This window comes from Lagopus muta, chromosome 6 (genome assembly GCF_023343835.1).
Source record: "Lagopus muta isolate bLagMut1 chromosome 6, bLagMut1 primary, whole genome shotgun sequence".
NCBI classification, from domain to species: domain Eukaryota; kingdom Metazoa; phylum Chordata; class Aves; order Galliformes; family Phasianidae; genus Lagopus; species Lagopus muta.
In genome coordinates this window covers 51,175,713-51,244,782 of record NC_064438.1, presented here as the reverse complement: position 1 = coordinate 51,244,782, position 69,070 = coordinate 51,175,713, and the positions used below count along the sequence as shown (strand labels likewise).

Below are 69,070 nucleotides of genomic sequence, written 5' to 3'. Positions count from 1 at the left end.
TTGAGCCTTTGTTCAATATTCCACCTTTCGTGGTTCGGTGTGCTCTTGATTAATAATTTAGAGACGCACCTTTTGGCAGCAAGGTAAGTTTTGTGTTTGCCAGGAGTGATTTTCCATCAGTCAGGGAACACATCAGGAAATAAAAAGGTGAATTGCCCCACAGAGCATCATTAGCCGTGTTCCTTCTTCCTTTTTCTGCCTCTGGAGGAACAGATTTACTGCTGAAAAGTGAGGAACACCCATGAGGTGTCATATGGCACTTTTTCTAACCTCAGACCTTCCAGGAAAGAAAGCGCTGCGTAAATCCCAATCTCAAGACAAAAATCAGTCCTTGGGACCATGCATTTCCATGTGTGTTCAGTGGCAGAATGGTCTTGTTAATTCCTCTTTTGTTTGTCACTCCAAAATGGGGCGTCTTTGAGGAGTTTGAAAAATGAAACACAGTGGAGACAAAACAATGAATGGACAGTTGGTCTTACAATGCTTGGTGTGAGTGTAGCCAGTTTCACTGAATGCAATCAGTTTACATTTTCCTATAGTTCTATACTATTACAGTTTCCTATTTACTTCTGAAGGCAGAATCCTGGCTGTATATCTAAGTGTAGCAGATACTTCTGGGTGATCAGCATCTTCCTGAGGCTGTGGCATCTATTCTAAATACCCAACCTGCAAGGGCTCATACTGCTTTTGAGTTGAGCATTCTCTAAGACAAAGATGCTAACACCCAACAAAATGGGTAGATTTTGCACTATGAAAAGGTCCCCACTGCAGGGCAGTGAGGTTTCTGCTCTGTTGGGACTGGTTAGAAATGATTTAACTCTGTTGAAGAACCTGGTCTCAATTCATCCCTGGCATGAATCCACTGAATTGCAAAAAGTGTGGATCCATGTTTCCATTTCCTAAAATTGCCTCTGTAATTCATTTTGTCTTTCAAGGTAGATTTTACAAACAGCCACAGTGCACTTGTGAAGATATATAGTAAACAGAGTGGGAATTTCTGTGCTGCTGAAACAAACTTTCTAAATAATTACAGAACGATTCCACATCTATTCCATAATTAGGCTCCCGAGATTACAGGCAAGCCATTATTTGTGATTCAACACGCATTTTGAATTTGGAAATATCCCATAAATCATTAGGTTTATTCCACTTGAGGTTTTCTCCTTCTTTCTGCTCATCCTGCCACTGGGATCTACAATGTAAAGCATGTATCGATTGAATAACAGTTACCAAGTAACCAAATGCTAATACCTGCTGTTGGCTGCCTGTTTCCACATCACTCAGTCCTGCTGATAGTGGATGTGGGAGACAGAGAGAGCTGAAGTAGGTGAGGTCATTCTGAGTCAGCTTTTAACTGAGTGTTATCATATTTTAGCAATAGAAAGGAATGGAATTGAGTTCTCCTTGCAGCAGCCTAGCTGCCAGCAGCCAGGAGACGGGTGAGGAGGAACCCACTGCCAGCAGGTAGATGGCTGAGCTGGCATAAAATAAAAATGGAGGCAAAAAGCATGAAAAGCAAAATCCTCAGAAGCAGCAAAAGCAGAATTATCTCCAGGAGCTTTATTTAAGCCACAATTGCTTTGTGCTCTCTGTTGTGTTGGTAAGGGCTTTCTGTAATGATTCCTCATTTCCCCAATTGACTTCTGGCCAGAGGAGAAATCAGGATAGGATAACAGCAGTATATAGCCTAAAATGGGGATTAGCAGCATTATCTAAATCCAAGTGACATCAAAAGACTCCTGTTGACTACTCCTGGCCATGGTCTGTCCTGAATGGATTTTAGAAACCTGGAAGCTGTTAATGTCAGACTGGTCTTGAGAAGGGCAGCAAGTGGGACTTACAGCAGTGGGGAGGGAGAAGCCAGGGGAGCTGCAAAGCGTCTACATACAGGCACTGCTGCATAAGGTGATTTGAAAGCCCTGATGTAAATGCTCTTTAGCTCCATTTGTGGTGTCACCTTGGAGGGGGATTAGATTAGATTAGTGACATGAAAGAACAGGAAAAAATGGAAAGAAGAAGAGATTGAAGCATGAGAAAAGTCCAAATGATTAAAATATGTGCAAATCAGAAGGAGCTTGGACAGTGATACCAAATGATGAATAATACAAAAAACAAGAAGCATATCCTGCTGTTGTTGGCAGTCACTTTACGCTTTCGTTAAGTATATTAGAGTCTATTAAAGCTGATATTTGTTCTGGATTTAATTTCTTGTAATTAGTATGTAAGACTCTCTCCTCATCCCAATGCCCTGGGGGCTAGTGTTTTCAGAGTAAAACAAGTACTTAGAACAAAGAGTAATTGGTACAATTTCCGAATCTGGGCAAATGCTTCTGAAATTTATATTCAATTGCATCTCAATTTAAGCTGGGGCAAGGATGATAAGCAAGTGAAAATTTTTGTTCCTAGCAGAGCATTGTTCAGCATGTTGGCAGCAGTGTCCAAGAAACCTGCTCATGTCAGGACAAAGTTGGTGCCTCACAAGGGGTTGCTGAGAACAGAACATACTTTTACTGGAGAATTGGATTCAGCCCTGATCTCTGGCAGGTTTAGACCAGATCTGTAAATGGGCTGTAGGTGTAAATCAGCTGCCTTGTAACAGGCACAGCCTTTTCTCTACTTTTTTCCTTCCCTCTCATTCATTCTTATCAGGAATTTGGTGCAGGACATGGGAATGACTTGGCCTAAATTAGTATGTTTCTGAGAATCAGTTCTTTTTCAATAAATTGTCTTTTTTAAGTTTTAATTTTAATGCAGAGCTTTCATCAGTGTGTTTTTCATCATCTCAACTGTATGATGCCTTTCAATCAATTTCCCCAGTGAAAAAGTGAAAATAACAATACTTTTTCTGTTGAAGCTAGGCAAATGCAAAAGGAAGAAATAAACTTCGTAGGATAGCTATGGAGTTTGTGAATTAATAGTGTCTGAAGGGGGAAGGATTGAAACTAAACTCTTGTTCTGTCATGATTTTGGCTATATGGCCATTCTCTGACTCAAGCAGATCCTGTTCGGTGCCTTGCCTTCTCTTTTTCAGACATCACACCTACTGTAGCACACATACCTAGGTATAAATATTGAGACTGGAATGCTCCTATGCTCTCTACCTAGGGCTAGTATTTCTCCCTGTGTATTGCAGAGCTGGAAAAAATGACATCCCTTTTGGACAACACTGAGACTTGGAAGGAATCATTCCAGCTCTGAAGTAAAGATAATAGTGACATGATGTCATTCTTGTCCAGAAAAAGCCCTCTCCTGCTTTTGTGACTCCAGCTCAGCAGCCCTCAAGCTGTAGGACTGAAACATCTCTTCCTGACACTCCTGATTTTGGCAAACTGTGTCACTTGCTGCAGAGATATTTGTAGATCTGAGAAACGGTGTCAGTTTCCACAATGGACATTTTTGATGGTCCAAATGAAATGCTATTAGTATGGGATGCTATAAAACTTCTTTACATAGAAGTTTTCCTCTGTTCATATGCATGTTTGCTCAAAAACTATCTGAACAACAAAAAAGAGACCTGATCCTGCCCCACTGCATGAGGTGCTGATGATGCCTATGAAGAGTTCTGCATATGGAACTCAGGCAGGACTCTATGTCTGCTACTCACAACTGTTAGACTGACAGAATAAGAAAGACCTATCTGTTAGGATTCTTTGGGGTCAAGCTGCCTTTCTAATTACTTCTCTACAAAAATACTTCAGCAAATGGAATTTTGTTAGCATTTACTCTTTGTTTAAGTGAAGTAATAAGAAACAGGGGCTGGGGCAAGGAATTGTAGAGCCCCAAACACACGTATCAACTTTATTGTCTGACTAGAAAAATAATTTCTATTTTCCTCTGGTTGAAGTCACATTAGTATGAGGGGCACAATCTGACTGCAAGGTTGGCACTCTGCTCTCTTGAGCTATATAGTTTTACTGGCTTCTTCCCAACAGCCAAGTAATTTCATCTGTCACATTCCCACTGGCTTTTCTGCTGTCACTAGCTTATTACAACTGGTGAATTTCTAGCATTTTTGCACTCACAGTGCAATGACACAGAGCATAGTCTTCTGAATAATACAGTCTGCTTGCAGTACATGAATGAAGAAAGTATCTGTCTCCTTCACACTTCCTTTTCTTTAAATGAATTTTCTTCATATCCAGCAGTCTCTGGATATAAGATACCTGTTTCTCATTTCTAAATCCCAAAGACCCTCATCTGCCCCTCTGGCCTGGACTCATGGGGCTGTGCTGAGAGGCTTGTCATAGATTTATAGACTGACGAAGGCTTGAAAAGACCATTAAGATCACCCAGTCCAGCCCTAACTCATCTTCACCATGCCCACTGACCAACATCCCTCAGTGCCACATCTCTATATTTCTTGAACACCTCCAGGGATGGTGACTCCTCCACCTCCCTGAGCAGCCTTTGCCAATGCATTGCCACTCTTTCTGAGAATAAATTCTTCCAACCTGAACCTCCCCTGGAACAGCTTAAGGCCATTAGCTCTCATTCTCATGTTACTTGGGATAAGAGGCCAATCCCAACCTCACCACGACCTCCTTTCAGGGTACTGTAGAGAGTGATAAGGTCTGCCCTGAGCCTCGTCTTCTCCAGACTGAACAGTCACACGGTGACAGCAAGTGCTAAAGACTCGGATGCTACTAAAGATTGGTGGGCAAACCAGGTGCTGATTTAAATAGGTGATCATATTGAGAAATATATGCTTTCTTTAAGCATACACGTTTTCTTGGATGCAAAATGTTTCAGCTAACACACCTACAGAAAGCACCTCTGAGACAACAAGAGAAGAGGATCTTTTCAAACTAACTTAGGAAGAAGGCCCCACTGGCATCTCAGAAAGGACACCTTCACCTCCGTTGTGTTCAAGAGGAAATCAAAGATTGCAAGAGACAGAAACAGCACTGCTTCCTGCCTTTATAGAGATATGCAACTTAAAGAAGCAAATATGGAATGAAAGAGCAGGGGAATATAGTCAGGTGGCACTTGTGGTTTTTGTCATCATAACTTTACAGCCCAATGCTGGATTTTGGGCAGCATGTAGTAGAGGAGATGGGCTGGCCCTGGACAGTATAGTATACTGGGCTAAGAAGTCCTCAGTCCTCCAAATCACCTATTTCCAGGAGAGTTTCTTTGCTCAAAGCCAGGACTGGTGATGCCTTGGGGATGAGTTCCCCAAATCTGGGTCCTGCCCAGTATGCCATACAGTAGCATCTCTGGCCCTAGGAGTGTGCACACCCAAAAGGAGCAACCAAATTTTTCTCTTCAAATAAACAAAGCATCTGCTCCAGGATTAATACACACATGTTTGTAATTTCAGATACTGTAATGAATATTTACTGCAAAACAATTAGTTCACTTCCGTTCAATACAAGCACTTTATATAAGCAGGATGGAGATTCCTGGGTTTGTAGGTAGCTCTTTGACAGGCACATAGAGCTTTCCTGATCCATGCACTGTGAGGTGTCCAGAACTCCTTTCGGTACAAAGGGGATGGTCAAGGATCTGAAATGTTGTCTGCATTGTTTTCAATACTAATGGAACGGCAGGTTGTAAAGGAGCAGCCTGTCATAGTACCTCTATTCTGATTCCATTCAAAAAAGCCTACTAATAGACTTCAAATCATTTTATTAATCATAAAAAAATTTGCTTGTTATCTTCCTTAAGACCAGAGCCTTACAAATCTACAGATACTGGTGAATAGGCTGTGCCTGCCCAAAACAGCAATGCATAAGAATAACGACCTGGCCCTTGGTTTCCATAAAATGTAAGGGAAGCTGCAGAGTTTTGACAGAAGGAGGTGAAGCAGTTTTTATGATGGAGACTCTCTCCACACTGGCCTATGGAGGGAAGAGCACAAAACCTTTTTCAGACATACCTGTTGGTCGTGATGAAAAGCGAAGGCTGCGTCTCATCCTGACACGTCTTGCTTGGGAGGCCTGCTCAGAAAAATCCTTCATCAGAGCAGCAGCTGTCGCCTTCCCTCGAGCAAATTCCTTTAAAGCTGTCAAAGATGCTGTAATCAGACTAGGTCATCAAAACCTGTCCTCCTGAGGACTGGAAATAAGATCCAGAGATGAGCATTCAGCTGCATGGGCAAGGTCTAAAACACTAAAGTTTCCATTGAAATTAAATCAAGGGACTGTAATTGCCGTGAAAGAAAAGCAAAGCAATCATTGGGAGAGCCTGAAAGCTTTCAAACTACCTCCTGAAATGGTTCTGTCTGTAAAGCAGGGATCTATGTACCGCATAACAGAATCTGATAGCAGAGCAAAGCTTTTACCAGAAAGCCAATGTAGATATCTAACTACTGGAGCATTTCTCTGTGTGGCACTTGGAGCTAAAGCAAATTTTAATCGAGATTTTAACACACAGTTGAGTAGTTTTATTACTGGGCTAAATTTAAAAATAAAAAAAAAAAGGTTAATAAAGTAATAAAAATGGATTCTTTGTCTTCTTTCAAAACATGAAGTGGTGGTCAATCTGTTGAATAATTTGTAAATAGAGTGGAATAAAGCCAAACAGCCATGCTGGCCACTGAGGGAGGACTGCTGTGCATTCACACCCTCTCCTTGTACTCTTCTGTACTTGGCATTACATAAGCAATTTCCTATCACTCACATTTGGAAAAAGAAAACTTCTCAATGCCAGGTGTGACTGTTTGAACTACAGGAAAAAAAAATAAATTACAGGGGAATTGGACTAGATGACCTTTAAGGGTCCCTTCCAACTCAAGCGATTCTATGATTTCTGAGACACTTGCTATGCTCTAATTGCTATTTTCATCCAAGTCCTTAAGAGCATTTCACCCACCTGACTCTGTGCTGCTTTTTCCATCTGCCAGAAGGGGAAACTGAGGCAACAGGCTCACAGTGGCTCACCTGACTCCACTCTGCAAGGCAGAAACAGAGCTGGGGCTGTCTGAGTGCTTCTGCCTCCCCAAGAACCCCCTGTTTCCCTGGCTCTGAGATGTGCTGCTGGAGGCTTCTGCAGACTCACAGCTGTCCAGAGACACACACCGGGAAAAATCAGAGCATAAAAACTGTGGGAAGTGCTGCTATAAATCCCATAATACCCAGGAGCAACCCTGCAAGGTCTTTGTAGTGAAGTGGAGAAGAGCATAGAACAAGTAGCAGAGAGGAATAGCACAGTGTGTATAAAGTGATATACTTGCCTGAGCCCCCTGGAAGAGCAAAACCCACCGGCAGCACAGCGCAGAGTGAGCCGCAGGGATTCCTCAGCTGCTTGTCCTGGTGAAGGCTATTTAACAGCCAGCAACTGCCTGCAGCTCAGCTGAGAAACCACAGTGCCAAAAGTGCAGGAGACGGAGCCAGCACGATAAACACAAGGCTCCTTGACTTTTTCCTAAGTGTCTAATTATATATACATTTGGCATTCCTGGGGCTCAATTATAGCCTCAAAGTTGCTTTTCCTTCCTCAAAGGATTTGTCCCTGGGCCTATTAAGCAACCAAGAACAAAACAAGTGGCTCTCGTGCCACAGGAGGATTCTTTATTCCTATATCCATCCTGGCAGCCTCCAGTCTCCCCAGCACTATAATTAGAGCATTGAAATAGCATTGACCCTTGCCACAGTGCTCATCTGTCATGCACAGCATCTCGTAAAGCAAGAGTGTGGAGGGGATTTGGGGATTTTTGCATTTTGACTGTACAACCTGGGTCTACCCATCACATCTTACCCTGTGTTATAGGATGCTGGCTGTGCTGGAATGGGGCAGCTAGGTGAAATGGGGAGCTGGAGGAAGAAAGCACTTAGATTTGACATCCCATCAGCTGGGCTGCTTCTTGAATTAGTGCACAAAACTCAGCTCTTCTGTCAACATTTTGTTCAGGCTTGATTTATATGAATGTGCAGGCAGGCTGGGGCTGACTGTACAGGTTGATGATTTAGGGAGGGCTGAGGCCCAGGGATGAATTAAAGCAGACTGGATTCTTTTCATCTGCACCATTTGCCTGAGCTGCCAGCTCTGGAAACCATGCACTGGGGATCCCTGTTTGCTGCCTGGATTCCTCTCAGGGCTGGGATGAGAGAAAGGACCAGACCCCTAGGGGTAAGGATTGCCAAGATTTGGGTTGGTGAGCTAAATCTGTTCAAAATCTGCTTTGATTCTGAATTCCCTCTTTGCTTATCAGAACACAATTTACATTTCTTTTACTTTTATGGGAGATTTGCATTTTGTTATATGTCAGCAATATATGGAATAGCCATCTAAGTGGGTGAAGTAGAACTGTGATTTATTGGAGGAGAGTGCATTATCAGTAAATTCAAAAGACTAAATCTGCCATTGTCAGGACTTCTTTGCTTCCATCATCAAGTCAGACGTTACATCCTGTCAAATGTCCCAAGGGTTGCTTTTGCCCCAGGCACCAGGTAACAACTCTGCTCAGAAATTCACTGTATGCTGAAGTCTTCATCTTACAAAGCTTTCAGTGCTTATTCAAACAGAGGACAAAACTGAATGAGAGAAATAGTAGGATTTAAGCCTTGGTCATACCAGTCCTTTGGTATCATTGCTGTTTTGGTGCAGGCTGTGAGGTTCTCTGTCTGAACACTGGCTCCTGGCATGATCCTATGGCTAAGCATGTTGTTGCTCCATGTGTTTTTCACATCTGGGCACAGTGTCAAAATGTGATGAACATCAGCTGGCAGCGTCCCATCAGCTCTGCAGTAGTCTTGGTCACTACCTTGTCCTCAGACTAATTACAGTGGTTGTTGTCAGAAAAGGGATGGATCCTCTCCTGTTCAGATTGGTTATCAGGAAAAGATACTTCACCAAGAAGGTAGTGGGCATGGAACAGGCTCACCAGGGCTATTGTCACAGCACTGAGCTTGCCAGAGTTCAAGAAGCATTTGGACAACACTCTCTACAGTTTGCTTTTTGGGTGGTCCTTGTGGAGCCAAGAGTTGGACTCGATGATTCTTATTGGTCCCTAACAACTTGGGATATTCTGTTATTCTATTTTATGATTCTCCTTCCTACTCTTACCTTCTTGCCTTTTGAGTTCTGTGACAGAGATGTGACCTTACCCTTACCTGGCCTTGCTCAGGTTCATTGGCTCAACGTGGTTCTCACTGACCTCACACTGATGAATGCTGTGCTCAGTGCTTCTGCCCCAGCATCTCAGCTTCACAGATCCACTGCTTCCTACAACACAAACACCATGCAGGAGCCTGGAGCAAGCAGCAACGTTACCCCTTCTGCTCCTCCATACACCACTGTAGCCCTTCTGCTCTTAACAGAGGTTTGCTGGCCAACTATGGCATTTAGCAACTTCTCCTTGCCCCTTGTTAGGTTCACAAGTGACTCAGTCATGGTATGTCTGAGCGAAGCTCTAAGAAGCATGTATGGGGTGTGTTTGGTGCGAGTTGACTACAGAAATACACTGTTTAGTGAGTCCCACAAAGCTGAGGGAGACTCATATATTTACATGAATAAATATATCTGTCCAGAGGGGAAATTGCATAAAACAATGGCTGGCAGTGGTTGGTAATTTAAAATGCAGCAGGCAGACATTAGTAAACCTATGCGACACATCGCTAAAATAGCACAATCAGCCCCGACCACCTCCTTGGGAATTACTGAACTATTTGCGGCCTGCTTTCTTCTTGAGAAATGTGCTTTTAGGATGCTATTGTATCTGTTTTTGTTATTTAAGCAAATTTGATAACTTTAAGTGACCATGATTTCCTTTAAACCATAATACAAAGCCCAGATATACTGCTTGTAGTATCATATGTACTACAGGCTGCTCATACAGTAATAATATTTAACAGCCCAGTAGTATGTAATTTATTTCACTATTTTTGTTCTTTCTTTTCATCTCTGATTCTTTTCACCACTAAATTTGGAGCTAAACTGTATGCCCATTAGTTGATTATGTCTGGTCTTAATCATTCGGCGATTCTGTTGTCCCCTTAATTTTGCAAGCGCCATCTGTTGTACCACAGATACTGTAATAATGGACCATATTTCTGTGGTGGCCTCTTCTTTCTAAAAAAGAAACATATGGAAAGAAAGGTAAGATTCTATTTTAGAAGTAAGATGTGAACTTGTGTGAAACAATTCTGTAGATATTATTTGGCCTCAGCTACAAATAGACAGATCTCTGTTAAATGCAATGGAAAGTGCTAATGGCAACCAGCTTTCCCAAGCATGGATTTGAGTATGATCGTAGAGTAATATATTCACATAACTCAACCAGTCAGGATATTAAGAGAATTCACAAAGTCTGTGTTTCCTTGAAATGACAGTCCTGAAAACTGCCAGTGAAGCATGGAGATCTGCTGGATGGTGACCCAGAAGGAGGGGTGCAGTAGGCATTAAATCCAGTCTTGTTTCAGCAATCAGACCCATTTCTGTATGTATTAGCCTTAATACAAAAGACAGTGCAGTAACTCCCGGCTTATGGCACCCATCAGAAACCTTTTCCAGACTTTCTCTACTCCTAATCATTATGTTTGAAGTTATTGACGGCCAGTTTATAGTCATTTATTCTCAGGGCAACATACTTCAGCTGCTCCACAGAAAAAACTGCAGTACCATTTTACTTTGATTTTTAATTATTCACATCAGAAATAATGCTGTTAAATGCTGGAGATCAGGACGAGACCTAATGTGTAGCTATGATGGGGAAAATCATTCCCAGATATCCTGCTGAGCCCATATGGTAATTTCTGTGTTTAAGTATGCTTGCAAATGTCTGATTCAGTGTTGGAGAGAGACAAGGGGCTGGGAGAACACAAAAAAAGAAATTAAAAAAAGAAGCCCTCCCTCCTCTCACTTTGCCTTCTCCACGTGACGAGTGTGTTGCACTCAGTCCTACAGGAGTCACTGGAATAATTACTGGAGCAGAGATTTTCATCCCTGTGTCCAGGTCAGCAGACACCCTGCTGTGCCCATCACTCCTGGCCATCACTCTGTCCCAGTCTGAACTAAAAGCTGAGACAAAAGCTGATTTTGCTTCGTCCACATGAGTTCATTTTGCCCTCACCCTGAATGAGCGACAAGATTTTGGATATGTTTGTTGCGCCAAACCTCTCTGACCAGCTTTTTGGAGAGGGCTTGGCCCACCCAATGTCTGTATAGTGCAGGAATTTTCACATTGGCTCTGTTATTCTACATAAGGCATTGTAACTGAAGATCCTTCAACTTTACTTTCCTCAATAAAAGGATATTTAGATGTTTAATTAGGAAGCAAGTCATATAATCAAGGTTCTGCAGATATAGTTGCAGTGTAATCAGTCTCGTTCAGCTTCTTTGCATGCTGCTGAAGTACCAGCAACCGCTGAGTTTATCAACAGCATTGTGGTTCTGGTGGCAATTTGCCCAAGGATTTCTCAATTAATAAATACAAAGCAGCAGGCAGTCTGGGCACTGCACAGGCTGTACTGCACATCCAACACAGTGGTTTCTCTCTACTTTGTCAGGAAACCAACTCCAAAGAAATCAGGCAGAAACACAAGCAGCAATCCTATAAAGCTGTATTTAGCTTTTTATGCTTTTTTTGCTTTTTTTTTGGTACTATTTCCTTTTCCCACAGAGAATGTGTCAGAGCAGTGTAAATTATCCCAGTTGACACTCAAGGCTGTTGGTAAGTGGTCTGAAGCTCATCCACCTGAATCAAGAGGTGGACACACAGCACGCATTAGGGATGCAGGTGAGTCAGGATTCCCAGGCTGAAGGCCACATCAGTGTGGTGGCTGATATACATCCCCTTTGGTCCTGCTAAGGCCTGCGGTTGCAGAAGGTGTTATTTATATGTTCAACATCATCCTTTCAACTTGCAGCAGCCAGAAAATTATCTGATCTTACAAAGACAGCTGTTTCTATAGTACCGTCTCTACTCAGTCCATCCATGTTTATTGGCACAGGCTGCCCAGGAGATGGTGGAGTCACCATCCATGGAGGTTTTCAAGAAAAGGACTGATATGTCACTGAGGGATGTGGTCAGTGGGCATAGTGGGGATGGCTTGAGGTTGAACTAGATGAACTTAGAGGTCTTTTCCAACCTTAATTCTTCTATGATTCTGTGAGTATATCATCCCAAATTTCCACCAAGTCCCAGGCCAGGGAGGTTGCTGCAGAAGCATGCTCTTCCATGTAACTCACTGTTAATGAGGAACTGCACATCTGTCAAAACAATGTGTCAGGAGTGCCTTCAGAGACAATTTCTTGTTATTTTGGTTTGGCAGCCCTCAGTCTCTTTATGCCACTATCATTTTAACCACTGACACACTAATCCTTTTTGACACTTTCACTTCTTTACCACATTCAAGCTGCAGTGAAACGTGAAATGCCTCCCATGTCTCTCAGAGACTCAAAAGTCTCTGCCCTAGATCTCTCCTGGAAGAGAAACTAAAGCTACCAATGAGGGGAATAACTGGGACACAATCTTGTGGCTCCTTTTTACCCAGAAGATATTTAATGCAGGAGAATTAAGGCAATGGATGAAGGAGTGCTCAGATACACCATGCAACTCTGGAATTTGGGCAAGTTACTGATTTCCAGAATGTCCAGAATAACCACTTGTGTACTCTCACAGCTCATGGAAGATGCTCCAGTATTTCTGGCACTGCTCTGGGAGATCAACCCTAGGTCACATGAAGTTATTGTACACTTTTTGCACATTAGGAGCACTTATATTCACTGTTACTAGAATGTACCCAATGTGTGGCAAGTTTTTAAAGTTGTTAAAGTGCTCATGTATCTGTGTGGCCCAGGCATAAAGAAAGCCAACATAAGTTTACAAGTCCTATAGAAGAAAATGCTGGAGAATGACTATAAAACAGAAAAACTACACAAGGAAAATTATGTGTTGAAGTTGATGCACAAAGCAATATCTGAGCATTCACAATGGCATGAGCATGCCAGACAGACAACTTTCAAGGTATATAATAAGCCAATAACATATATATTATATATCTATATATTATATACCTTCTGAGTATATAATATATACTCAGAAATGAAAATTAAGAAATTGTTGTTTTTAAGTCTAAGAAGATCCGTATCATTTGATTACCCCCGTAATGCTGACCCACACTGAGCAAAATACCTGGTGTTTGACTAAAACATGATTTCCCAAATGGTGTCTGAGCAACATTTGCAACAGAAAATAATTGAAAATCCCAAAGCCCCACTGCTATGTGATTGCTGATGCCTATGTAATACACTATCAATTTGACCATATTTTCCTGCATTTATTTTGCACAAATGCTAATGACTTAAAGCATAAACCATTGGAGAAATAGCCCCAAAGTCTTAACAAGTGTCAATCACAGTTCAAAGGTCCTTAATTCCCTCATCTCCATACCTATTTGTGGTGTGCATTTCCCATCAGCCACATGAAAGTGAATGTGACCTGACTCTGAAAATGTTCCATATTTAAGGGCTCTTACCTGCAAATGTAACCCCACACCCTTCCTTGTTGCCTCATGCACTGCTTGTCACCAGCAGCTTTCCTTCTGCTTTTGTGGCTCATGGCTGAAGGAATAAATGGTCGGCTGCTGCTCCTGATATCAAGAAAGCAGCAATTCTTTTTGACCATGCAGCCCTTTTAAGGATCTCAGTGGTCCTGTCAAGCAGTGTTTACTTCTAATGAGCCCGATTTGGTATGTCTCTCCACTGCAGGATTAAGAGGATTTAAAAAGGGTCAGTTTGTAATGGTTCTTGTGGTGGTCACTGCTACCTGCAAGATTAATGAAGATTTATTAAATTAAAAACGCAGACTTTTCCGGTAATCCAAAATTCACACACACAGTTAATTAGGGTCAGATTCTATGCATGCACCAGCTTGGTGAGCTGCTTATACCTTATATGTGAAGAATTGATTAGCTGCAGTCCTGGAATATTCATCTAGAACTTTTCTGTCCCTGTTCATAATCTATCCTATTATCGATAAGACCTTTTAAAAACTCAGAGGAGTGGTGCCTGGGTTTAAATCAGTGACTCCCACAATATTTCTCTATTTTTCTTTCTCAGCATATTTTATCATCCTCAAAATGTATGTATAGTTGCTGCAGAAAGCATTTGGGGCTTGAAAAGGGAAATTGATTTCCTTTTTTTAACACATTTTTCCCCCCCTCAAGCAGTAAATTAATGCAAAAAAAAAAAAAAAAAAAAAAAATAGTAAACTACTTCAACAAAGTCACTCAGGCATTAAGAGAAGAAATGTCATCATAATACTTCAGGGAGGAATATTCATGTAACCAACCAGCCTATTAATTATGTCTTTTGCTCACATTTTATCACCTCAAACGATATAGCTCAATCAAGGAAACGAGTATTTTTTTGTGATATTCAAGGTTAGCTTCAAGGGAAGCATTCACAGTAGATGTGCAGCCTGGACTTGATATTTTGTAAATATTTAATAACTAAAATTCTGCCTCCATTCATCGAGAGAAATTCAAAACACCTGATGCAGTGCTTTGGAACTTTGTATCTCCTACTTCAAATAAATCATAGGCTGTCTTGCTTCTGCTGAGATGCAGTGCGTGTGTGGATGTTTTGGAAGGTTTGGAAACAATTCTCCAGAGTATTGGAAATTTTATTCCTGACTTGGACAACGTGCTGTCTCCATTCAGCCAGAGGTAGATTAGAAGTTGTGTAAGTGGATTTAATCTTTTGGGTGGCTTCAGCAGTACAGGCTCCACTAATAACATGCCTGCTGGAAAGGAGACTCTTCCATCTATCCAACTAAGTATTTCCATGCTTCTCGCATTACTGGCATTACATCCAAGCATCAATCTTAATGTGTTTTCCACCTGGAGCACTGGGTAAACTTTCAGTAAGTAAAACTCAAACCCTTGAAATTATAGCGATGAGTGTCCAGTCTAGAAAATATAAACTAGCCTCTGTATTGAATCCATCACTGTGGACATATCTCCTCAGTATTCTTTCCTATAATAAAGGTCGTGATAGAACTTCTTTTCCTGGCTGCTGTATGGACAAATACTTGAAAGATCATGAGGCTTCTCAGTTACTCAGTTACATGAATGCCATACAAATAATTGAGACAGACCCTGGGCTACTCTGCCATGCCACTTTATGCAAACCATGACAGCGACTGGGGGTTAAGGTAGCTCTGGTGTCCTGTTAGAAGGGTGCCCTGGTGCCTTTCATTTATAGGAATGAGAAGCTGTACTCCTGTTTCAGGGCTGACTTGCTGAACCTGCTCCCTGCCACAGTGCAACACTCTTCCCCACCACCCCATCTTAGCCTGCATAATTGCTCCACTATTGAGACCAAACAATCTCATAAGGGTGGGGCAGCAAAGAGGCTGGCTGTCAGCTTCAGCAGAGACCCAAAGAAGCTGTGTCTGTCTACCACCTCAAGTGTATTTAGGAACCTAAGCTTCTGTTTGAGAAAGTAAATCCTATTGGTGTCACCTGAATGATGGTGATTTATTTGCTATCCCTGGGCATTTCTCTCAGGGGCGAGGCTTTAGGCAGTTTTGGTGACTATGAGACTTTGTTGCCCTGTGGTTTGTCTTCTAAGAGGAGTAATAATATTGTCACACCTCACTGGACTGTTGTATGACATGTACATTAAAGACTGTGAGATTGCTATTGTTATGAGGACCATGAAAGTGCAGAGATAGAGAGATGAAGTGATACCAGCATGAACAAGAAAACAAATATGTAGACTTGATTGATTGCTTGCTTTGTCTTGCAGTAATATACACAATCAGTGTTGATCAAATAATGAAGACTGTGGAAGTTGCCATGGAATTAGATATTTCTGCAGTGCTGATGCCCTGTGCTCAGGCTAGCAGCCTCCCCTCTCACATGGTCTTTCAGACCTCTCTGTACCTGCAGGATTTCATAAGTGATTGCTGAAGATGAAAATGCCAATGGCCTTCATCAACTATTACAGAACAAACTGTATGGATGGCTCATGACTCTATCTATAGCTGGTTTGTTAATTCTTGTTTCATATCACTGTTGAGCAGCACAGAGCAGTGCAGACTGTGGCTAGGCTGAATTCATAAGAGGTTTTGGCTTTTGTGTTTGTCTTTAGTGTCTTTCAGCCCTTAAAAAAAAGATGTATTACTAGCCAGTGATGTCTTCTTATATGCTGTTGACTCAGCAGCCTGCAGTAATGGGATGGAGGCTGACGCAATGCAGTCACAACTTTTTTGTTTGATTGATGTCAGAAGAAACTGTCAGTTTCTTTACCTTACTGTGCTTGTCCGAAGCATGTGAGAGGTGTTTAAGACCAGGTTGGATGGGGCCCCATCCTGATTTAGTGGTTAACAACCCTGCCCATGGCAGAGGGTTGGAACTAGATGGTCGTTGAGGCCCCTTCCAACACAAGCCACTTTATGATTCTGTGATTCAAAATAAGACTGATGTGTGTACTGAACAACTGATGGATCATGAACCTTCTAAACATCTCCTGGGCTCCTGCCTGGGATGCAGAGGTGTGGGGGCAGGAGTAGGGGCTGTCTGCTTTGTCCTGTGGGTGCCCAGTGGGACTGCTCCAAGCAGAGGGTCACAAGTGTCACAATCTTGCATTACTGTGCATGGATGCACACATATGCTCCAAGACCCCATATGTTTGATAGGGCAGAACTGCAGGTGTAAGACCCACTGCCCCAACATTCACAGGAGCAATGTTTTCAGCATGCAGGAGGCATGTTCCTGGGGTGAGGATGTACGAGGGGATGCTGAGTCTCACTCTGCAAACATGAGACCTGACAGGCTTTCTTTGCATTCAGAGGGCAAGGACCCCAGAAATACAGAAAGCAAATCTCACTCTTACTGCTTATTAGCTGCAATTAAACTGCTGTCAAATGCCTGTGCAACAGTGAGTCTTTATGCAACCCACAGGTTCTGTTTTTGAAGAAGAAACCAAGCAAGCAAAAGCCAGCCTTGTCAGAAAGTCGTTGGAAAGCTTAGGAGAGTGCTTTGGAGTGGCCTCATCTCCCCTTGCTGGTGTTCAGTGGTTATTGCAGCCTTGTTTTTGTCAGTCTTAGCTCTGCATTTCACCTGCAGGTTTACAGGATTTTTTGAGTATTACTAGGGAAATGATTGACTTCTTGTCTGCATGCTTATGAATTGAGAACTGAGCTCACATCTTTTGATGAAGTTTAGCCAAATAATTCTTTTTTTCCCTGAAAGGCATTCATTCATATCTAGCACTGACATTCAGACATCCACACATAGTAGGTTTTTTTTCCTGTTTATCTGTGAATAAGCTTTGGGAATGATTTTTCTCACCTGTAAATTATTTCTTGGCACAAGATCCATGTTTCTGGCTCTACTGGTTAAAGAGCCATGGCTGGATTTACTGCCCTCCCTGACTTTAACCTGCTGTTCAAGGCTACAGTGATTGAAAATGGGCTTGCAAACCCAGCTACTGTATTTTTTATACCACAGGATTTTGTTGGTGGTATTTCCCTAATGGCCCGGGAGCATACATCATTTTACCAGTGAAATAACCTCCCGTTTATATGCTTCTGTTGAAAGACAGCATGATCTGACATTACATTTAACCCACAGCAAGACATTTAGTTTGTTGAATTGATACTGAGAGGGGGCAAATGTATGCAGCGCAGTTCATAATAGACAGCTATTTACCAGGTAAAATACAGCTCCTGTTAGAAATACAACAGCATTGAAACAATGACATTTTCAGTCTCTTCTTCCTCCTTTTCTGCCACATGTTTTTTTTAATGCAATTTATACAAATAAACTTGATATGCCAGGTAAGCCTTATCATCAGGTAATCAGTCCTGGGCACCAGTTCAGCAGGACCAATAAATAAAGATTGTTCCTCTGCTGTTCAGGTAATGCCCCAGCAGCAAAATTAAACCATGCATGTGCAGCCAAGAAAGGCTGACTGAACATGAATACATGCAGTCATGTCAGTTTTTCCCTGGCTTGCTAGATGCAGGATAACAGCCAGCATTTCAGTTTATGCTGGTGGACTGAGTATACACCAATGTGATATACTGAAACCTGAAAATCTGTGCTAGAGGGTTTTCATGAGGCACTCCGTTTGGCTACCAGCCCTGCAGTCCTTCCTGAGTCCAGTGCCCTGGAAACCACAGAAGGAATCATAGAACCATTAAGGTTGGAATAGACATTAAGATCATCTATTCCAGCCTCATCCTATTGCCACCATACACACTAACCATGTCTCTCAGTACCACATCAGTCCTTCCTTGAACACCTCCAAGGACAGTGATTCTATCACCTCCCTGGGCAGCCTTTGCCAGTGCATTACCACTCCTTCTGAGAAAATCTCAGAAAAGAAAATCTCAGAAAGTCTGAGAAATTCTCCCCAGAGTCCCCAGGGAAGCATGACCTGCGTCAGCCACCAAGGAAGGCACTCAGCATCCTAGTGAATGAGTCCTCCCCAGTGGAATCCAAAAGCTGCTGAAGTCACCAGAGTGTTTCAGCCCGTGTCAGAGGAGCAGGTTGCTCCTGGATTGAAATCTCCTACTAATGTAATTATTGTGTATTAAGGGATGAAAATGGAAAAGTGAAGCTGGCATTTTGTGCGTTATGGTCACACACAGCAGCCAGCTCTCAGTATTCTAAATGAGACTGTACAGTGATTTTATTTTTTTCCAGACATACTCATAAGTGGAGCATGCAGCAGCAGAGCCTCCTTCCTGCCACTCAAAGAGCATTTTGATGAAGAAGTGAAAAAAGATGCTCAGCACCTCAGGCAGAGGAGCCATCTGGACACAGGAGAGACAAGCACAGAATTACAGAATCACAGAATTGTTTGAGTTAGAAGGGACACTTAATGGCTATCCAGTCCAACTCCCCTGCAATGAATAGGGACACCTACAACTCCATCAGGTGCTCAGAGCCCCATCCAGCCTGACCTTGAGTGTCTCCAATATAATTACCATTAATCTGACTTGAACAGAATTAGGGATGGGGACAGAAATTAAATGGACTTGTCCAGGCTGAGTATCTGGCAGCTTTCAAAGGCTAAGATGGCTCCACAGGCCCTGCCTCAGCCACATATGTGACCTATGGCAAAAATCACTCAAGGACTTGCAACAGTGCACACCAAAAGAAGGCATATTTACAACAAGAAAATATTTCCTGATTTATTACATGATTGGTTTCTTCTTCTTTTTTTTTTTTTTTTAGGAAGTGAGTCATCTATACTCTGACTGGAAGCATCAGAAAATCCATATCACTGTCTTGATTTGTGTCTGTGCTCTTGATGAAATTATAGTAGATCAGTTTAAGTTCAAACAAGATTGGAGAGACTGATTCTTGAAAAACAAATAAAACATATAAAAAATGTGTCTGTTTCAAAACTTTCTATCCAGGGGAGTTTTCAATGGAAAGTTAACTTCCCTCTAAAACTTACCAGCAACAGACCTTGTCTGACCCTGCAAACATTTCTATTTATTGATTAGGTGAATCATTCAGTTCCATAAAAAAAAGCCAATCCTCGCTGCCCTCCCCCACCTTCATTATGAGATAGATTATTGTGTCAAGGTGAGTTTTTCCATTAACTTCAGTGATCTTTGGATCAAATATCAGAACACAATCACAAGAGTCAGGTGTTTGTAATGCATCCCTGCATGGCAAGGTTTGTCCTGGCTTAGGGATCCTCATGCCTGGGTAGCAGCAGAACATAGACACATAGTTGACACTTCCCATTCATTGAATTTATTTGAAGCCTTGGTAAATACAGTGAGGCCAAACACTGTGGGCATGAGACTGAAAAGGCTTTTTTTATTGTCAGAAGGCAGGTTTGTACCATGAAGAAAATGGCTTCTGTAGCCAAGCAGCAGCCCATTAGTTGTATCACATTATTACTGAAAATGCAGTGATTTAAGAGTGTGACTGAAGCAAACAGGAATTTCTGTTTTGCACCAGACCACTTAGGAAACCCTACCTTTATGGAGGGCATGAGGACTTTTCTGTGTCACATTCTATTTCCGTGTCTTATTAATAGCAAAATTGATTTCATGTGCCAGGGGCTTTTCATTTGCATTTCAATTACAGATTTAGGTGGCTTCTTAGGTTTTCCAGGCTTTAAAGGACTAGTATTTTCTGTAAAATATTCTGGGGAAAAATACATATGGGCAGGGGCTGAAAGAAGATCATTAAAAATAAACCTTATCAAAGGAGTTTCATCCCCACAGTTAAATTTTTTGGTGATTGCTTATGTTTTCATACTTAATTAAATAACAAATAAGAAAAAGTTGCTACATTTGGCAGAGCTGTAAAATATTACATGTGAATAGATGACTACTGTGATTTTATAAGCTCTGAAATCTTCATTTACACTCATTTATCAGTGAGGTGATGAAGACCTTGGGACTCTGTGAGATAACAGGGTCGAGCAGTTGATAAAGGTAACGAGTTCAACTGTGGATCATCTCTCCCTGCTCCAGCTCTGGCTTCTCTGGCAGAGAAAAAGCAGGGAATGATCCTTCCATGAAACCAGACAGGATTCCCATGCAGTCCATAATTCCCTCTTCTATTTCCATCTACCACACGTACCCTTTCCTACTGTTGGAAAGGAGGTGAAAGAATTACACTCCCAACAAGAACGATGCTCTGTGGCATACAGTTATAAAATTTTGGAGGTGTCACAATGAAATATCAATAGATTAAAAACAAAACAAAATCACTGTGGCAATAAAAAGGTCTGATTGTATCTTTCATCTCTTCTTTTGTTGTGTTTATTTAGTGCTTCTATTAAAATATTTCTGTTGTAATACTGTTTTTAACATTATACTGTTTTTATAATTGTATATATTTTTTATTGTAACATCACCTCCAATTTAATATCTCTTTCCATTATATGTGAATTGCTACTAAAATGGAATTGCTGTTGTAATGGATGTAAGACCCTTGTAGGATGTATTAAGAACCATTACTAGTACCCAATTACAAGAGAAAAGCCAGGAAATTGAGTGAGGAAAATGCTATCAATATGGGATCTGTTTGTGACAGGATAAGCAAGATTGAATAGCAGAAGAGTCTGATGATCTGGAGCTGAGGAAAAATGTTTCAGAGATGAAGCATAAGAGAGATGTCATCTGGGTTGGACATCCCTTCTCATCTCAGTTCTTCAAATGAAATTCAGAAGAGTGAGATAGACCAATGGTTGCCAACCCTTTTTCCATCTCAAGATGCCAACCCTGACCTTGATTTCCTGGTGATGGTGCTTCACAGCACACTGTTTGAATACACCAACTGCTTTTTTTTTTTTTTTTTTTTCTTTCTACTGAACAGGGGATTTGTGGAAGGGATTGAGCTCACTTAGTTATTTTGTCTTCACTGCTACTAATATAGTGTATGTCCCTCCTGAAATTTCTTTGGATGACTATTCTTCCTTGCTGGTGCTTGATCTGTTCATTCAATATGGATTTCTATTAATTTCAACTGTAGCATCCAAGGATGGACTAGGTTATCATAGAACCATGGAATGGTTTGTGTTGGAAGGGACCATAAAGATCATCTGGTTCCAATCCCCTGCCATGGGCTGGGAGAATTCCTATTTGATCAGGTTACTCAGGGCCCCATCCAACCTGGCCATGAGCACCTCAAAGTATGGTGAGGTTACCACCAGAGAATCTATCTGGTGCATATCAGGGACCGCCATGCATCCCACTATGAAAATCTGGAGCACCTTAATTTCATGGCCAAGCTGGATGGGGCTCTGAACAACCTGGTCTAGTGGAACCTGCCCCTGCCTATAGCAGGGGACTAGATAGATCTTAGAAGTCCCTTCCAACCCCCAAAATTCTATGAATTTGACAGTACAGGTGCACCAGTAAAGGAACGCTTGTCTGAAAAGCTGAATGTAAGCTTAGTCAAGTACTTACAGCTATGGATTTAGATGATAAATCTGAGGCTTTCATATTTAACAGTATTTTCTGCCATCAAATGTACCGTATTTTAGTGAAATAATAATAATAAATTGAATCAGCGACCTTAAAAGATCTACAGATCACTCTTATAAGGCATGGATAAGTTTTCTTTTTCATGTGACATTTTGAGGGAGTAATAAAACCCCTTATGTTCACACAGTTCTCCTTCAGATCATTGAAACATATGGAAGCAGATTTATGGCAGTTTATCAGAAGATTTGTATATACGTGAATACAAACTAAATATGCATCTAAAACTGGCTCCTTTGCTCTCTAGCTAAAATTTATCTCAGGGTGGATCTGCAATTTCCATAGTGTGAATTATAGTTTAAATTCTGACTAACAGGACTCACTGGGGTGGTTAGCCCCATATCTGAGGATAATACATTTTAATCTCAACATCTCTCTGGGGTGGTGCAAATTAAAAAAAAAAAAAAAAGCCACACACAAAAAGCCTGAAGCCACTTTGATGAATTTCTATGATCTTATCTCTGCAGAACGTTTTCTCTTTGTCAGGGTAGAGTTTTTTGCTTCAGCGGATAATATGGGAATTCAATCATTGTTTTCCAAAGTACATATTATTTGCAATAGTGTGGTCTGGGCGATTGCCTTTCTCAAAAAGCAGGACAATACTTCAGCTAACAGGGTGGAAATCAATAGCAAAAGATTAAAGCTCAAAGGATGAACAAGTGCACGTGAACCAAAAGAAGAAGTGACAGTGAGAGCTGCCTTTAAGTGATAGCAGGTGCTCCTGGAGAAGAACGAAGAGAGACGCTTCAATTAGCCCATCCCTGTGCTCCCGACAGATTGAGCTTTGTTTTTAGCTTTGAAGGATTCTTTCCTTTCTTCTGATAGATTTGCAGCTCCCCACCAATTTCCTGTTGCAGCTTGATCCTATATTCCACTCCAGCCCTGTTCTGTGTGTTTTTCTGCATGATAACTACTTTGCTAACTACATTCTTGTAAAAAAACCCAAACATTTTTGCTTTTCTATTATGACTGAGAAGAGTTTCATGCCTGCTCTTATTAGTGCCAGGGCTTCCATGCTCAATAGCAATACCAAGGTGTGTTGACTGCACCCCTAGTAGCTCAGAACTCTGCAGATGCTGGGATCAAATCATCAGTGATAAAGAAGCAAATTACCAGCTAGAAATTATTAGGAAGGAAACAGAACCAAATGTTATTCAGCTACATGCTAGATGCTGCATGCAGCTTGGCTCTTCTTGCCTTGTAGAGGAGAGGGAAGGAAAGGAAAAGGGCAGCGCAAGTCCCAGACATGTGGAGGATGGTTACACAGACCAGAATGCTTCAGTGTGGAAAAGATTTGGTCTAGGTGGGGTATAATTAGAGATTATAAAACAAGAGGGGTCATGCATGGCACTTGTAGGGGCACTTTGCTTTCTACCACCCTAGTCTCATTGACTGTTCTGTCACTGCCACTGCATCACTGCCAGCCCTGCCCCAGAAATTGTAAATATACCAACATCAACCGTGCCCATTCTCATAACACTTCTAACTCCCCAAACTCTCAGAGAACTTTAACTCTTGAACTGAACTATGCTTGCTTGTAGATTGGGGCCCATCTGTTGCCTGAAGGACAGGTGCCTTTGCTGGAGCTAGCTGCCTCTCTGCCATGCTGACTGGCACTAGATTCATTATTTCATTTTTCAGTGGGGAATGAGCAAAGGTCCTAACCATGAGCAAGAAAGTGACAGTGTGGAGGCAGAGCTTTTGAATGAACTTTCAGTGACTTACGATTATAAAATATTATTTTTCAAGATGTAAAAAAAAAACCCAAACAACAAAACTGGTGTGCACTGAACATTTGATTCAATTGAGAAAGGTAAGTATTCATACATTTCGTTATTTCAAGCCCAGGTTGGATGATGCTTTGGGCAGCCTGATCTAGTTGTCTGATGTAGTGGTTGGCAATGCTGCCGGTGGCAGGGGGTTGGAACTAGATGACCTTTGAGGTCCCTTTGAAAGCAAACCATACTATGATTCAAAAAAAGCTGCTAGAAGTTATATTGTCATCAGCCTTGAGCTGGAGCTTTAAGAAAAAACTCTTGAAATGCCAGCCACAGAGCTTGAATTCCCCAGGCTTCCACTATTAGGAGCAGGTCTAACAAGTTGGAGAGCTATGTCTGGCTATTTGGAGCTAATTCTAGCAAGAGACTGCTGATTGCTTTGCTTCTCAAGAAAATTAAACAGATTAGAGAACTTCCCAGTGAAGTGAAATGCATGAACTGCTGCATTACCTTCTCCTTATCAGGATGATACAGTAAATCTGCTCTGCCTTCTGCGTGCCCAGGTTCCTGCACTGAGGTATGGGAGGAGGGCAGCTCTGCTTTTCTCCATCAGTGCTGCTGTCAGGACAGGATGTCTCCTCTACCTCTACAGTTAACAGGTAGGTTGCTCCTGCACTTGTTCCAATTCTTAAAGTATGTCTGTTTTTAAGGAAACAGAGAAATTAGCATGACTACAGAGATCTGGGATAGGGTCTGGTTCAGAAATATTATGGCTTTATCCTAGCATCGTAGAATTTTTGAGTTGGAAGGGACCCTTAAAAGACATTTAGTCTAACTCCCCTGCAATGAACATGGACACCTACAGCTCCGCCAGATGCTTAGAGCTGTGTCCAGTCTGACCTTTGTTTAGCAAGCTGGATCACAGCCATTAATCTTCTGATAGCTAGAGAAAAGGAGGAAAGTGATTCCTTTATTAGGATGGGTTGGTGTTAAGTTCCTTAGGTCTTTCTGGTGGTTGTGAAATGTCTCAGCCCAAAAGTCCACCAAGTTGCTGAAGTAATACTGTGTCAACCCTTTGAGAAAGCTCTGGCAAAGAGCATTGCCTTTAATAGTTTCATCCTAGGAAAAAAGATTTGCAGAGCAGATAAGGAGCACTGGTGACGTCACATTACCAGAGCAACCTTAAATCAGTATCTTTCAGTGCATTGGAAACCACCTGAAGTAGACCTAGAGGTTGATGGTACAGGTGGGTGATGCCACAGCTGTGGGTAATCCCACAGTAGTTGATATAAATAAGTTGGGATGAGGTTGGGGGGTAGTGACAGAGGTTTTTGTTGGCTCCTTGCAACCTTAAGCAAGGGAGACTTAGCCTATAGCTAATGTTTGTAGAAATGCGAAGGTGGAAATGCTCCATGCATCAGATCTGGAAGTATGATGGAAGGAGTGCTACTGTTCTCTTCTTCTGGACCTCATCTAGCACTAGAGGTAAGGTAAATATCTGGGACAAGCTGCTATTTATTAGCACAGTGGCAGAGGTGTGTAGTTCCTTACTGGGAGAAGCAGCTTGGATGTAGTTAACTTTTTTCAAGTTGAATTCACAAGGTATACTCATGTTCCTTTGACTTCAGGCATTTTAGTTCTTTTCCTGTATTTTTCTGTTTTTCTGTTTGTCAGTTTATATCAGCTCTTGTTGGATTGCTTTGCTAGCCTTGTGCATAGGGAAAAAAGGCAATGGGGAGAGTTACAATAAATGTTTTTTTTTTTCCCTGTTATCTCCTTCCTCCGACCCATGCAGATACAAGTGCAAAGCTGAAAGCTTATGAATGTGAAACTTAAGTCAATAAAATTGCAGATAAAAATCCTGATGAGCCATTGAGATAAATATGCCTATTCTATATTTTTTCCAGAACTCTGCTGACTAGAATCTGCCTCCAGAATTTTCCGTGTTTGGTATCTGGTCAGATTTGTTATTGCATACATCTTAACAGTATATTGCTCTGCTGTTTATTTACTGATGTTTTATGCACTTAAAGTAGCACTGACTGAAAGCCTTTCCTAAAAGCATGGCAGCGGTAAAACTTGGCTGAAAGAAGAAAACTAGGGCAACTGTCACAACTTGATTTTTTGTATACCCCTTTATATACCTTCTCAAGTGATTCAGGAGCAGGATTTCCATTTGGCTCCTAATACAGTTAGCTAATTCAGGTGCAGAGTATCCCTGGTTCTCTTCTACTTGGGGTCCTCCCTTATTGATGTAAACACTTTATTTGGTGCACACAGTGCTCTTTGAGGGGTCACAGGCTATTGGGGTGTCATTGTGCTGGTGCTTAACCCTTGGGGAAACTTATGGGGAACCTGACCTCTGAGTGAAGCTCATCTAAAATCCAGCATTACCCCCACCAGCACAAATTCCCCACTTAGGAAGGAGAGAAAGGAGTATGTAGAAGAAGTGGAGATACTGATTTTTTTTTTTTTTTTTTTTGATATACTAACCAACTTGGAGACACCCCTGTCCCCTTCTAACATGTGAGCAAGGATATGCAGTGCTGAGATTATATGACAAAAATAACACCTGTAGGTAGCTCAGGTAGCTGCTCTTCCACTCTGCTTTCCTGACAGCCCTCTGGTACCTTCCTTCTTCAAACCCAGCACCAGAGTGGGTGAATTCATAGCTTTTCATCAGCAACAACCCAGAAGGAACAGAGGCATAGCAACCCGAAGAACAAAACATGCCACTGGTATTTATTAACATAGCCTTGTAAATCAAAACAGCCTGCCTGTCTGGTGTCTTGTCTAGAAATTATTGGCTCATTCATCTTAGCCATATTAAGCAGACCACATTTATCAAGTTCACATAAAAAGAGATATATAAGGACTATGCCTGACCAATAGTTACATGCAGGTACTGTGCTTAGAGTGTGCCCAGAACAAGTTGTTTGGAGGGAGGGAGAAAAGGTGCTTAGCTTTTTGCATCAGGTATATGCGCAAGGGTACAAAGAGAGAGAGAACTCAAACTTCAAAACTTGGGCCAAAATAATGGCACGGGCTGACCCATGATGAATTCAAGGATATTATTCTGATTATAGGGATATTTTAGTTAAAGACTTCAAGCAACTAAATCAAATGATAGCAATATTCTCGCTATTTTCCTAGTATGCCATCATAATACAAAATTATAGAATTGTTTGAGTTAGAAGGGGCCATTAAAGGCTATCTGGTCCAACTCCCTTGCAGTTAAGAGGGATACCTACAGCTTCATCAGGTGCCTAGAATTTCATTCTACCTGACCTTGGGTGTGTCCAAGGATAGGGCATCCATTACTCCTTTGGGCAACCTGAGGCAGTGCCTCACATGTACAGGGGAACTGAGAATTATACATATTTGTCAGAAAACTGGAATAAGCTTCACTTTCTGGCACTCACTCATTGTTAGGGTGTTGGTCTGCTTCCATCTTAAGTGTTGGTGATGTTTTCATTTGGACAAGTTTCCCATTGGATACAGACTGTGTCTCACTGGGCCCATCTTCCAGCCTTGTTTGCCAGGTGGCAAGTTTTCTTGGGTCCTTTCTTATCTAGCTCATGGAAGACCAGGATATTTTTCCACTGGCCACCTCACAAGGCTAGCAGGTCCAGGGCAATGATTTGGAGCTATTATAGAATCGTGAAACCATGGAATGGTTTGAGAGATCTTAAAGCCCATCTGCTTCCAACCCTGTGCCATGGACAGAGTTGCCACCCACCAGATCAATCTGCCCAGGGTGTTATCCAACTTGGTCTTGCACACCTCCAGGAATGGGATGTCCACAACTTCTTCAGGCATTCCGTACAAATATATTACCAATGCTTACATGTTGCCTTCCACAGGGAGTTGTACCATTCTGGGAGTATTTTAAAAATCAAATGTAATCAAATTTTAAATGGTCAACACTGCATTCATAAAATAGAGTTATTTTTCTTTCTCTGTTATTGTTGTAATCTGTAGAATCTGGTGGGACTCTATCACAGAACAAAAACACGCAGGATTCCCCTGCCTATGTGAATTCATGCGCTGAGACAACTATTTTCCCAAAGAATTTACAGTCTAACCAGACAAAACAGAGAATGATTGGGAAATTGGAGTGGTGAATTGCCATGAACACACATTAGTAGGTCTTACTCACAGAGGAAACCTGTCAAACTGTTTAAATTACAGAAAAATAATGCTTTATTTTACTTTAAAATAAAAAAGATGAAAAAGGGGTGTTTAAAAATCAGTATTTTTGAAAATTATTCCTTCTGATCTGCTCTACTGAAAAGCTTTCTAGGGGGCAATACAATAGCCTGTATGAAAATATTATTCATGTTTTCTTCTCTGTAGATGTCATTGTGAAAAGTACACTGTAACAACTACTAATTTCCAAGCTGGTTTTTAAAAAACAAAAAACAAACAAACAAAAAAAAACACAAAAAGCCAACACACACGTTTACAAATACTTGCTAGCATACAGCATTTTGGGAAAAAAAAAAAATCCCTTTAGAGTTGTAGAATATTTGTACTTGATTTTTTTTTTTTCTTCCACTTCACTCATCTGTAAAACCAGTCTGACCTAGTCACTGCCTATACATGTTGGATGGCAGAATAAATGTTAAAAACCTTTAAATCATCAGAGAGAGATTTTCCATAGATCACTGTCATAGCCTTAAGGCCTGAGAGCAGGCAAATCTCCAGGGCTTACTAGAGACGGTTATATCGTTAGAAATCTTAAAGTTCTTGCTCCCATGGCAGGTGTTTCTAGTGATGATGGGTAAAGCTATTACATCTTAAAACACTCACTGTTCCATGCTTGTATAGGGCTAGTAGAAATGGGCAAAGCACAGCAATTTGGGAAGCAAATTTCAGCAAGAAAGAGGCACCATGTTATATGTGTGCCATTCCTGCGAACTGGTTCACTTCTAAAGAGAATACTTTAACAAAAGATGCTGGGCATTTCAGAATGAATGCTTTCTGTCTTGGAGAGAAACCCAGACCTTAAATATGGAAAATGTTTGTGTCTAAGTTTGGGATGGAAGAGGGAAGTGTGCCTTGTGAAAGCCCTGGCCAGGGAATGTGGATGATGGAGCATCAGCTCCTTGCTCTGAGTCTGTGGAGACTCCACTGATGCTCTAGCTGTAGTGGCTGCTGTGATGCTTTCCACAGCAGAGAATCCCTTTTGCAGAAGGGCTGAAAACAGCAGGTAGAGCAAGCACATTGTGAAGGGTGTTCCAGGCAGTGGTGGACCTCTTTTCAGCAATGGTCTTGGTCTTTGCTAGTGGGCATGGTGGTGATGGGTTGATGATTGGACTAGCTATCATAGTGGTCCTTCATCATTACAGATGGAATTCTAAGATCTTCCAAAGCTCCATCTGACCCATCACTTTTACTTCTCTATATTTTCTTGTGAAAGTTTGTTATCCCAGATAAGAAATTACTGTGTTAAAAAAATTCCAGATCAGCCAGGCATTTGCCCTGAAAATAGGAAGAATATGCAAAGTCTGCAGCATCAGGCATAGACTGTGATGGGACAAGACAAGCACATTGCTCCCAATCCTATGCTGAGCCTGCTTGGAGCTTCATTCAGTAGCTCTGCACCATGGATCTCACTGCCTGATGCCACACCTCCATCTAAAGGGGAGGGAAGCAACAAATATATCCTCTAGGTACATCCAGTACAAATAAATCACCCTGTATAAATTATAGAGTGAGAAGCAGTACTCAGCATGATTCTGCAGTTATAAATTCTGGCTTTATTGGTTGTGCTGGAGGAGACAGATGGGTATGGATGGAGCCTGGATGTGTTGTATGAAGATTAGGTGTGATGGATTAGCATTGCATTTCTCTGGGATCTCAGCACTGCCTGAGCACTGCATGTGGCCAGGCAGCCACATGACTGGGCAGGTAGAAAATGCTGGAGGAGCAGAGGGGTCTGATGGCATTACATGAATGGCCATGTAGGCACATACAGGGACTGTGACTCATCACATAGGTTCTTTAGTTCTGTTTTCCTGTCTCTTTTAAAAAAAAAAAAAAAAAAAAAAAAGGACTTGAACATATGCAGGTCTGTGCAAACACAAGACTCTCTGGGGTAGCTGCTACTAAGTGACAGGTATAAAATTGTGGCTTCAGCAAGCAGTTAGGAAGCTTATGGACATAAGGGATATCATAACATGGAAATGAAAGTCAGTGACAACGCTGTGAATGTGGACTGATTGCCTTTGTAATATAGAGTTTTCTGGAAGTAGTAGCATTATGTGGTGGTTCTATGGCATCATGGATGGTTGGCTGATCAATTGCACCTGTGTGAGCCATCAATGGCTGTGGGTGGCACTGATTGTGAGTCCCCTACAGGTGTTAGGATGTCAGCAGCTGTCAGACAGGAGAAGCTGTGTTTGATTTCTTTCACTGTAGTTGAAAATCCCTGGGATTTAGTGAAATCTGAAGAAGAAAGTTGGAAGGAACTCATGAGTCTCCCATGCCAAGAAAATCAAAGACAGGCATGGCGGGCAGCGTTCTGCTTTGGGACTGCCCTGTTTCCCAACTCATCACCATTAGTTGGTCTAGTATTAAATGAGGAGGTTGGTGGCACTGCATGTTACAGGGGGTTTGGAGATTCATGATCCTTGAGGTCCATTCCAACCCTGGCCATTCTGTGATTCGCTGTCTAGGCAGAGGAGGGGAAGGCCAGGAGATGAGCTGTCCCAAGCCATCACCTTTCCTTAATGGACTCATGCTTGTGTGCCAGTGGGCAGTTTGTGCTCAGGGACAGGTACCTGAAATAATGCAAATAGCTAAAATAAGATCTAGTTGGAGTTGTAATGGACTGTGTGGCTTGATCCCAAATGGGGAGATGTAACAGACATTCAGCAATGAATTACATTCCCCAAACCCCAAAGAACTTTTGCAGATCTGATACAAAAGGATGCTTGTCACAGCTGTAGATAAAGAGCAGTGTGGTAACAGCCTCAGCCTCTGGGAAATTCTGCAGGGATTTTGTGGGCTCTGATTCTTGTTGTACCCTAATTTCCATTCACTTCAGTAAGGCTCTTTTGTGGGGAGAGTCTGGTTTCATTTTCAGTCCAAACCACGTAAAAAGCAAATCCTCATCGGCCCCTAGCAGATGTGATGGTCTGATCATTATTGAAGATGATATATTTGGGATTTGTAATTAAAATTAAAGCTATTTGGTGTAAAAGATTTAGAATTTAATTCCTTTCATTAGATATCTTAGGCTAATTGTTGCATCCAGCAGGGAGCAAATGGCATTGTAATTGCTTGATATCTCATGCTGGTTTGATTAGAAGATGATAGGAAAGGGAAAAAAGAGACAACTCCAAGAATGGTATTATCTTTTTTCTTTGATTTCCTTCTGGCACCAAATGTTTCTACAGAAGAGGGGAAAAAAGAAAATCAGGGAAATTAAGGCACAGAGAAGCGAAGTGATGGATGCCATGTCACATGAGGTGTAAATGGTGAAGGGAGAGAGTGAACACCAAAAGCCTTTCTTTTCCTCTGGGATAAATAGTTCTGAAATGGCTGTGATGAAACTCAGAAAGGTGATGGAGGTGTGAACTACAAGTGAGCCGCAGGGGACCTCTGCCACTCATGATTTTTTAGCTAGTAAGTTATGGCCCTCATTCTTCCATACAGTGCATGCAACACATAAGTCGTCTACTATGGGCTGTTGAAACTAACTTTTGAAGGCAGGAATGCAACAATCCTGGGGCATGGAAGAGAAAATACAAAATGAATGCTTACTCCAGTCTACTGGTTTTCTTTTGGCTGCTTTTTCCAGAGCTGAGTCTGGAGGACAAATGCAGGGCCAGGGGAATGGATCTCTCTTCTGTTGCTGTGCTCAAAGCTGGGTATAGCTGATGGAATTCAGGAGCTTTACGAGTGGGTTTTTTTCTTTGTATTTCTGGATATTAAATGTACTGACTGCTTCTCCTGCTCTCTTTTTTATTTTACAAAGTGATTTGCCAATGTTTTTTTATGTGATCCTGGTGAGACTCTTCTGCTGAGGTTTTTTTTTCTGTTCATGCTGCCTCAGCATTACATGTACTTTTGCATGAGGTTTGTCCACACATGAGTCCAAACAACAAATCCATAGCTAGCTGCTCTGCACTAGGCTATACTAAGGCAAGGAATCAATACTTTTTTTTTTTTTTTTTTTTTTTTTTAGTGAGAAAAAGGGGGAGAAGTATCAGTGGCTGTTGTGCTGTCAGCTTTCCTATCCGATTTAATTAGTTCTGTGGAGCTCCTTGACTAAATTTGCATATAATTTCTCCTTCCTTCCCTTTCCTTGTTATGCGCTTTAATTATTTTCATGCGGCTTGCTCAGGGCTCGCAGATGAAGCACAGATCTGGGCAAACATCTCTGCCTCTGGTCACCCCAGGGATATGCTGCTGTGAATTGGTACAGGAGGAGAAAATTGGCTATGATAAATCTGAAGTTATGGGCAGGCAGGCTGGGAGGTGGGGATGGAGCAATGGGAAGATGCATGTCTGGATCTTCCTGAAGCCTGTGCGTATGAATACAGAGGCTGATGGAAAGTGGTTTGTTGAGCTTGGCTGAAGAGGTGACCCTGCTCAAAATGTTGCTTTGAAGTACAGACTGAGGCATTAAGATTTGTTTAGCTTGGAGAAGAGAAGACTCCAGGGAGATCTCATTGTGGCCTTTCAGTACTGGAGTGTGTAAGCATGGTGAGACAGATGTTTTACATGTTCTGATAGTGATAAGACAAGGGAGAATGGCTTGAATTTAAAAGAGGAGAGATTTAGGAAATCTCTAAGAAATTTTTTTAGTCATAGGGTGGTGAGGCCCTGGCACTGCTACCCAGAGAGCTGTGGGTGCCCCATCCCTGGAGGTGTCCAAGACCAGGCTGGATGGGACCCTGGGCAGCCTGAGCTGGTGGGAGCAACCAGCCTATGGCAGGGGTTGGAAGCCTATGACTTTTAAGGTCCCTTCCAACCCAAACCATTTATGATTCTACGGTTTAAGAGAAACAGGGTTCTGACTTTAAGTGCTGTGGTCAGTGGTGCCAGGGCACATGAAGTGGATGTCACTGCTAAAAGGAGTACATGGGGGGGGGGGGGGAACCATTCAGGGGCTGAAGACTGATGCTCCTGTCACTTCTGTCAGGGCTGCTGGAGAAATAACACCCCCTCCCTCAAAATGCAGTGAAACCTATAGAAACTGGTTGTATTTATTTGATAAATAGAGATGCATGAAGTGAACAGCTGACAGTTTCTCACTGGTGTCTGGAATCACTGAGGGCATAAAGCAGGACCAGGGTTCCCCGATAAGTATCAGTTTCTTTGGGAGGAGAGATGGGCTGCTGCCACCCTTGGATGGATTCAGCTCTTCCTGCTGCTCCTTCAGTCTGGAGAGGACTAAAAATAAAACAATCTGCCTCCTTGTTGGCCAAATAGTAATTTCCCTCCTGTGAAGTCTACATTTACATCTGCCTTTCTGTTCACATTTATTTGCTTATGGAAGCATGAAGGGGTTAAGAGGAGCATCCTCAAAGCTCCTGTTTGATGAGATGGGGGCAGATCGCTGCTCCCCCATGCATCCCAATGAAGATAGCAAGGATCTAGTTCTGCATGATAAGCATAAAAAATGGTCATTTTATGCCAGGTGATCTCCTGCTGTGCAAGATAAAATAGCTTCACATTACTCTGTGGCAGAAACAGACTGAAACCCAATCCAGAAGTACATTTTGGTACACCTTAAGTGATGATGTTGCTCATCATTAGCAGGTTATCTTGTGGCCCATAGTTACTTTTCAGTTTATCAGTGAGGAGGCATTTTGTAGGAACTATTGCATCTTGATTTTGTTATTAATCCATCTGTACAGCCATGTTCTCCCCTCACAGTAAATGTCAGATATGGGAATTTGTAAAGTGGACAGAGGAAATAATATGTCTGGAAGGCACGAATTGTTGGATAAATAAATCTCCCCCAGGAAAGCATTTGGAGGAATGAGAGCAAGGAGAGAGGAATGGGGAAATCTGATTTAAAATATAAAGAGGGAATTTAGTTTAAATACCTTTGCCAATGGGGCAGAGATATTTAACGTTCTAACATGAGTGAAGGATTTTTTGAGTGCTTTGTTTACTACATGATTTGAAGGAAGATTTTTGTTGTCCTTTTGCTACATAATCAGATTTGTATAGTGCTGTTAATAAAAATGCACATCAAATGTGACAATTTTTATTCTTTAATAGATTTTTATATTATTTCAGTCTGAGAGAGTTATAGGAAAAGTATTCGGGATAATTCTGAAGTTATATCCTGAAGTCATTTCTATGATTTAATGCTCCTTAAAATTGGTTAAATATTTGGACGTCTTCTCTACTTTTGCGAAGTAATTCTGGGTTTTCAGGGAGAGTCGATGCATTCTAATAGTTGTAAAAGAGGGGCCAATCCTGCAATCACTTCTGAGTAAAAAATCCCATTTGTTTCCATGGGAATTTTCTCATGAGAAGGGAGGTGGCTGCATCAAGATGCACAAATGTACTCAGAAAAGTGTCAGTTTCAGTACGTCATTTGAGTGTTGAAAACAGCATTATCCTTTCATGCCCTATAAGTGTGGCAGTAAATCATTTAAATAAAAAAAAAAAGTTTAGAGAGAAAGAAAAATGCATTTGACCCTTTGTGTTTTATCTTGGCCCCTTAATTATGTCACTCCCTTGGTTCCTGTGGAACATGTTACAGAAGAATCTTCAGAATCTGGTGATTTGTGTCCACCAATGGAACAGTAGTTTACCTCATGAGAAGTAAACTGAAGAAATTAAGAAAAACATCTCACTTTTTTTATTACCTGGGGAAGGATGACATTAAACATCTGTCATTATGTTTATCTGGCACAGTAGTTTCCAGTTGAAGCATTTCTTAAAAGTGTTTTTACCCTTTGAAGAAGAAACGTCATTATTTCCAGAATGTAGAAAATGATGACTTAAATATGTTTTCTGATAATGGGACCGCTTTGTTAATGAATAGCAATTTTCTGGCTACCTCCAGAGGAATTAAGCTCATGGATTATATAATACATCTGTGAAAGCTTATCTGATTGCCCAGTAATTGTGACCTCATTGTGGGTTGTGCAATTAAGCATTAAGCCACGATTTGGCACCGTGGTTAATTGTGTTTTACTTTTCTGATATGCTTGTTGACAATACAGAGCAAAATTACTGATAACAGCACAGGAATAGGAGGAGCAGTGCTACAGAGCACTGTCCCCATGCAGCACTGCAGGTGCCTCTCTCCACTGTGGAGGAGATAATTAAGTAGGCAAAGAGCTAATGACAGTGGGAGAGGGTTACATCCGCTGTGAAGGCCAGACACCAAAGTCCTTTTGCTTTTAAACCAATGTGTCATGCTGAATGAGGCAGATGGGTTCATCAAAGGAGCAGTTTTGCAGGGCAAACATGCAGATATGTTTTTTGGATATTTTCCTGCACCAAGTTGTAGCTTCCCAGATATAAGTGGCTGTTAGGGAACGTGCAAAGTGGCAATGTTTTAGAACAGTTTTAATGGAAATTATGCCCAAATATAATTGTTAGTCAAGTACAAGGCAGCCTTTGAAGAAGTAGGGACAGAGATGGGTAAAAACAATATTTTTCAGGGGAAGCTGAAAGTACAACTGCAGTATAAATGACTCAGCACTGGGAAGGGATCTGTATTCTGCTGATATTTCAACCCACGCTCCAGAACGTTTAGGAGCCAGGAGATATTTGTCGTACTCCTCTGAGAGAGAAGTGTTTCTGGGAGTGTCTGATGAGCCATGACCTGTGTAGTCACAATGTACTTCTCCAGAAGTATGTGCAAATGTCCTGTAGAACAGCTCATTATAGACATCTTTGACCCAGTAGATTCTTGTGTGTGCTGCATGATGCTTGCTGCACCAGAGCTGCCCTCCTACTGCCTGTATGACTTAATTGAGCCTGAAAGCCAGTTCTGACCTGACAGAAAGCACAGGCTGCCAGTGTTCAACCAGTCCGTGTGAAAGAACAGAAATAAGAAAGTACTTTGTCATGCCTTTTGTATCAGCAGAAGTAATAGCCACAGTGGTGTATCTCAATAATGCAAAGTGAGGACATGCTGGAGGCTTTATATTGTGGTGTAGTCCTATCTTATCAATTAAGCAGGGTTCCTCTTGGGCCTTCTCCTTTTGGACTCTACTGTTGTTTGAGTAGTACATCAACATTACGCCCTTCTCCATCATGATGTATTGCACTCGTATATCTTCAGAGTGAGCTTTCCTTCTAATGATCTATTAGTGAAATGCATCATTCGAGAGAAGATGATGATGATATACTACTCCATGTATGATGCCATTCAAAGGAAAGGAAAGGTCAGACAACAAATTCAATAGAGTTATTGGATAAAAGTCAGGGAACACGTCATCTCTGAGGCTGTTTTCCTAATGCCAAGGAGGACTGCTGATACAAGCAGTGCATTTTAGAGGCCGTTTCTTTTACAGCTGTGCCTAAACTGATCCCAAATGTCAAAGGAAAGCAGTGTTTTGTATCATCTGAATTGAGAGAGTATCAAAACAGTTTTGTTTGAAACTGTGCCTACGACAGCTTCAGCATGAAATCCCCAGACAGCACATATTTCTGCACTTCTGGTCATTCTTCTGTCTTCTAGGTACACACTGACAAACATCACATGCAAATATCTCTGCTTGGGCTAGTTTTAAACTGTGCGCATCTTTGTGGAATCTGGTCACTTCCTTCACTACAATCCTAAGAGATGCTACCAAATAAGATTTTCTGTGAACTGCAGTAATCAGTGCAGGATTACAGAATAGCACTTACAAGATTCATACTTACTGCATTTATATCCTTTGTCAAGTCTGAAATTAACTTCAAGAAGATCATGCCCTCTTTTATTTAGCATTTGACACTCTTGCTATTTTCAAGTTCAACGGAAATTAGCAACTTTTGAAGAATGTTATGCATTTTTCAACTCTTTTTACATGTCTATCTTGCTGGCTTAACGTCCTAGAAATTTGCTGTGGACGGACAATGAGAGACACATAAATAATGTACAGAGTTGGACCCAAAAATAGTTTAGTTGTTTAATGTCCAGTGAAATGTAAATATACTGAGTAAGGTGCTATGGAGGAGGAGTCTCCCAGTGAATATGATTAATTGAAAGAAAAAAGCTTCAGGCTGACTTCTTTCAAGCCCCTGGATTTGTATTTGCTGATAATGATGAACAGTTTTGCAGTGCTGAGATGTGACACCTGACTGCTTGATTTTTGCCATTTCTCATGTGAGGATGGCACACGATACAGCTGCTCAAACAGTGGCAATGTGACCTGGCACCAGCCTTGGAAAATCGGAGAGGATCCTTTTGAAGTCAGGATCAGCTCAAAGCTGTATGGACATTATAAGAAGCTGGGGGTGAGCTGGTGCCAACAGCTGACACCCCAGCACACTCCCAACTTTTCTACAGAGCTTGAGGGTGTGCTGCAGTTGTATCACCATAAATGTGGTCTGAAATCTCTCAGTTGGAATCTGTGTATGATGAGCAGGCTTCCTAAAATGTACAGCCCATTAAAAGCTGGGTCTGACTGGTTTGAGGTTGGCTGCTAATATAATGCTGCTCTTCCAGGCAGCAATGGTTCATGCAGCATTGAATGGGAATGATCAGAAAGCTATTGCACCATGAGAAGTACAAATCTGAAGCAGCAAAATCATAGAAATGTGCCAGGCACTAAATAATTCCTGAAGAAAAACTTACATTCCATAAAAAACTGATTCCATAATCTTCACATCTTCTGCTTTTTTTCTTCTAGAAATGCGTGTTCAAGTATGCTGTTGTTTCATAATTGAAGGTTTTTCATAGAATGGTTTGAATCGGAAGGGATCTTTAGGATAATTTAATTCCAACCCCCTGCTATAGGCAGGACACCTCCCTCTAGACCAGGTTGCTCACAGCCCCATCCAGCCTGGCCTTGAATGCTTCCAGGAAAGGGGCATCCACAACCTCACTGGGCAACCTGTTCCAGTGTCTCACCATCCTCACAGTAAAGAATTTCTTCCTAATATCTTGTTTAAATTTGTCCTCTTCCAGTTGAAAGCCATTTCCCCTTATCCCATCACTACATGTCTGTCTCCAGCTTTCCTGTTGGCCCCCTTCAAGAACTGTAAGGTCACTATTAGGTCCCCCTGAAGCCTTCTCTTCTCTAGGCTGAAGAGCCCCAGCTCTCTCAGCTTGTCCTCATAGGGAACACTTTTCATTGAACTTAAATTGCTTCTGTATTATTAAAGCTGCTCAGCAAGCACAGTTTCTCTGGGTTGAATTAGGCTATCTAACAAGATAGAAAAATTGAAAGCCGAGGGTTTTGTTGTTTTTAAAAGCTTGAAAATTTCTGGTAGTGTAGTGGTATATGCAGGTTGCAAATTACACAATGCCATTTCACAGCAGCGTTTTCAGTTATTCCAAGCTTGATACTGGTTAAAATAAAACTGAGAACCAATGTAGCATATAGAGCTGTGTGTCCATGATTCACAGAATTAGCCGTGAGAAGTGTAGATCTACAATAACTGAACGCTGTAGTAAAGGTAGCTGCAAAACAGGTGCTGTAAATGCATGTATGTGTATTTAGGAGAAAGATCCTATAATATCTCTATAAAAACAACCTCTGAGCACATGTGCAGCTGAGACATGAATATGTTATGAGTCTCTACCTGTTTCTAGTGCGGGAACCTTGCAGCCAATAGTTTAAAGGATGTGAGCAAACAACCCTATATTGTACAGTAATTTTCCTTAGAAACCACAGCTCATACTTATTAGGGAAATCTTCCATTATGATGAATTAGTAACACTTCAGGATGAAATATTTGGAAATACACATTTCTGCCTCTCAGCATTATAAAGTGAATTTCAAGCTAACTTGAATAAGATTCATTTGCTTGCTTTTTTTTCATTGCTTCAAAGTAACACCAAATAGAGACTAAAGAATCAATGAAACCTCTTCTGTCAAGCCTACTTTTTGGTGTTGGCTCCCTCCTTCATGCTCCCTGCCACTTCTACAAGCTGCTGCTCTGAACCCCTTTTTAGCACAGACCCATAGCTTTGGTTCAGTAGAGCTACTGAAGACCACAGTGCCAACATCTCCCTTATTCTGTGAGCTGGAAATGCACTCATTGCACCTGCAGACCAATTTTGTACTGTGACAAACTTCCTCTTTAAATACAAATACAGAGAAATGCCATCTTGTCACTAATGGTATCTGCGTCATTTTGCAGCTGTGTTTGCTTTGAAGTGAGCAGTCAGTGATTTTCGAGTTAGCTAGGTGAGGTGGAAAAATAATGATGGATTTGGTAGTCTTTTGTCACTTTGGGTCCTGAATTTTCCTTGTGTCCGTAAGCTTTGGCTGGGTATCATCTGCTAGTAGTAAAAATTAGATTCTGGTGCTGGTCCTACTGGATGCAACAAAAGCATGGATCTCATCATTTCCCTCCAAATCTCCCTACAGTGAGTGTCAATAAGTTTTTTGGGAAAAAAAAAGATTTATGTTCTTCTATCAATTGAATATGTAACAGCCAAAATTAAAATGGAGAAGAAACCAATAAAATGTCTAATACCTCATAAACATTCTTAACCCAAAACAATGAAAAGTAAGAAATGGAAGCAGCTCTTAATGGGAAGATTTGGAGGTTTGAGACCAATTTTGATTAGTCTTTTCTCACCCCTATTTGTTGTGTAGTTTATAACAGCTCTTTCAGGGCAGAATAATACAGGTCAATAGCTGACTTAAAAGCCTTTAAGAAAGGGAATGATTAGCTGTTTGAGCAGGGGCTGTTAGTGGATTCACCAACTCATTCTCTTTCAGGGATGAGCTTTGGGCAAGGAGCATAAATCTAAGACTCCAAACAACAATGTCAGTATAAAATAAATCAATACTCAGTTCTACCAAGGGATGCATTGATTTGGTCAAAAGGAAGGGGCTACAAGCTCTTTTTTTTAATTTTGTACTCTTCAGGAAATGAGGTTTATGGTACTGCATGTGCTTGTCTGCTGGGTGGTCATTTAACACTTTTATCCAATTTCAGCCAGATTTGGCTGAACACTTGGCCAGTGTGCAGGATCTTAAAGACACTGGGCTCTGACAAGTTTTACAAAAAGGAGGGGAAGAGCTTGGAAGAAGACATTAACATCAAAGAGATGTCCATTTGCAGGCAGCTGCTTGCAGCCTTGGGTTGACTCCTGATCTCAGTCCTTAACTCACTGCGAATTATTTAATGCCATTTAGGGCCAAATGATTTTATTTCTCTGAGACCCAGAATTCCTGTATGTAATCTGGAGAGAAAAATTCCTTTTCATGATCTATGCCACTCATTCTGGATCTTGGCTCTCAGTGAAGAAAATTTTTTTTTTTTTTAAGACTTCTAAGGGACCCTGTCCTGACTGAAATGTCTGAGGGCCACTGACATGTCCTCAGAATGAATTTGTGCACCTTAGAAAGAAACCAGTCTCCTCAGAATCTTAACATCCCTCTACCCTGTTGTGTTGAGAGGATTTGATGCCCTGGCAGTGTTGTGTGATGAGAAAGGCAATGGGAAGAGAGCAGGAGGAATGGGATCTACACTGGAGCACTCAGCTTGTCCCACCTGCTGGGTCGGGGGGGAGAAGATGCTCACTATTAGCAATGATCATTATCATCAGTCAAGCATTTCATACATATTCCATAAAACAGGTCCCTATATTACACAAGCAACAGCAAATATTGTAGCAGATTTATCAGTGGAGCATGAAACACTTATATTTTTCAGATAACAAGGCAGATGATGACTGTGTTATGCTAGCAGGCAAGATGAACCTCATTCCAAAAGTGCCATGTAGATGGTGCCTAAATGTAACAGCAAGATGAATGAAGGTCTTTGAGTATCAAGATGGTGTGATAGATTCTTGGAACTGAAAACTGAACACCAGTGGAATCCTTCAGAAGGCAACTGAGCTTTGTTTGTGTAAGTCACAGCCTTGATAATTGTGGTGCTTCAGTGACATTGCCAGGGATTGAATTTTCCTGTCATCTTTTAGCAGGGGGCCTACCAGAATAAATATTCAGTGCTTCAAATTAAAGTGATAGTTAGCAAGACATTGAGGAACACAGATCTGAACTTGGGCCAGCAGTTTTGATGAAGGGGATTGGAACCAGCAGCGCTTCCTTTTCCACTTCCACTGTTTAATAAATACATTGCTCCCCAAATCTGTAAAGGAGCTTTTCTGGGGTGTCTTTGTGCCAAAAGATGATTGAGAAGGACAGCTGAAGAACATCTGGCTTTGAGCCCTTTGGGTAGGGCTAATGGACAATATTCAGCATGAGTGGTCAAGCTTTTGGGCTCACTGGTGTTTACTTACACCCGTGTCAGCTCTTGAAGGGAAAGGCCACAGAGCAGAATTGAATAGGACTTGCTCTCAGCCATCAGCTGCCCAAGAGGGAGAGACTGATATCTGTATCTTTTCTGTGTCTTTTATTCCCATCTAGGTTCTGCCATTTTGAGCTGACAGTTTTTTGATATAAACATATTTGCAGATGACATATCTTTCCACCTTTCACTCTGTTACCAAATTGAAATACATTTTCTTGAAGCTGCCCAGTTTGTGGATGAGTTTTACACCTCCTTTAAAATGTATCTGCAGGTGGATAAAAACTATGCCTGACATGGCAGCTGGTATGGCTTATGTCCTGCAAATATGTCCCCTGTGCAACTTCACTGTGTACATCAAGGGTATTCACCTTTCACACTCATAATACTTTGAATTTTGCTCTTGCCTGACAAATTGTAGTGGTCTCCATCAGAATGATGGAGGAGAAAGTTTTGCACCAAGCTGTATTTTCTTTTTTGGAGAGGAAATTAGTTTTGTCATATTTCTTAGTGAAATCTTAAATAAAAATAAAAGCAGAAAACCTACTACCAGCAACAACAACAACAAAAAAGCGCCAAAATCTGATCTCTTTCTTGTTTTGGTGGATCTTCCATCTCTGCAATTGAGGACAGTACTTTTTTCCTTTAATGAAACCTGGAATTTCTGTCACAGAAGTACATTATGTCCTGTGTTTCATTGTAGACATGTTATGGTAACCTTGGGACCATCCTGGGGTTTTGAGCTGACTTGCCCTCTATCTCATCTCTGCTCTGGAACTGAAAGCATAAGGATACCATGAGCTCAAGCTGATCCAACATTTCTTACTCACGCTAGTATTTGTAGAGAGAGAGAATCTATTCTAAAACTGCAACATCTGGTAGAGTTGGAAAAAAAAAAAAACAATAAACTTTTGGACTCCATTTCTCTCTGATTGACATCATGATGGATATATGAATGACCAGCAAGCACAGCAGGTAAATTGTATACATGATAGAATGGAATATGATTTGCTGTCTTCAGATTGGATGGTCTGTTTTAAATGGCAGATCTTAATGCTGTGTTATAACAGGTGCAGTATTATCATGGTATGATATTTGGGGGTGAGGTTTGTTCATTATTCTTTCCAGAAATGGTCTGAATTCCTCTCACTCTGAGTTCAAACCCAGATCCAGCTTCTCATGTCTGCAAAATGTGACAGAGATATGCTATTAACAATGTGAGATGAGATTTTTTTTAGCTGAATTTTCTGACCTGGACTTAGAAAACCTTATGGATTCATTCATTTGGCTTAATTCCTTCTCCTGGAAAATGGATATAATTTTTTTTTTTTAACTTATTCTAACACAATGATGCAAAATAATTTTATGTGCTCTTGAACAATGTTTGAATGGTTGGAAAAGGGTACTGAAATGGATTTGTTACGGCACTTGAGTCTTTTAGTGAGGAAAACTTGGTGTGAGTTGAATTATCTTTTGTGCCTTACACAATGTATTTTTCTTCACTCATACTGAGGAAATCCAGGACTAGAAGTTACATGTTTGGCAATAAGTAGGTCTCATGGGAGTTTTGATATGAGAGCAGAATGAGCTTTTATTTCATAATAAAGAGGAAAAAAAGACTTTTACCCAATTCTTCTCAGGGTCATGATATTATTAGAATAACTAGTAAGTTAAAACAATATCTGAAGTCCTGGGGAGCCAAGGAAGATCATAAAACTGCAAGGAGCAAGAAAAACTGCACACAACACGCAAACACGTAAATTAAGACAAAGAAAATGACCATAAATGCCAGCAGTCCCTAAAACATTAGGGACTAATTTCTAACAAACCATTAGCTGCATGGGGAATTGACAAACATTATTAAATGTAATTTGCTACATCTGTTTTATTTTAGAATTCATTTGGCACATATGCTATTTATGTTATACAGTATTTGTTTTTGCTCTTGGTTGTGGAGGTTTTTGCTGTGTCTACTGTTAGTTTCTTTAAGCCTCACCCGACACCAAAGCATAAGCAGTAGATTAGGATTTATTTTACTCTTTCTGTTGGAATTCAATTTGTATGTTTGCATGCAGGCTTCCATGTCAGCCACTTTCCCCCCTTCCTTTGCCCTCCTCCCACAAGCAGCTGCACATGAACATTTCTGCATTATAATCAGCCCCAGTGAGTGCACTTTCTGCTGCCTAATACTGTGAATGCATGTACAGAAGACATGCAGCTTCTGCAGGGATACTGTTACCATCAAAATCATTGTGCCATTAATATTTAAATGGCACCATTCCCTGAATGGCATTTTCTTTAGACTAATATTCAAGGAATAGCTGATAGTCTGTGAGCATCAATATCAGAGACATCAAGCAGCCAGTGCTGTAATCTTGATCAAAAATAATAATGTCATCCATAACACTGTAAAGATTTATTAGTTGTGACAGATCTATACATTAACAAATCACTACATGGCCCTGAATGCCAAATAAACAGAGCCAGTCTCATAAGGATCTTTTGGAAACTCTATTAAGGATTGTTTCGCACAGGAAAATATTGCTCTGAAAACAGTAAATATTTGTATGTGCACGAGAGTGATGGAAGGCTGTCTTTTCACTCCAGTCAGGAGAGACGATGGCTAATAGACCAAAATAAGCCCAATAGGTATTTCTGGGTGCAGTTCTGGTTTAGGTTCTACTGTAGCTTGCACTTGTTCTGATTTTGTTTCTCCTCCATTTCTGCATTTTAATTCATACTGAGTTCTGCTTTGAGATAATATCACAACCAGGATGACTTTTGATTTGTCTTCTTGATTACAACTGTCTAAAAAAACCCCATCCTTATCATGGTAGTAAGATGATCTTTTCTGTCTCTTCTTTTGCTACCTTCTACTGGTTGGGTATACGAGTCATAACGGAAGAAGGTTTTTTGGTGATCTTCAGATTTTAACAAAGCCAGGCCTTGGGCAAGTGGAAATGCAAGGGAAATGTGAGTTGCTTAGATAGAGAATAGGTGTAAGATTAGCAAGAAGGCAGATTTGGGTTCTTCACAGTGGTGCCTGATGAGGGACAATGAGCATAAGCTGAAAAAGGATAAGTTCAGGCTGAGTATACAGATAAACTTTTGGGAACAGTCAAACACTGGAACTGGTTGCCCAGTGAGGTTATGCTCTTCCCATCCCTGGATATTTTCAATGCACAACTACATAAAGCCTTGAGCAACTCGCCATCTCACAACTGACCCTGCTATGGGAAATGAGATGCAGTAATATGCAGTTCCAAATAGGAGAGTGAAGATGTACCAGAAATTACTCAGTAACTTTACAGTGGAACTAGAATCATAGAATCATTTGTGTTGGAAGGGACCATTAAAGGCCATTCAGTCCAACCATCATGCAGTGAGTAGGGACACCTACATCTTCATCAGGTGCTCAGAGCCCTGTGTAGCTTGGCCCCAGGTCACAAGGGAATCCACCACCTGTGGGGAATCTTATTGTTATCAACTTTTTTCTCTTCCCTTTTAGTTTGAAATTGAGCCAGGATTTGGCCTTTGCTGATCAGCTGCTCAATATTACAGTTTATTGGTTTTCCCTCTTAAGCAATTTTTCAAGCCAAAGAAACCCCTTGTACTTCTCTATCCCACTCTGCCCCCTGCCCCAAACTCTGTGTAAGGCCAGAAGATGAGGATATAAGTCTTCGTCTGAAATAGAAGAGGGTGTTCAAAACCAATGGCATATAATCATATATGTCCTTCTGTGCCTGGTTTTTGCATATTTCTCCCAAACACTGCTCACTCTGCAAGCAGGGCAAGATCAAATAGTGTACTGATATCCTATCAAATCAGTCAGTGACACACCACCAGTGGAAAAGTCATCAATCTGTCTCTGTAGTGACACATCTCCTTCCAAGATTCTTCTAGGCAAGGCACAGGCAAGAAAAAAGTTAGGAAAGCTGTTTTTGTTATGCTGCAGACATTGTTTGCTTTTTATTTTATTTTATTTTTTTTTTCCCCAAGTGTATTTTGCAGCTGTTTATGCTTGGGTCATTTTTTCTCTCTCTTTTTTCTTTTTATTTTTTTGTGCGCTAGTTCTTCTCTTGTATAACGTCTATGGAAACAGCTGATGGGATGGAACAACAACAACAACAACAAAAGACAATTTTTAAAGCTTGGCCCAAGGTAGCAATAATAGTACTTGCACATTTTTTTTAATGGGGTCATTTAATAATAATCTCTCACCTCCAAACTCCCAGGACTTCTACATATAGCTGGGGCTGAAATCCAGACTTCTCCACACTGAGCTCATCTCTAATAATTAACAGCATGGGTTAATAAATATGTCAAAGTGAGACTTCCACACTTATTTTACTTGCTTTCTGTCCTATCCATATTAGCACATAACTTAAAAATAAAAAAATAAAAAATAATAATCTAGTGTTACTCATTGTAGTATTTGGAAGTTCTGAAAAATTGCCTGCCACTAGAGGTTATTCAAATTGTGGTCTTGATGTATTAGCCTAGACAGTTTTAAAGCCATATCTACAGCAAGTAGTTAGCCATACTGCTGAACTGACATTTTTTTAAATGAACTACAAAGAATAGCCTATTGTGGTTAGCTTATTTTATTTACAACGTTTCACATGGTGTGAACATTAAAAATTTACAGAGGAATATTGATGGGCAGCTCCATCAAACCATCGCAACCCAAACTGCGCAACCAAACTGTTTGAGGAGAGGTGCCTCATTCCTATGGCCATTTGTGCTGCATGACGGCGGCTCTTTGCAAGGCAGCCATAAATCCTGTGCCTGGCTGAAAGTTGAACAGCTTTAGGAAGTGAGTAATTGCTGGGAAGTATCGGGAAAGGAGCGACGCGTGAGAGCTGGAGGAGACTGGTGTCTGTGATGGGGGTACGATAGCTGCATTTTTGGGGCTGGTGGGACGCAGGGTGGCAGTGTTGTCAGCGCAGAAGCAAAGCCTGTTCTCATCCAATGAGACACGGCTTTTTTTGTCATTTCTGTCAATTGCAAGGTAAAAATGCTAACAAATTTGGATAGACCAACAAGCAAAGGATGGCAGGTAATCACACAGGGCTTTGTGATGACACTTCTGTCTCACAAAGGAGGAAAAAACAACTCTTAAAATCTAGAAAGCTGCAGTGAGGTTTTTTGTTTTTTTTCCTGGAAAATCTCAACCCCAAAAAGTGTGTGTTGGAAATAAGTATACCCTTTTCTATGCTATTAATGGGAATTTTATTAGGCATAACATTGGAAATGTGATCTTTTTCCCATTAGGAAAAAGCTGGGAGAGCTGAGTGAGATTGATGTGTAAAAAAGATACATCTCCATCAAGAAAAATATGTTTGGAACATGTAGTAAAGCTCTTTGGCCAGCAACGTGTACATCTTGAAATTGTATTTAATGCAGATGTATTAAACCAGCTTATGCAATGTTCACTCTCTGCTCACAAGTCCTTATCACTTTCTGGGACTAAACTGCCAGAATTTGGAAAGAAATTATGGAGGTGCGATGACCAGACTTTCGTTGTCAAGAAAAAGGAGCTGAAAATCCACATATTTGGAAAGTGCTGATTTAACTCTCTCACTGTTCAGCTCTGTTTAATGCTGCTGTACCTCAAACAATTCTTTTAGATTTTCAGCAGTGTAAGTCACAACAAGATCAACTTGAGTTTAAGTTATTTAACTCACTGCTCACATTAACTCATCAACTCATTAAGGGCCAGCACCATGATTACTTCATCAGAAAGAATCAAAGAATCACTGAAACTGGAAAAGATCTCTAAGGTAATCTAGTCCATCTAGTCCAGCTATTCTCCTACCACCAATATTGCCCACTAAACCCAATCTCTATGAGCACCCGGACTGCAGGAGGACATAGAGACAGGATTTGGTAGTTCTGGTAAAGACATCTGAAATAAGTGCATCAAATGAGAACCTGGAAATAAGAGATGAAACTTCCCTTTAAGTTCGTGGGTGAAATGTAGTGAAGGCATGAAAGCTATTGCATATGGCAGTGGTAGTGAGGAGGTGAAAACAGATTTTGGAGTAATTTTGCACTAATTTGCATTCTTTGGTTTCTCACTGGAATGGTGAGTAGCAATAAAAAGAAGTGGAATCTTCTCCAAAACATTATCTACCACTTGTATAGTTTGACCGTGGAGAACCACTGTTGCCCTGTAGGGTACACACCATGGAGAGGCAAGTGCTATGGTCCTTAAAAAAAGGAACAGGCAGGAGACAAAATGAGGACTGCTTTACATGAATCTAATGTCAATCTGGTTGGAGTCATAGAATTATAGAATCGTTTGAGTTGGAAGGGACCTTTAAAGGCCATCTGGTCCAACTCCCCTGAAATGAGCAGGAATGCTCACAGCTCCATTAGAGGCTAAGAGACCCATCCAGCCTAACTTTGGCTGTCTCCAGGGATTGGGCATCCACTGCCTCTCTGGGCAATCTGTGCCAGTGCCTCACCACTCCCATTGTAAAAACCTTTTCCTTTATATCCAGTGTAAATATCACCTCTGGTTTGTTTCCTCTTGTCCCATCATAGCTGACCCTGCTAAAGAGTTTGCCCCCTTTTTTCTTACAGCACTCCTTTAGATACTGAAAGGCTGCTCTCAGGTCACCTTGGAGCTTTCTCTTCTCCACAGCCCCAGCTCCCTCCGCCTGACCTCAGACAGGAGGTGTTCCATCCCTTGGATCATTTTTGTGACCCCATGTCTGAACTACTCAGTGTGTTGCTCAGCAGCTTAGGGCCTGATCCAGAGACACTTAGGCTCTCCAAATAAATGTAGGTGATTGACTCCATCAGTATAATCCATTATCTTCCCCAGCCTAATCTTTTAAGGCTCCGGTAATTTTTTTCATTTGTGATGTTACTTCGGCACCTGCAGTTTTGCTCTAGAGGATATAGAAAGAGGGAAAATTGCCCCTGTGAAAACAGAATTGCTTTAGACTGTAAAATGGGGCATCCTAGGATGGATTTATTATTTGTAATGTTCTTGTAAGTGATAGCAAGATAAAAGCAATGTGAACTACATGAGTGTTTTAAGGAATGAGCTGAGTGATAGGAGATAGTGAAAGCACCTCACTTCCCTCTGTTGGCATTTCAGTATGTCCAGTGAAGCAAAAAGGCTTTGTGCTGTGTGAAGAGGAAAATAAGAAAAGAGGGAAAGAAAAGAAGATATAAGATTTCTGTCATAATCCAGTTATACTGGTGTTAAAATTAATGGCAAAGGCTCTGTGCTGGGATTTTGTCTGCAGTTCCACTTCCAAAGGGGTAAAGTGGGGATGCTTAATTGAAACGCAGATCATGCCACTGGGAAATTTATGCAGGAGGGAACTTCATTTCTTCCTGATGCCAGTTCTGTGGTTTCTACACGTATCTGTCTTCATGATGCAGCCTTGTGCAACCTTGTCACACAAACCATGAAGGGAGGAATGGGGGAAGGCAATACAGACAGAAGTATGTCCATCAGAGAGGTGTTTAGGTTTTATAAATAAGTCTATAAATAATACATTTCTATTTCTGCTGGTTTTATAGCTATTGATATGCAGTAGAGTCCTCTGGGCTTAAATCTGCAGGTATTTTTATTACTTGAGGTCACTGCTGCTTTGCACTGTACGAACAGCACACTGCCTTCACCTCTGTGTCTGTGGATTTCTTTATGCTTCAGTGGGTGTTTTGAAAAGGCGACGCATTGGGTGTTATCCATCTCTTCTACCTGTCCTTAGATTTTGCTAAGTGCATACTTTTATGGATCACTTGAACAGCCCCAATCACTCTGTAATTTAAGATTTTATGCCTGAATGCTGGACTTCATCCTAATATGTGCAGCTTTGTGTGTGAGGAAGTGTAGAAGAAAATAACTCTTTGTTTCTCTGATGGGCTCTTGTGGCTGTTTCATGATACTGTCTGCGCCTGTTCTATCTGCATAAGGATTGTTTTGGGATGAGGAAAGCTGTAACAGCTGAAGAAGGTGCAGTCAAAACAATTAAAATATCCATGTGGATTGCTGTTAAAGAGACATCTCCCTTTTTCCCAGTATACACAGGATGGTAGGCAGTCAGCTGTTGGCTTTTATTCCCTCCAGCCTACAATATTGGATATCACCAACCTAATCCCCCTTCAAAGACTATTGTAATTGTATTGTTGCGCAAGTCAAGTCACAGTCTGGGACCACAGAAACTTCCCTGCTGTTGTAAAGCTATCTAGCACAAACTTACAGCCCCTATCCAGATATCTGTGAAGACATTTGAAAATACAATGCTTGAACATCTATGCTGTAGTAAAATCCAGCTCTTCTTGAGCATCTTTGCCTGGATGGAAACTCAAGAGTAGGTCCGTAGCACGGGCTGTGATGAGCTGACACTGCACTGCCATTTACAAGCAGTGCCCAATGAAACAAAAAGCTCTTCCCTGTCATCACCTCTGTCACATCAAACTGCTGAGACCAACCCTTGGCTCTCTCTGAAATATATTAACCTTGTCTCTCTTTTGTGTCACTACTCTAATTGAGACTTAATGTATTTGCCTCTGTTTTTGCCACCCTCCTGCTCTCTGTTACTCGTTCTGTGTTGTGTCAGCATCCCTAAGCACATGCACTCTTCTACGTGTCACACAGGAAGAGTGCTGCTGGTCAGACCTGACATTTGTTCGGGGTGTTCTGCATCATCAACACAGTGTGTCCATCCTGCTTTCCATAAAGGTTTTCCCACTGGCAGAACTTGCAGAAGTCTCATTTTTAAAAGGATGGCTTAAGTGCACATGTTAATTGCAAGATTTAATTATACAGCAGAGAAGTTGTGAATTTTTCCTCGTAATTAACAAGGGAAAACTTGGCATGAGAGAAAGGATATAATGGGGAAATGCCTTTTGCATTTAATCATTAACAGTTCTGGCACGTAGTTATGGCAGTGGTGCATGCCCTGCCTCATTGAATTCCCTGGATGAGGCTGGATTAGGTGCTGCTGAAGGCCAAAATTCCACATCAGATACTTATGAGGAAGGCTGAGATTCAGGAGCTGGAGAGAAGCAGGGAATGGCATCACAAGAAATGTCCACAGTTCCAGAGAGCCTCTTCTCACTGACAAATTGATCTGGAGCAAGCAGGGTGAGCTCAGACTGATTTTACTCTGAGATTTCATTCCAAATTGGTACCTAAATATTTGGGTCAGATTCACAGCCAACCTCCAGGATCTACATCCCAGCATTGGTCAGGAATTAGAAACTCAGATAAAGGAAGCTGCTTCCTCTTGATGGCAGTCTTTTTCTGTTTCTGCTGGTCTGCCTGGCTGCCCTCTAATCTGGCTTCCCAAGGTGGGGACACCTTTTATTTTGGGTTTTGCTCTTAGTTTTATTTTGCATTTTTCTTGCTCCAGGAGCCTGCTCACATTTTGAGCATTTCTGTTAACTCTCTTTTCTATTCCTAGGACTAACTCTCAGGCTGAAAGTGTGAACAGAGCACAGGGAAGTGTGTGGGTTGCTCCAAAATTAATGCCTCCTATTAATTTCTTTGGAAACTACATAGATCCAAAGAGCACAATTACAGTGTTTGATAGAGAAAATCCTCAGCTACAAAACACTATTTTTCAATGCAGTCACCATTAGCTGTGCATTTCCCAGTGTTCAACAAAAGCTTGCATGTCATGCTCATAACAGTCCGCACCAGCAGAGATGAACCACTGTTACTCTTACCACTGGTGAAACCCACCACCCACTGTCTCACTGTTCTCACACCCACTGTTTGATCTCCATAAACATTCAGCATAAGCATTTGAGCTAATTATGAAAATTGATCAAGGTCAATAGGCTTGTTTTTTTTCTGCATGGAGGAATTTAATCACACACCTTTGCTTCACATGTACTTCCACATCAGATGTCATTTTTGTCAGACTGCCCCCCTCTGCCATCTGTTGCTCAGTGACAAAATGTGATGGAATGCTGGTGGGAAGGTCATCTGCTGCTGCCACACCACCAACATCCTCCTCTGACCTCATGGGCCAATATAATTAAATAGGAGGCAATGCTTTTGAAAGTCTTTTTTGAAGGGAATTAAAGGGTAAGGCCCATCCTAATCAAGCTCAGGAGCTGAAGGAGTAAAGGGGGCACAGTTCACATCAAGCCTGCACCTCCTCTCTTCCTATGTCTTATTTTTTTTTCCTCTATTATCCATCATCTCATTATGTCTTGTTTCTGTTTCACATTAGTGCTCCTGGACTAAAATGACAGAGGCTTTCAGGCTCTGAACCACTCTGCTCTCTCTGGCAGTGTTGGATCCTTGCACCTGTAGGGGCTCTCATTGCTCATTCCTCTATGACAGAGCTTTGGCAATCACCTCTGGGAGCCAGGGGCAGCACTGGAAATCCCTGAGTGCCTGGAAAGCAGCAGGGCTGCAGGAACTGGACCTTCTTTTGCAGGAGCTCTGTCAGTTGAAATTTATCTTAAACTTATATCTTGAACCCCAGGTTCTAGGTGAATTTTTGTGGAAATCTACAGACTTCCATAGAATGTCCTGAGACAAACAATGCATTTTTCTTTGCATTCATCCTTTTTCTTTGCAGTCACTTTATTCGATATTGGAATTTCACAGACTTTTTCTTTAAGGAACAGTGCATGGATACATAACACTGAACTCTGAGACTTCGGGTAATGAATACTCATATTCACGGATCAACCTAATTAGGCATCAGAGATCGTTGCCTACAACAGAGTGAAAAAGTGTATATATTCACAGCTAGACAACTGTTCATTAGGGGCCTGACCTTGCAGCTATTATTCATGTTGAGTGGTACTCGCCTATGGGAGATACTCGTATTGTCTTCAGCATACATATTACTATGTAAAATATAATCTGCCAGTGTTATGACTTCCTTAACATCCCAATATTTTCTACGTACAATGACACCTGGTGTAAATTAGGCAAGAAAATTTTGAAGAGAAGGCAGCATCAGCAGCAGCGCTGTGAATTTCATTGCATCTCTAAGAAAATCTCTCCTTCTGCATCAGCCAGCTACCACCCTGGAGCTGAGATAATCACAGCTGGCCTTGACTCTGAGCCTGATGTGTTGCTGTGTGATTTCATCTTTGTTTACCTAAGGCTCTCGAGGGGTCCTGTCTGACTTTGTGTCGTAGAGCAGCAGAAGCAAATGGTCAGCAGACCACCCTCTGGCTGACGGGGCAATTACCAGCAGCTGGAGTACAGTTAAGGTATTAAAATGCACTAATGCAATTGCAAGCAGTTGTTCCATTAGCCCCTCAGGAATGAAAGGATTTGAATTGCAGATTCTTGTTTTTCCTTCTCTGCGGCTTTCTACATTTTTCTGTCCCTTTTCCATCCTCTCAGCCAGGAGGTCTAAGTTTGCCTCTGGCCTGCCCTGCTCCACCTGTGAGTGCTGTACATGCCCTGTGTTCTGGCTGTATGCCACACAGCCCTGCTTGCAAGCAAACCTCTGGCCAGGGATGGATGGAGCAAGCTGGTACTGCCTGATGTTTCCTCGGGAACAAATAAGGGAAAGGGTTGCAGTTCTCTCCTCACTGTGTTGGTGGTCAGCCTCTCCTCTGTCCAATTAGAGAATAAGCAGAAGCTATTCATCAGCATGCACACCGTTCACAGATCTGCAGATCATCACATTATTTTTAATTTCTCAGCTGATCTATTTAAAGGTGGAATCTCAATCATTAATTAAGGTTGGAGAAGACCACTAAGATCATCCAGTCCAACCATCAACCCATCACCACCATGCCCACTGATCATGTTCCTCAGTGCCACATGTGCACAGTTCTTTAACACCTCCAGAGACAGTGACTCAATCACTTCAGTGGGCAGCCTGTGCCAGTGCATCACCACTCTTTCTGAGAAGAAATTTTTTGTAATATCTACTTTGAAGGAGTATTTGGAGGCTCCTTCTGCAGAGAACATATGCTGGAACTGAGTCAGTAGAACAAGGAGGAAGAAGTTGTTTTCAAAAGACAGATAATACACTTCAATGCCTGAGATTCTCTTGCTTTGTGTAGATTGCCTTCAGGACCTTATGGAAATTCCTGTCCCTGTTTCAATCCTTTATGGCACTCTGGAGACCTTTGTGTTCTGACAGAATATTTGTTGCCTATATCTGCCCTGACTTGGTCATTTTTAGAACCGTGGAATCATAGAATCATTAAGGTTGGAAAAGACGTCTAAGATCATCCAGTCCAAGAGTCAAACCATCACTACTGTGCCCAGTAAACCATGTCTCATTTAGTAGGAGCTTTCATGAGCAAGGTTATATTCCAGTGCTGTACTATAAAGAAAAATGTGTAATTCCCTGCTCAGCTGGGCAGTAAGAAATGTAAGAAGTATAGACTGTAAGAAATGGATAAGCCTGTCACTGCAATAAGATAAAATCCATCTTTCTATGCCAGATCCTGAGCACACACTGTCTCTGGTGCCATTCCTGCACAGTGCACTGGTACAGCCATGCTCCTGCTTGCCTTGCTCTGCAAGCGCTGCTCTCCTACTGACTATAATAAAAAGGCAGCCCATGTATTTAATGCTTGCTGTTTGACAGTTTTTCAATATGGGTAAGCTTCATGGAAGAAGCAGAGGTAATGAGCTTGTGTATTGGCTTAATCTATCAAGCAACAACATTGGTACACACAAGTGCAACTGCAGTGAGTGGTCCATGAGCCACTGTGCTATCTGCTGCTAGGAAAGAAGCTGTTTTTAATACGTGAAGCATGTGTTGCTGTTATGTTTTTTCAAAGAAAGGATTGCCTGCCTGCCTTACCTTGTGATCACAGGTCCCAGGAGTTACACAGAAAGGACTTTGTTCTCAAAGAGAATCTTTAGAGACCTTCAGCTCCCAAGGCAGTGCTGAAAGTTTGGCCATTAGTATGCTTTTCTGTTTGACACTCCGTGTGCTTGAGACCTTTTACTCTGATCTGTGGGGAATTGGGAAAAGCCGTCAGGCTGGATGATGTTAGATGGTCACACTAAATCAGGATATCAGGAGTTCGGTAACATATTGATACCTAGTCTGGATACCTAGTCCCTGTTTAGAAGTTCACTCAAGTGCTGGAAATCTGCTTTTGATTAGAAGGAATCAGATGGTCAAGCTGCAGCCAATCTTAGCTAGGATCCTACCTAGCCAGACTCCAGACCCAAGGTGCTCTTGAGCGATGCTATACTGTCAGCATCTTCTCTCCTGTCATTTTTGACCCTTTTACAGGACTTCTCCTCCTCCATTACACGTGACTACCAAGTCTGACTGAACACGAACAGAACCTTATGCTAGGACCCTGATACATGCCATGGGAATGGAGATCCATGGGCAGCCTGGTGCTGCTTTGTTCCCAGCCAGTTGTGACAGCTACCCCCCCTATTTCTCCTCAGCATGCAACCTGCTATGCCCACCACCATGTCTGACCTCTCAGCAGCCTTCAGAAGCTCCTTTCTCTCATTGAGAAGGGGAGAGGAAGTGATTACAAGAATCAGAATCACTTTGTCAAGGTTGGTTTTTCCTGATTCTACATACTACATACAGAAAATCTCCTAGTCTAAAAGAGCTGTTGCTGTTTGGTGGTCGTATGATGACTTATTGCCAACAGACATCTGAGTTTACTATAGATCTACTTTAGGTCATAAGTGCAAAAACAAATCTCGTTAATATTTAAAGATTCTTAGCACAAAAGCATGCATAATTAAACAGTGCATCAGAGCTGATAATTCCAAATAATTTGTCTTCTGAAAAGGGATTTTTGTAATTTGTTAAACTGGCTTGAAATCTGCAGCTGAGCAGCAGGAGTGTGTTTGTGTTACACAATGAATGATTTTAAATGTTGGGCTGTGTTCCTCTCTCTCTCTGAAGGAAAAGAGACGTGACACAAGGGAGGCTTGTTACAAATTTACTTGGGTGTGGATGCAGCATTGCACAAAGCTGAGCTCTATTTCATTTTTAAAAGTAAAACTATTCCTGCCAGGTATAGAACTGCTTTTTCTCCAAGGATATTTTCATGTTCCAAGAAAAGCTCGTTGTTTTAACCATGTCTTTTTCTAGATAACGGTAAAGGTTCGCCTGTAATAACAATGATGTATTTGTAAAACAAGTGACATAGAAGGCAAATATGAAAAAATTAATGCTGTCAGGTACAAGATACAATATACTGTAAGCTTTTCACTGTGTCCAAAAGGCTATCTGAGCACATTTTCTGCCTCGGTGCTAAAAATCTATGAGGAAAGAAAAAGCGCTTATGATCCATTGCAAATCACACTTTTCACAAGTGCCAAAATACAAATTGATGTGTGGCCGCAGCTATTCTTTAATTTAATATAAGATCAAAAATTAAACAGCAAATATTCTGAGCACACTGTGATCATTGATCATGCTGCAGAATTATTTACAAGGCAAATCTTAAAAAAAAACAACAAAAAACCAGCCTCTCTTACATGCTTCACTGAAGGTGTTTCCAGGAGTTACTGAAGCTATCAGGGTGATATTTACCTATGGGAGAGCTGATCACAGCACAGCTGTTACTAACTCAGGCCATGGCTTTTTGCTTACCTTACTAACATAGACATATCTTCTATTTTGACTGCTTTGTGGGCGTCAGGGAACTGCACTGGAAACTGTCACGGATTAATGTCCTACTTAGTGTTGTGTACAGAACTTCCTTGTTAGTGAGAGTACTGATTAAAGACTGAACTATGTGTGCTGAGTACTGGCCCTGCACCAAACAGATCAACATCAGTAGTAGAGGGAGGAATGACAAGGAAGGAATTTGCTTTCACAACTGGAGAATGAAGCCCAGATAGGTGTACTCAGATGGTACATGCTGGATGTTGTGGCAGTCTCCATGAATTTATGATGGATGCAGGTATCTAAATTCAGTAGATCACAAGTGAGCATGTGTCAGGGCTGTTGTACCCTGATTTAACAGGCAGTCATGGAGACAGATGAGCACCATATCACAGCTGCCTGCAGGAGTGACTGGGGCTACATCTCACTCTCCCCTGAGGCTGTATTGGAGCGCTCAGTAGAAAGGTAATTAGAACAGGTCATCATTTTCTTCAACTTAACTGTCCCTTCTGTCTAAATACAACTCAGAAAGCCATTAAGGACAGCTCATGGAATGCATGAATATATCTAGGTATGCAACAAGTGCTTGAATGCATGTCTAAAAAAAAAAAGGGAATTTGACTATACCTTACTTGACACCTTTGACAAAAGAAGAGCAGATGAGTAGATAAAAGGAGTTGGTTCTATAGCCCCTATAACTGTGCTATACATCGTTCAGGGGTTTTGCATTGTGTTGGAGTTTGTTTAGTCCCAGTGGATGAACAGCTTCACCAGAACAGTGATTCATGGCTGATCAAAGAACCATGGACTAGTTAAAGCCAAAGTGTCTCCACTATGAAGTACATTAGTAGCACATGCAGAAGATAGCTTTTTTTCCGTAGGAACACAACTTGGACAATTCAAAACTACTCTGTGAACAATACCAGCCCATAATAAGTGGAGATAAACAGGATGTGTTTTGAAACAGCAGCCCTACTCAAAACCCACCACAGAGGGGGAACCCCATGGGCACAACCACAGGCATCTGGGCAGAGGGAGATGAGAGGAGGACCTGAGGAAACCTGGGTGACACAATCTGTGACTTTGGGCTCTCCCACAAAACTTCACCGCTCTGAATTATACACAGTTCAAAATCTAATTTGGGCACTGTAATATATTTCCATAATTCCTTGGTTTTTGTCTCTGTAAGTTGAATCCTCTGGGAAGTGAGTGCCTGGGTGAACTAACAATAAAGCAGAAGATAATCAAAAGATACATAACGTAGCAAGTACATTTGCTCTTAAAGCAGAGGATATTCTTCTCTTAGCAAGTCACAGAGCAGTGATAGTGCTATTACTGGAACCACTAAGCTTGTTTCTTTGACATTAATTTCTGCTTTTCATGGGCAATGGCTTGCTTTGACTGCACGATGCCAGAGAGGAACAGCTAACTGCTGTTCTGTGAAGCCTGAAGACAAATACTAGGAATTCATCCTTTTAGCCTCCTTAAGGTAGAGACTACAGACAACTTTTACAATGAGGTTTCTACTTCAGAGCAACTTCTATTCCATAAATACTTAAGCCATGTGGAGGAATATGGAAAGAAATACCTCCTAGTCCTATTTCATGTCTGCTGAAAGACATGGAAATGAAAGGAGAGAAGATAAAAGAGTCTTCTCCCCTTGAAACTGAATGCTGTAAGCCGAGCCAGGACTTGAGCAATCCAGAATGCCCCACTGTTCCGATTTGAGACTTAGATTAATGGTTGTTGGGAAAGAGGCCCCAAGTGCAAACTTCAAGTTTATATCTACATTTAAGTTTTCTCAAAGGAAAACAGATTTTGTTCCCATTCCTTTTTCCATTGTTCTTAACTTGGGATGCTGCCAAAATGTCAGTATTACTGTCACAATGAAAGATCCCCAGTATCTTGATGCAAACCACAGACCTGCATGGCACAGATATTAATGAGATACATCATTATTATTCCATAAATCAGTATAAAAGTAGCCCCGTGATGTTATATTCCATATTAAATTGTGGCGATAGGCTCATCAGGAAATGTTAGCTATTTGAGTTTCATTTTAACTTGTATTCTCCATTCCATTTTTTTTAGAAGCAAAACAAACCTTGAATCGTGTGCGTTAGGAAATACCACAGACATGCTCAAAATATACAGGGTAGCTGTGGGATAGCTATCAAGATTTTGTGAGCCATTTACATTTTTGGATTCTAGGACTAGGATCTAGTTTCAGAATAAGGCAATTTGATGTGGTTATGTTCTTGTAGGTGTCAGCTTGCGAGCCAGGCATCTAAACGCCTCTTATATTCAGCAGACGCTGGCTTCAGTTATCCTCTAGGATGACCTAAAGTATCTGTTTGGCCTTCAGTTGCTGCTAAAGTAAAAGGCATGTCCTTTTTCTTATCTAACCCTGCAGATGCCTTACGGATGCATTTTAGGATGTCTGAAGTGTTGTCAGGCATTCATATTTAGGGAATTATCTCTTCCTGCTACTCAAATCTTGCTAATAAATGTTTAAATGCTTACACGTAGACACTTGTATGCACATATCCTAATCTGAAATTGAATCTCAGATATATCATTACCCCGTGGTTTTGCCTGCTTCCAAACTAGTGTGGAAGGATTTCTCTTGCTCAGGCTTTCCTTAAACCTCATTTCCTCAAATCTGCACTGGGTAGAAAAGAAAAGTAATAAACAGAGGTTATGGACTGGTGATCACTTATGAGTGTTCACTGCTTTTTGGCTGCTTCTTCCTGCCTAGAGAGCTGAGGAAGAGTGAGGGGAGAGCATATGGGCACTGCTAGTCCACTGCTGTGCTGAAGCACACCAGCTGCTAGAGCAGAGGCTTTCTCATGCATGAGGCGGTGATTTACTGCCAGGCTCTACAGGAAAGGTTTAGGGAAAGTATGGATAAAAGAGCCTTGAGCAGAGGAATGTTTTCATATATCCTATGCACCTTCTACCCTAGAAGATAACTTTAGCCTACTATCGAGATAGCTCCCATTTAAAACTAAACTTTGACTTCTAGATTACAAAAAGTCTCACTGGGCTGCTATCACAGTCTCTCTCACTGCAGAACTTTCTGTATGATTAACTGGCAAAGCACTGAGCAAGAATACTGCAGGTTGGGATGTGCTTTATTCCAGAGTTTACCTATCTAAAATGATTAATGCATGCTTAATAACTTCAAAGAGTTCCCATCTCTTCAGAAGGAGGGGGTTTCTTCAAAGCTTTCAGACGGAGTCTCCCTTTCGAATTGATGAAGGCATGGTCCCAGTGGAGATTTTACATTGCCAGTATGTACTCCTTCAAAGATTTCATTGTTGGCATGCTGTATTTGAAGATTTCCTGCCCTCTGTTACCCCTTCATTTCATTTAAAAAAAAAAGAAGAAAAAAGAGGATAAAATCATATCATTGGGGTTCCCTTCAAAGCAATTGCATGTCACAGTCCTGAACGCTGAAGAAGAGCAGTGTACACCAAATTTATGGGTTTACTATAGTGTAATTATCATCTCTGAGGAAAAGTGCTGCCCTTTTCAACAAGATATGTTTTTCTTACTGGGAATTGTCTTTGATGTGCGTTGCATCAATTGCCAGATCATTTTTTTCAGATTAAATGCTGAACAATGAGTAATTCTTCAGCAAGCTCATCTTGTAACTGGTGCTCAGATTGAGGAGACAGCCATTCATGAGTCTGGAAGGATTTAAAGGTTTCTGTAAGAACACTGAAGCAAAAATTTCGAGGATTTTTAGAAGCAAAGGAAAATGCTTACCTCATGTAATTGCCAGGAGTGTAGGAACAGCAGTAAACTTGTTGTTTCCTTCTTATTTTCAGAAAAGGATGTTGAATAACATATGAACTCATGGAATGCCTATTTTTAAGCTTTGCAAAGACCCCAAAAATTTATAGCTTCTTCACTTCCACTACTCAGTCCTATCAATATAGTTTAAAGTAGATCTGAGAAAGATATAATTCTTCTAATGGTTTAATCAATTTACGAACACTGCTTTTACTCCTACTTTCCCCTGTGTAATAAATTGTTAATTAGTGTGTGTCAGAAATACATGAAAAAAAGGTCCTAGCCAGTATAGGCTGCTGAGAAAGGGAGCTTAATTTTGAAACGGTATATAAATCTGTGCAAATTGGTAGAGCTGAGATTCCAAAGTGTACTCAGAGGTGTCCACATCCTAAACAAACAGTAATGCTCTTTCCTTTTGAATGCTTATTCCTTCTAGGTGCCCTTTGTTTTGCCCAGTGAATGTGTTCATCAGCTCTTCATGGCTCAGTAATTCATGAAATTCTCTTTCCATTAAGAATAAATACTGTGTTTTATATCCTTGAGATGGACCCCATATTTGATTGTCTTTTCTGTGGCAGTGTATATTGAAAACTATAAAATTATAATACAACTATTAATCCGCTGTATCTGCTTGTACATAATTTTTATTAAAAATGTATTGTGCTCCAGCAGACTCATAAATTACAATGCGGTTGAAAAGGCTCCAGTTGGATTATTTCTGAAGGAGAACATATTGAAATAAAGAAAGGCTTACTGATTAATATTTTGACTTTATGTACACTGTCACTAAGGCAGCAGCTTGATTGCCATAGAAAAGAATTTGTAGTTAACTATATTGCAGACCTGCTAAATGAAACAATGTGAAACTTGTGGAAAGTGGCATTTACCAAAGAAAGCACATTATCATCACTGATCAAATCTTTCATGTCATCTTCTTCTTTTATGAATGATATTAAAGAAACTACTTTGTTTCAATAGTAAATTAATACATTTATAGGAATGTGGCAGAATCTGGAATCACATACCATCTGTTCTCTGTCTCTAAATTGCAACCACTCAATGTTGATAGTCCTAAAAAAAAATGCCTAGAAATAGCTGAAATAGCTTTGTCTTTAATATGACGAGAAACAAAAATGTTTAATTATGTCTCATTTGAGAAGTAATGGGGAAGGAGAAATGAGGACATTTGGCTTAGAAACAGCTAGGAGCCTTCTTTCCCCCTCCCCCCCCCCCCCCCCCCCCCCTTGTTTTTTTTTTTTTTGTGCCTAATGATCAACTCAGTTTGGGAGGAAACTTTATGCACTAAAAAACATCCCAATGGAGCAGATAAATTTCTGCTGAAAGTTGTATTATTCCATTCCTATTTGCTGCTTCAGACTGAAAACACAGGTAAACTTCAATGATGCCCCCAGTCATTGCTTTGGAAGATGGTGAGTGCTCATGAGTGGCAGAAGCTCACTGAGAGAAAGAGCGTTCTTCAAGTAGCACTGAGGATTTATTTAGTGAACATGGTGGTGATGAGTTGACAGTTGGACTAGATGACCTTAGTGGTATTATCCAACCATTTTTCTATGACTCTATGATAGACCAATTGGCACACGTGGCACTTGAACGACAGCCTCCATGAGGCCTGGTAGCTGCTTTTCCAGCCTGAAATATTTTGATTTCAGACTTTTTTTTTTTCTTTCCAGATATAAAAAGCTCAATTTCCAGAATAGTCCTTTGCATTTTTTTGTCTCACACATTTTCTCATTCTTTCTCACATGTGCACAACAGGCATTGTTGCTCTTTAATCTATAAAATGACAGAAAAAGTGAATTTTCTCTTGCATTTGTGAGTTAAATGAGAATAAAGCCCCTTTAATGTCTTTACTTTGTTCCTGAAGTTTTGCCAGCAATAATGTTGGCTTTAATAGCTGTGTAGGATTGAAGATACTATCATGGTGTCAGACCACATACCAAGATGCAGGGCTGCATATGTTTTTAATCTTCCAGTTATTTGTCTTGTCCTTTTTGGTCAAGATTCATGAGAATACCATCAAGCAATGAAATAGAAATGAAGGATTGGAAACAGCAGCGGCAGCTGTATAAAAAAAGAAAAGATTGCTTAGTGGCTGCCTTCCACATTTTTCTGGGCTAGCCATACGAGGAGATTTACATACACTCTCTTAAGATGTCTGTGCAAGAGCATAAGCATTATCCTTGATGTACCATAATGCTGACTGACAAGATATACACATGATAAGACTACTTTAGAGAGCAAAGTGGTATTCCTTTTGATTACAGGTATTTACAGTCATATGTAAAACCCAATTCATTCCCTTCTTTATCTGATAGCAAAAAGACAGGACATGGGATTTAATGCGGAGTGATTACTGGGTACTGGAATACATAACACTAACCAGAGGGATTTTGATGTGTTGCTTTACATGACATTTCTGTGTGCTTGGATAGGCAGGCTCCTGAGGATTTGGTTGATCTGGACACACAGCACCTAAATGAGACACCTCAACACAGGGTACAGTCTTGTGTCACATCTGAAATTGAAAAAAAATAATCATTTATTTGCATTCATGAGCATTCTCCACTTTTTATTCACGATTTTCCTCTTTTTTCTGTAGATCTATTCCTTTGTTGCTAAGTATGTCTAGGCAATATCTGAATACCTGAGTTTTGCTCACATCTGCACAAAGCTCCTTCTAGTTCTGAGGCTAAGAAAATGAAGAGCAAATACATGAATTAATATCAAGTAGTGTCGCTATGGCAAATCTACCAAGGGGAGGCTATTTGTGGAGAATACTAAGAAGCAATGTCAAATTACGGAAAACTTTGTTTTTTATTCCTTTCAGAATTTTCTCTGTAATGCACTTACCTCCTGCTTTTACTCTCTGATTTATTTTTCTGGACAAAATAGGAGCAGAAGGTGTGGAGAATGCAGCTCCTGTGAGACAAGAGAGTTACAAAAACAAAATGAAATTTCTTCGATTTCTAAGAAAAAGAAGTGGAATGGGATCCTATACCAAGAGAAAACATTTTAGCAGTTAAAAATCTGAACAGAAAATTCAAACTAAGTTTAATTTTTAAGTGTTAAGTTCACTTGAAATTGACTGTTGGTCTTAATGAATAAAAAGCCGACTAGATTTAGCTTAATGTACATCACTTTATCAGCTTTCTAAATTTCTACTGAAAAACCTGCTTGTCAAAAGGGAGAATTATGACATGATCAGCAGAGGAAGTAGCCACCAAATGATAAATTAATACGTTCCTTAAGAAAAACATCTCTTGATGGGATAGTATCAGTGAACTGCAAAGATGAAGAATGCTGTGGAAGTAGAAATGAAGTTAGGATTGAAATCCTTATCTGATATATCTTGCTGGGGAAAGATACTGAGAACCTCATTCGTTCCTCATCACTCCACTGAAGAGTTAGAACAGAGTGGATTGGTGCTTCATAGTGAGAGGACCCCTTTGTAAGTCAACATACTCATAGCGTAGATAGGGATCTTGGGATTCGTGCACCTTCTTTACTTCCTGGAAATTGCCAGAAAGTCTGTATAATTCAATTCCCATGTCCTGTGCTAAGATTCTCGTGAGTTTGATAGCAATTATGCAAAATTGGTGTCAGGGTGTTCTACTCTATTAAAGAAAGTTCCTCAGTATCATCCATCAGACTCAGAAATGTTGTTCTGTAGGCACCTGTGCTGCCTAACTTATACTAGTGCTAGGATTTGGGCAATGTGGTGTATCAAACAGAAAGATCTCTAGCACTGTACTGATTTTTATTAGATACAATCATTCTGCTCTGCTGAAAGAGCTGTTTCTTTTACAGCAGTCAGAAAACAAGGCCAGAAGTTCACTGTGTTTAGTGTTTTGTGATATTCCTTCCAGACAAAAATACAGACATGTCCAAGATTGTGAATGAGTAATGAATTATGGCTCCTGCGGGAATTTTTAGCAATATTTGGACAAAATATTAAATGGAGGAAAGAGACCAGTAGAAATATACATAAATTATTGCTTTACTAAAAGCTTCCTAAGGAATTGCAATCATATAGCTCTAGATCTGCAGATAAATGATCCTTAAATGTTTAGTGGTGTCCCTTGTGATCTACTATTTCAGTGATTCACAAGCTATACACTCGTGATCAGCCATGATAGCTCTAAATGAGCCTTTTGCTGCATGATCTGCAAGGGTCTCTAGTAGATTTCAGAACAGTTCCTTTTAATTAATGTTGTTGTGTTTCAAAGGTGCACGAAGGCTCAACACACTCAGATGCACCTTAGAGCTTCCTCAAAACACCTTGGGCTCTGTCCTATACACATCGATTGATGGAGCCATTAAGACCTCAATCGACGAACAATAATGATTCCAGTCGGACCGATCCAATTTCAATGACACTGTCTCATACAATTCCATTAACATTGAAGCTGCTACAACCTCAGTGACAGATTATTATTTCTTTTAAAAAAGGAAAAGGAAATTAGCACAATATATTGAATTGTACTGAATTGAGACAATAAATAATGAAAGGTACCAGACACTAACCTCTCTCTTCTGTAATTCCAGGAGGAAAAATAGACATATTTACCACAAAGTTGATGACATATGTAGCACTTACGTTAAAATATGTGGCAAACCCTTATAACATACGGGTAGAATTAGAAAACCGGCTGGATCTCGTATTGGCTGCAATATAACTTTAGTGTAGAATTAGACAGCATCTATCTATCTATATCTATCTAACAGTGGCCATTGCTGTAGTAACTGAACAAAACAGACCAGTAAGTCCTCCAATGGAATGAATTTAAAGAACTACCTTTTCAGAAGGCACAATAGGTCCAGTGGTAAAACTGAATGTGAACTGCTGTTGATACACTAAGTTGATACTCGCACAGACAGAGGAAAGGATTGCATAAATAAGTGCACTCAGAAGACTCACTCTTGCTCTAGGTTTATTTGCACGCATAATCCAAGTAGCTCTATTTTCCATTGCTATTGACCAGTATTGCCTAGGTTTGTATTGTCTGTAGAATTTGACGCAAGAAATAACAGATTATCAATTGAATTGATTTACCAAATTCAACTTGATGGTGGCCATTGGGATTTTCGAAGATTCTTTTCATAGTAGCTATTGCCTCTGAATATCCAGTACCACAAGACACATTTCTTGAATGCACTAGCACACTCCGAGGATAAAAGTAAAGGGTATTAAGAGCAAAGCTGTATATTCATATTGTTTTCTCTAGTTTTCTAGACACCTTGAATAACTCCTGTGCCTGTGCAATGTGGTAATTTTCTCTGTATATATCAAGAGACAGTAAGACTCATGGTCCTTTCCAGGTGCAGTCCCTCATTTCCAGTTTTTAATTCTGCGAGCATTTGTGGTTGTTGGTTTGTGGTTGGTTCTGTCATTTGCAGTAAGGAAAATGGGGAGATTAGATAGAAACAGAACTCTTCCTACAGCAGACTGGCAAATTTAAGACCCTTTACTGATTCTTCCTGTTCACTTTACTTTTACATAAAAGCGTTTGTTCTCAGTGAAGATAACCCAGCTTGCAGTATGAGAAAGCAGAGTCAGATGTGGAATTTGGGAATGGCTGGCAGTGCACGGCCTGATGGAAATGTGATGTTTCCAGCTGTTGAGGGAGCTCCCATAGAGATTCACAGGCTTTTCCAAATTTCTCTTTTCAATACATTTGCTATTTTAAAGACTATTTTGCTCAGTAGTTCATATGGGCCTGGAGTTTTTGTCTCTTCACACTTTTTCCACCAATTTTCTTTCTTCTTGTTAAACACATACAGTTCCATATTAACAGGACACAGGAATTTTTGCATTGCCATTTGTTCCTGTGAGGAATTTTATCTATGCCTTTTCTTTCCTGCCTGAATCTACAGCCCTAGAAAAATTAAAGCAAGTGAATTTCAGACCCAGACCTGTAGGTGATATGAAAGGGCAGTTCAGAGATGCTTTCTCTTGTCAGGCTGGTGGATGCTCATGGAGATGGCTTCTGAAAATACCTCTCTCTTAAATTTAACCTCTCTGTAGTTGAGGCCACAGTGCATTCAGATTCTTACAATGTCAGAACTGTTGCATGCGCTGAAAGTGCATCTGTTCGAAATGTAATCAGGGCCATAATGAGAAGCGAGTTTCAGCTTTAATTAGGACGAGGGAACTTCATTCCTCTGTAATCTTGCAGGACTGCTTTGAGCAGGTCTGTCTTTCCACATGTGAATCTGTTTCCCTTTGTGTGCATACACACTGAGACTGCACGCAACTGTAGGTGCGGGAGAGAAAAATTGCGCCTGCTGTAGGTACACAAGGAAATCAGCCTTATGCCCTGCTTCCAGATCTGGCATCTATTTGTCTGGTGTGATGTCCAATCCCTGAATTGGACCGAGACACTTTCAAATCGTGTTTGAAATGAAGTCTTTGTGCAGGGGAGGGTTTTTGGAGCGGGATGAGGAAAGGGAAGAGCACAGTGGGTGAAGTCATGTTAGTTTTGGTGGAATACAACTACTGCTGTTGACTGTGAGGTGTTAACACACTGTGAGATGTTTTCAGGTTGGATATTAGGAAAAATTTCTTCTCAGAAAGGGTGGTGAGGCACTGGCACAGCTGCTTAGGGAGGTGGTGGAGTCGTTGTGCCTGGAGGTATTTGAGAGCCATGGGGATGTGGCACTGAGGGATGTGGGCAGTGGGCATGGTGGGAATGGGTTGGGGCTGGACTGGTGGTCCTATCCAACCTTAATGATTCTATGATTGTACAAATCCAAAACTTACATCCAGAGGCTTTGCAAGGCTGATCCTGTCCTCAGCAGTCACAGCTGCTGATTTCACACCTGCCCACCTCTGCAGCCTTATCTTCGTCATTTCTACAGATTCATTTCCACAGGTGTGGAAATAATTAAAATAACTGGAACACTTGCAAATGGCTGTTGTCATTGTGCTGTCAGTAGGCTGTAAATGAATACTCTCATGGGGAGAGCAGTGGGGTTAATGTCAGCTATAGATCTGCAAAGCCTTTCTTTGTAATATTAATCTTTTTGATATTCTTAAGCCCTCTTTGTAGACTTGTTGTTATTGTTTTGTAATCTCAGGAGCGCTCTACTGCACTCCTTTGTTTTTTCAGGCTCTTCAGGTTCTATCAGTAGGAATAGGGCTTTTCACCATGCCTAAATTCACAAAGTAAACGAGTTTCATTAGGAATTTGCAATACTGTAAGGAAGTAAAGCTCGAAGAACATCTCACAGCAGAAAAAAATATCTAGGCATTTAGGGAGATGACATGCTGCATTCTGGTCAGCGGGGGTCTTTGAGAATTCTCCTTGCCTTGAGGAAAAAAGAGCAATTCACTATTTTCTGGTTCCCCTGTGACCAAACTGCATCTGGCTCCTGCTTGAAAAGCTTCCCCTAAACCACTCACAAAGGGTCGTGTTCTGGTCCAAGCAATAAGATTGTGGGGTTTTTTGTTTTGCTTTGTTTTGTTTTGTTTTGTTTTTGTTTTTAATTTTATTTTTTAATTTCCCCTCATAAATCATTCCAATTTCAAATCATTTTTATACAGATACCAGAATGTTTCATGACATTTAGATACAATAGGAATCTGAATTCATGTCAAAAGGAGGAGCTTTGTAATACATCCTACTGGTTTTGGAGAGACTGGAGCGTGTCTTTCTCAGGAATCTGTAAAGATGATTTTAAAGTTGGTTTTGTATTCAAACAGAAGGAAAAGAGGAAAATAATCAAATTGCATTGGTGTAACTTATCAGTTTAAAATAGAATCTTTTTTTTTTCTACTTAAAAAGAAATTGGTGTATTCATTTAAACATACTGTTAATTATCCTCACTCCTGTGATCTAAGTGTTTTTCACAGCTAAATGATTGCAGCATCTTAAATCATCCTGAATTAAAATAAAAAAAAGAGTTGTGTATCCACAACACATAATGAGATTCCCATGGGCTTAAAGATGTCTATTCTGGGTTTCTATAAAACCATTTAAATGAAAAAAGTATTAAAAGACAAAAAAAAAAAAAAAAAAAAAAAAAGAGAAAAGAAAAACTCCATGCCTTAAAGATGCATACAGACATAAAATCTTATTCCCCATGGAAATTGTGCCTTTAAATGACATTTCACTTTTATGAACAGTTTTATTACAAAATAGATTTCCTGCAGCTAATTTCGTCAGTTGTCCCAATCCGCTGCTTCTTTCCATTGCCTCTCTAACTCCTTGTTATCTAAGTAAGGGTACATTAATTGCTATATGATGTAAGAGGGTGGCTGCATGCCAGAGCCATAAGCAGGGAGGCACTGTGCCTAGCAGCCTCACAGAAGATGCCTGTGCCCAGCTGACTGTGGTAGTGGTATTTAAGCAATATTTCCACGTGATGAATTAAGTGTCATTGATGGATATGGGTAATGGTATCTCCTGAGTGTCATTTTAACAAGACGTATATGTTGTTGGACGTATTTCACAAGTCTTTGTAATAATACATTAGTCTCAGTGAGAGGGAATAAGTGATTAGTAGCACTAATTAGAAAGTTCTTGGAGACAGGCTTTGGCTGATAAAGTACGGTGTGAGTTTTCAGTCATTAACAATAATACAATGAGCTCAGTGTAGAATCAATCTAAGAGGGTGATTGCGCAGATGACATTAAAAATTACACATTCCTTATTAATATATTGATTTGCATTCTAAATTAAGTGATGGTGTTTAATAAAGAAAAAAAAGGAGATTTTTTTTTTCTGTATTATGTTTGCTGTGTGAGTGATGTGTAGTTCAGTTTCAGACTGAGGAGTTTAATCTTCTGTTATCTGCAGGGATACCTGCATTTATGGAAAAAGAAAAGGAGAGAGCACACAAGAGAGAATTACCTGATGCCAGGAAAAAGCTCATTATCTTAGATCTGGGTGGGCTGGGAAGATATTCGCAAACATCGCATGTCATTTCTTTTCTCTGTATGTCACAAAAGTGAAGAAGAAATCAATTTCTCATTCTTCAATTTCCATTTCCAATTACCAAAGCAGAGGGAATTTTGGAATTGGATGAGAAATGGATAATATTTATGGCTCCACTCAAACTGTTCACCCATCTGGACCAGCCCTCGCTGGGAAATAACCCTGAACCCAGTCATCAGGAGACCGCATGCTGTCTTTTCTGAATTGGGCTAGGGGCAATAGCTAGCTATTTCTACTTGCAATCCCACATGTTACTATTGAGAGGCTCTACAGCCATCCAATTCTATTATATCACCTAAAAGCAGTGGCAGTAGCTAGAGTCCCTGCATAGAAGGAAGGGAAATCTGGGTCTATGGAACGACATAGCTACAAAATCATCTTGTCTCATCCTTGCCCAAACAGACTCTGTGGTAGCCATTATAGCATTCTGCATTACAGGTCTGGCAACATCTTTCTATTCTTCGGTTTCCATCCTATTGAATAGCTGTTTTTGCACTAGATTTGGGAACAACAAGCATAGTAGTATATTAGATCAATGCCTCGGCTGAAAAAAAGTGCACCTTCAATGAAAAAATGTGTCAAGATCCTGACACAAAGTGTGTGTGTACCCATGAGTTGAGCAGAAAGATTAGACCACAAAACTGTAGTTTGACTGCCATAAACACCAGAAGGTCATGGAATATTAAACTATTGGGTACTCTGACTCATATCTCTGCACCCATAATTATC

General features: G+C 40.8%; 1 long non-coding RNA gene across 1 annotated transcript; it reads left to right on the top strand.

Annotated features, from left to right (window-relative positions):
* The first annotated feature begins 24,962 nt into the window (after window positions 1-24,962).
* Window positions 24,963-42,636, top strand: LOC125694854 (uncharacterized). Its single transcript, XR_007377737.1, has 3 exons — window positions 24,963-25,113; window positions 40,435-40,629; window positions 41,735-42,636. It is a non-coding gene; the product is annotated as an uncharacterized LOC125694854 (long non-coding RNA).
* Window positions 42,637-69,070: the final 26,434 nt, after the last annotated feature.